At 46.6% G+C, this 72089-nt stretch overlaps 1 protein-coding gene across 2 annotated transcripts; it reads right to left on the bottom strand.

Annotated features, from left to right (window-relative positions):
* Nucleotides 1-30158: 30158 nt before the first annotated feature.
* Nucleotides 30159-66564, bottom strand: Rrp47 (Ribosomal RNA processing 47). Of its 2 annotated transcripts, XR_014707539.1 has the most exons (6): nt 66261-66564; nt 59686-59752; nt 53273-53328; nt 44006-44123; nt 38007-38175; nt 30159-30530 (listed from the first exon to the last, which is right to left on the bottom strand). XR_014707539.1 is itself a non-coding variant. In XM_084603792.1 (5 exons), exons 1-5 carry the CDS (start codon nt 66411-66413, stop codon nt 30475-30477), a joined length of 450 nt encoding a protein of 149 aa, XP_084459918.1. In that variant the 5' UTR covers nt 66414-66542; the 3' UTR covers nt 30159-30474. The 2 variants fall into 2 exon arrangements, 1 of the variants encoding a protein (XP_084459918.1); XM_084603792.1 differs by lacking the exon at nt 38007-38175 and having other exon boundaries at nt 66261-66542.
* Nucleotides 66565-72089: the final 5525 nt, after the last annotated feature.

The following is a 72089-nucleotide window of genomic DNA, read 5'->3' as shown; positions in this document are numbered from 1 at the left end:
CCGCGGAGCCGGAATGGCCGCCAAAGCTAAACCATATCGCGCGGAGCGTTGGTAGAATGCCTGTGGCGGCCATCGTAGCGGTCATTGGAACGCTCTTGTCATACAATCAATCGCAAGTGGGCAATCCGACGAGCTTCTTCAGGCAAGGATAGTATCTCGGCGACATCCAGATCTTCACTGGTGGAAGACGGCAGGATTGTGTCCAGGATGTAGCGTGCCGGACGAGGATACAAGTGGTAGGACTGTATCCAGTGGTTTCATGAGTTGCAAAATTGAAAGCGTATGTGTTGTAGGGCAGTATGGTGTCCCAGTTCTTATGCTCCGAGTCCCCATACATGACAAGCATGTCGTTAAGTGCCCTCTTTGCATGTTCAGTCAAACCGTTTGTCTGTGGGTGATATGGTGTTTAGTGCCTATAGGTGGCTGTGCATAAACTTAGCAGCTCCTCAACGATATAAGAAGTGATATGGCGGTCTCGGTCCCTGATAACTACTCGTGGAGGTCCATGCCGCAAGAGGACCGAGTTCAAAAGGAACAGCGGCACTTGATGCAAGGTAGCTTATGGTAGAGCAGCTGTTTCACAATAGCGAGTAAAGTAGCCGGCGCATATCACGATCCACCGATTGCCGTTTTGAGATTTGGGAAAAGGTCTAAGAAGGTCAATTACAACCTGCTCAAACGGACTCCTGGGAGGCGCCACAGGGTGAAGTAGGCCAGGCGGAGCGGATGTAGAGTGTTTATCACGCTGACACTACATCCAGCTGGCCGCATATTGTTCTGTCGCGCAACACATTATCGGCCAGTCAAACGTAAAATAGAGGAGCACAGAGCCTTTGGAACAACAAGCAGGTATCGTGGGCCCACAGGAGAGTAGCCCTTTTTTCAACAAGAGACCACTGCTGATACAGAAGCGGCCTTTAACTCCCTGGTTGCGTGCGGCGGCAAACAAAGGCTCTACATGCAACAGGCTCTACAGCCTGTTGCATGTTGACGCCCACTCTTGTAGACAACATTGAAAGAGAGAGCAGAACTTTTTATTTATTCCAGAGGATGAAGAGGCTCCGGCCCTCCGTCGCTGGGGATGGATGGCGGGTGCCCCGCCTCAGACGCAGGCCGGCAGACGTTGTTGGCCGGCGGCGTCCCAGGCCAGCTGGATGGCGGCTAGCTGGAGCCCAGGGTCCGAGCAGCGCAGCATGATCTCCCAGAGTTGCGGCGTCAGATTTAGACCCCTCCCGGGAGAAAAGCGGCAGTCCCAGAGGATGTGTTCGAGGGTCCTTCTCCAGTCACAGTTTGCACAGAATTCAGACCGTTCTCCTGGGAGCACATGGCTCACCAGGAGCGGGTGTGGAAATGTCCCAGTCTGAAAGCGACGCCAGGCAACGGCCTGCCTGAAATTTAGGGTAGGGGCTGGCGCAGCAGCCACCCGTCTACTGAGCCTATAATGCTGCAGAATTTATGTGTAAGATTTGGCACACTCTATGCTCCCCGCTCCAAGCCCGCCCTCTCTGCCGCCGGCTCGGTGGTAGAGCCCTCGAGCCATGGCATGGGCGGATTCGTTGCCGGGAACGCCAGTGTGCGATGGAGTCCAAATCAGCTGTATAGTTCGCGAGATTGGTGATTGCTGTAATATTCGAATTGCCTGGGGAGCAATCAACCTACGACTGTAATTTCGTATGGCAGTTTTGCTGTCGCAGATCACGAAACGCGCCTTTGTCTGGGCGCAGGCTAGAGCTACAGCCACTTCCTCAGCTGCTTCAGGAGATCTAGTTTTCAGGGTGACCGCGGTGATCGGTCTACCCGACCCATTCGATACCGCTGCAACCATAAAGGGGCTTGCCCCTCCGGCAGCATCTACAAAGGCTACTTCGTCCGGCGGCAAGCGGCTAAATTTCTTACTGAGCGTTTGAGCTCTTTTTTCCCGACGCTCCGTATGGTGTTCGGGATGCATGTTTTTTGGCAGCGGAGGTATCCATAGCCTGTCCCGTACAGCCATGTCTATTTCAGATTTTGTCTGCGCGCCTCCCCAAGTGTCGATGCCCAGTTTTTCTAGAATGGATCTGCCTGCGGCGGTTAGGCGGAGCCGTTCTACCTGTGAAGTGCGCACCGCTTTCGCGATTTCATCCCATGTGTTATGGATGCCCAGTTACAGGAGGCTAGCGATGCAAGTATAGCACGGGAGTTCAAGGGCTCTTTTAATACTTGTGCAGATGAGGCTCTCTAATTTCTGTCGTTCTGCTGCCTTAAGGGGTAAGTATGGCGTAGAATAGCTGATTCGACTAATGATAAATGCCTGGATTACGCGCAGAAGATTTTTTTCCTTTAGTCCTCTGCCTTTACTCGAAACTCGGCGGATGAGGCTAACTGTTTGAGATACATGCCGCTCAAGCTTCTTAATAGTTTCTCCGTTGTAGCCATTATCTGGAGAAGGAGACCTAATATGCGGATCTGCGATACCTGGGGAACTTGATGTCCTTGTACCGAAATCTGTATATCCACTTTACGCTCTTTCCGCAGGCACCGTGGATTGTAAATTAAGAATTCTGATTTTTCCGGCGAGCATGTAAGTCCACGTTCTGCCACAAACCGCACGATCGTATCCACCGCCTCTTGTAGCGTGTGTTCAATTACGGCATCGCTACCCCGGCTGATCCATAGTGTAATGTCGTCAGCATAAATACTAAAATTTAAATGAGGGTAACGTCGTAGTTGTTCCGGTAATTTTGCCATTGCTACGTTGAAGAGAAGAGGCGAGAGTACCGAGCCCTGAGGAGTACCCCTACTGCCCAGAGGGAAAAGTGACGATATGCTATCGCGGAATTTAAAGCGGGCAATACGCCCACTCAAAAAGTTTTTGTTATACGTTTTTGTCCCTACATTCAATGCTGATAGGCCGTCTATGACTCCCTGGTGTGAGATATTATCAAATGCCTTCTTTAGATCGAGGCCAAGGATGGCCTTAGCATCTTTACTCTTGGACCGGATAATGTCATGTTCCAACTGGACCATGAGGTCCTGAGTCGAGAGATGAGAGCGGAAGCCTATCATTTCCCGCGGGAAAAGGTCGTGTCTATCAATATATTTGGTGAGCCTGGTTAGGATGACATGCTCTAGTAGCTTTCCCAAGCATGATGTTAGGGATATTGGCCGTAAATTGTCTATCCGAAGTGGCTTACCAGGCTTGGGTATGAGAATAATGTCAGCCGTTTTCCACTCCTGAGGTATTTCCCCTTTCTCCCAGCACTCCTGCATAAGCTGAGTTAGTGCGGCTACCGATTGGTAATCTAGGTTTCGCAGTATTTTATTAGTGATACCATCTGGGCCCGGTGTCGTGTTGGTTCTAAGCCGAAGAATCTCTGCTCTTACTTCTGCCGTGCTAATAGGGGCATCAAGCTCATCATTGGCGTCCCTTAGTGATCAGGAAGGGGCATCCTGCTTGTATCGCTAACATACAAGTCTTGCAACTGTCGAAAGAACTTCTCGTCATCTCCTGGAAAGGAGTGTCTAATCTTCATGAGGTTAGTGCCTACTTGAGCTTTCGAGCTCTCAGGGTCCAGAAGGTGACGAAGAAGTCCCCTGGTCTTAGGCATGCTCATATTATTCTCCATGTGTTCGTATCGATCCCCCCAGTTTTGCTCGCATAGTTTGAAAGCGTAATCTTCAATGGCCTAATTATGCCGAGCTATCTTGCGCCTTAGGTTACGATTCCACCGCTGCCCCTTAAGTCTTCTTTCCATTCGTTCCTTTGCCTCCCACATGCGGAGAAGACGATTATCCACTAAATCCGGAGCATTAGCGTCATCGAGATATTTAGTTGCTGCCTTGACGTCGGACTTTAGTTGTGCAACCCACGTGTCGAGGTCGGTTATATTTCCTTCATTGTCGCCTGTTCTGTTGTCCCGAAATTTATCCCATTCCACTATCGCCGGCTTTGCACGACGTTTGTGGTCGGGGCCACCCCCAAGTTTAAGCGCGATTATGTAGTGATCGCTACCGAAGTTCATGTCCGTGTTGTTCCACTGGGGATTGAGGGTGCGCCTAGATAGTGTGAGGTCGGGGGTGTATCGACGCTAACACTGTTCCCAATTCGTGTCGGACAGGTAGGATCTGTATCTATAGTGCACCCTAGGTCTTGTATATCCTCCCACAACTGCCTGCTTTTAGGGCAAGTTGTATAGTATCCCCACGCAGGGTGTCTTGCATATAAATCTCCCATAATCACTATCTGATGTTCCCCGCTGACTTGCCCTGTTTTTCGGAGCAAAGTCCTGAATCTGGCCTTGCGCTGCCTCGGTGAGCTGTAAATATTGAGGAGGAAGATACTGATCCTAGGACTGGTTCCCAGGATAATCTCCACAAAAACACTTTCTATCTCTGGCGATGCGAGGTCGTGTTGTACTGCTGCTTTACTTCTTTCAACTAAAGTTGTCACTGCCGCCCGCTCCCCCTTATCGCTGTGGAATGCTTGGTATCCCGAACGTTTAGCCGGGCCCCCGGATTCCTGAAGTGCTAATGCGAGAGGCGCATGTTCTATCGTTGTGAGGATCTGCTGCAGCACCGGCCGTTTCCTTCGGAATCCGCGACAGTTCCACTGCCATATCTCATACTTAGCCTTGCGAGCCATGTTTACTCGCAAGGGTCTGTTCGATGTTCTGCTGCCAAGCGTTGATGCCTAGCAGCTCGTTCCGGAGTACTTGGGACTCCTCAGCTTGTTTTTGCACTGCCTCCACAAGCGTCTGGAGTTGGGAGGTGATTTGATTTAGGGAGACGGTCATCGAATCTAGCGCCCCCTCAATTCGGGTCACCCTTTCTCCTACTGATTTTTCCTCGGAGGGATCCTCGCGTACCTTCCGTTTTACAAGTGGAGGGCTTGCCGTGTCAGTGATCATGCTATCCTCTTTAGCGTTCTGCGTATTGGGCCTGATATTGAGATTAGCGGCTGTGCCAGATCTGGACTGCCCTTGCTGTTGCAGATTTTGAATTTGACTTCGAAGGGAATCTACTACCCCATTAAGATTTTGTAGCATGCTTCTAAGCTGTCTATTCTAATCTCTTAGTTTTGCCAATTCCGTCTGGGAAACCATATCTTGCGAAACTCACCCCCTGCTGCTCCTGGCTGCCGCTCCGCCGCCAGGCGTCCGCCGGGTCCCGTGAGCTGGAACATTCCACCAGTTCCGTCTTGTTGCCGTCTAGCCGGGGAAAGGATTCGTCCCTGGCCTTGAACTCTCGCCCTTGCTTGCTCTTTGATCTGCTGCGCCGACCCGTCGGGGGTTCGTCTTGAGCTTGCGGCTGTTGATGTTGCTGCTGTTGCTGTTGAGTCAGCTTGTCCCATGCCTTCTTCTTAACGTGATGCTGGGTGCGATACACTTCCTTGCACTTCTTGTCTTCGAGAATATGGTCTTTCCCACAGAGCATGCACTTTGGCTCACAGCGATGCTCCTGTGGTGGGAGCTCCATGCCGCACCCCCTGCATCTTATGTTGCCGGGGTCCGGGCAGACATCTGAACGGTGTCCAAGTCTCCCGCACGATTCAAAAACTCCATATTTCTTGCGATAAAGTTGGCACTTCAGAGGCATGCCTCCATAGAAGATCCATCGGGGCACCTCCGCTTGCTCGAAGAGTATAAGCACCATCTTGGAGTCTTTTCCAAGCCTCCGGGCTCCAACTACTCGAGGATTGTTGAGGCAATTCAACATGTCCAAGATGTACTCCACGGAGTGGTATAGAGGTATGCCATGTATTACGCCTTTCCCACAATTTTCAGGAGACGCTAAGTAGGTAAATGTGTCGATGCGATTTTCTCCGCAGGGGATGTGGGTAATTCTTGAATACTTTGCCGTCTTCTTTTTTTGGCTGGTGCCAACCATAATCGAGTTTTGCTTGTGGTTGAGTACAACGACGTCGTCCTTATTTTTGGAGGGATCGTGTCCTACCGCCATCTTCACCGCGTCTATCGCGGTCACTTCTCCACCCTGTAGCAGTTGTGTTAGGCCGCCTCTCGGCCGCAGAATGATTTTGTACGTGCACGGCGGCAAATGCGTACGCAGCGTCTCTATTGATTGGCGTGCTAAGCGTCTGCCTTCCTTCGTCGTAGATGTTTGCTTCGTGTCGCATTTTCCTTCGTCTGTCAGCGCCTCCGCGATCTCGAGTGGTAGTGCCTTCCACTTCCTCACGGTGAACCATGAGCCTTGTATCATATCCTCGGGACTTATATTCTCTCCGTCAACGATCTCCATGTTCCTTAGAGTGTTCCCTACTTCCCGCGACGTGCCGTAGATGTGCGGCGTCGGCGTCAGTGACTCTGCCGCAGCATTCGCCGCGGCAGCTCGGTAATGGCGGCTCTTTAGGGTTAGCTGATCGACGTGGTCCGTGAAAACGAGAAACCGAAAAATCGGCGGGAAAAAAAGTTCACTTGCCGAAACAGGTCACTCCGCGTGGTCCTTGCAGCTTTCTTCGTTCCCTGACGAAGAATCTTGTGGGTAGCTGGTCAATTTCAGTTACACTCCTGGATACTCGCGAGGCGACGCCCAACGCGCGAGGTGATCCCATGGATCTCGAAGATCGACGAGCCAGCACAGGGAGTGATGGCCGATCACAATCGTAAATGGGCGCCCATACAAGTACGACCGGAACCTCTGCACAGCGAAGATCACAGCAAGGCATTCCTGTTCTGTGACGGTATAGTTGCCCTCTGGCTAGCTGAGGGAGCGGCTCGCATATGCAATAACGTGCTCCTGATCATCTCTGCACTGAATCAAAACTGCGCCGATGCCAACACCACTAGAATCAGCATGAACTTCAGTTGGTGCGGAGAGGTCGAAATGCCGCAGAACGGGATGCGAGCTCAGGAGAAACTTCAGCTGGCGGAATGAGGCATCGCACTAGGCAGTCCATTCAAATGAAGCTCCTTTGTAAAGAAGGCACGTCAGCTGGTAGACGATATCTGCAAAACGGTGAATAAAACGTCGGCAATAGGAATATAACCCCAAAAAACTGCGGACCTCTTTGACTGTCTGTGGTGCTTGAAATGACTCCACAGCTGCCGTTTTCTGAGGGTCTGGTCTAACGCCCTCCTTATCAACGAGATAGCTAAGCAGCAACGCTTGACGCTCGCCAAAAGCAGCACTTCTTGGAATTGAGGACTAATCCTGCGTTATGCAAACCGTCTAAGACGCGTGCTAAGCGCTCGTTATGCTCTTCGAACGCTTTACCAAACATTACGACGTCATCAAGATAGCACAGACGGATGTCCCATTTCATGCCGCCCAAAACCATGTCCATAAATCTCTCAAGCGTCGCATGTGCATTGCAAAGCCCAAACGGCATCACATTAAATTCAAAAAGTCCGCCCGGCTTTACAAATGTATTTTCTTTGTCCGCCTGATGACCGGGATTTGCCAGTAACTGGATCGCTGATCGAAACAGGAAAATAAGAAGCGCCGAGAGGCAGTTTATGGCGTCGTGAACACGAGGCAAAGGATATACATGTTTCTTGGTGATGGCATTCAACCGGTGGTAGTTCAAGCAAAATCGCCACGCGCCGTCTTTCTTACGGAGATGAATCACGGACGCAGCCCAGGGACGACGATTCCTGAATTAATTTCTTCTCAAGCATCTTTGTGAATTGCTCGTGAATTACTTTGCGCTCCGAAGGCGACACACGACAAGGCTTTTGACGAATCGGGCGAGGCGAACCGGTATCGATAGTGCGGCGGGTACGAGACTTGGGAATAGAGGGTGGTCAACGGGGCTGGCAGTAGTCGAAGACAGCTGAATACTATAGCAGAATGTCCGCAAGTGAGCGGCGTTGAGTGGTGTGTTGATCATGCCCAGAATGTGCTTTCAACGCTGGACGCTGGAACGGGTTCGGCCAGGGCAGCCGTGACCGACACCAGAGTTGGAGGCGCATCAGGTAACATAAAGCAAGTTTTAGTCATTTCGTATAAAAGGATCGGTTGAGATGAATTAACTGTCCACAACCACGCGCTACAATTAACCATAGATACCAGACAGTGCGACACTAAACAATGTACTTTAAGCAGGTCGAATGCACTGGTTCCACTAGCGCTTCAAACGTTACACTTTTCCAAGGGCAGCGAACACCGGAACATACACTGCAGTCCGCGATGGCACGATGGTATCATGGGATACACAAAATACCGTTCTGGCGTCACGCGCACTTTCTAAGACCATTTTATTTAGGAGGCCGCCATTTTGAAAATGTGGCGCCGTCTATGTTCTGTTTTTGTCCCTAGCGCCATGCTGGTATGCGCGCACAGGACGGCGGTGCCGCATATAGACGTTTCTGTTCTGGTTTTGTGTGTGTTTGAGTTAGAAAAGCTCCTGGATTACGGCAAAGCATTTTCTAGCAGTACTGCCGCCGTTTCGTGGAGCGATGGCCGGAACTTCGGCAGATGACGGGGCCGGAGGCAGTGGCACCCTTACCGGCGTTCCGATGATTGACATAGGTAAGCGGATTTTGTTGAGTTTGTGAACTAATGCACTACAATTGTCACACTGCTATCGACGACGGCTGTCGAGGAAGCGACACAGACAGCGCCAAGCTTATTTTATGCTATTTAATTGCGTTCGATAGACTACGATTGCCAGCCAGGATAGCACAGCTATTTCATGAGTGTTTACGTTAGCGGGATTTCACTTTGCTTGAGTATACTTGGTGTGCATATGCGATTTTTAATGTTTGATCAGTCCCGATACTGAACTCGTTTCGTGAAAGCTGACCGGTATAGAATTCACAATTTCGAACACGTGCTACAGTGCACTTCTCGGCGAGATAAGTGTCGTGCCAAAATAAAGCGCTCGATCCTCTGTGCGCTCTGTGTTTCAGCGTGTTATCAATGAGATAAATACTCACTAACGAGCAGATCCAGTGATCGGTACGAGATTGTTTACTCAGCTAAAACGTGTAGACACCGAGCGAAAGCTACGTCTACACTTGTTGGCGTCGCGTGTCACCGTCGCTAGTTTGGGGATTTGGCCACTGAGCGATCAATGACCGTTCTCTCTGCCTCGTTTTTTTTTTTTTTTTCTCGTACGTGGCGTCCTCTTTTCACTTGATGAAAGAGGAGTGTTTCGGCCGTAAATGACTCACGCTTAACAAGTGAAGTTAGATCACAGGTTGCGCGGCTACTAGCTAAGCGGCAGTAGAAATTCGCCGCGCCTCTCTTTCTTCTATTGTGTTTTGGCGAGCACTTAGAGCGCTTGCAGTCCTCTCCAAGTTACACTTTTTCACACGAGTTTTCTAGGCTTTGATATCTTGACTGGGGCAGTTAGCGCTTTGCCAAGACCCATTGTTTGCGGTAATAACCTTGCTGTTGCATTGCTTCCTCGGCATGTAGTTAGGTGATATAGCATGCAACGAGAATTTTGAAGTGTTTTTTTTTTATTTCTCTTCGCTACTTCCTTCCATTGCTCTGATTATGTGCCCTTGATATTTGTCTGCAGGTGACAATCTGTACAGCCATCCAACTGTTGTCACTGACTGGAGTGACGACATAAAGAAGTGGCCACGCGTACAGATGCCACACATTATTTTTTACCTCCTTGAGAAGAAAACGTGTGACCTCAAGGAGGTGAAATCATTCAGAAGCATGCAGTCGCACTCGTGTTTGCAGAGTGGTTGGGTTGGGACGGTGCTCATGCATACAGTAGATGAGCAATTGACATTGCTGAAATGCCAAGTGCAGGCCTCACAGTCAGTCAAAGTTCTTCACGAAGCATGGGTGTTGCACAAGAAGTGGTGACGTTATAAACCTTCCGTTCATAGCCCAGCTAAGCATAGGTATGGAGTTCATGGCAGTACGTTGTCCACCAACAAAGTGTTCCGAGCACGCACGAGAGGCGGTCGATGGCACAAAATCCTTTCTGTTGACGCTAGCCAGCCAACGCCGTCGCTCGTCTTCATCGGGCGGAAAACGATGCAGTTGAAACAAATCGCACCCGCACTGATGCCGCAGCTGTTGATGCTGTGCACATGGCTCTGCGCCTAGTATTTTTTCACTTACGATAGTTGTTGGAGCAGCCAACAACTGCGCAGTGGTATCCTGATGACCTCGGCTCACGGTTCATGGTCACAGTTTGCGTGAAAACCAAGCAAAAGCTGTTTTATCGCGCAAAAAACAGCACGAAAGACAAGTTCTCAATGCAAATGCTATGGCCACCTTGCCGCCCGCGCATACCAGCGAGAAAGGGGAGAGGTGGAGCGGCTCCGCGCGCGCCGCTTCGAGGCTATTTTGCTCCTCGCGGCGAAAACGGTCTATATGGGAACATTCATACGCTCAAAATAAACTTCACCACTTGCGCTATCGACCGTCCGTCCACACAGCTTCAAAAAGTCTATTCCTAAGATGACGTCATGAGTAAAGCTAGGGATAACAACGAATTCCGCTAGATAAACGGCTCCACCCAATCTAACTTCAAGGTTACACTCTCCAGGAGTACGCAGCGGCTCGCCACTCATACCGTAAAACGTTTAGATTACATCACACTTGAGCATCACCTTGAGTCTTAGCAGGCATTTAAATCTCATACTAATTACAGAAACAGTTGCACCGGTATCAACGAGAGCTAGTATAGACATGCCATTATAACGACCACATAATGAGGGGGATATCGGAACAGAGCGAAGTTCCAGCGGCCACCTCCATCGGTCGCCCTGGTTAGTTCTCCGGATGAGGTGACTGAGATCGCCGCTTGCGAAACACGGGAGGAGGAGTGACACTCCGATCTGACGCCGGGGACAAATTACGAAGGGTAGTGTGCCGGCTTTCTGTTGAAGGAGATGAGTACGCATTCAAGGTAGATGCACCCTGGTAACCCGTTCGCACCGGTAACATTGGTGGCCCATATCGATTAGGTCGACGCAGGTGTCAAAATTTTGCGATATGACCTGGATTTCCACAGCGGAAGCAATCCATAGGTGGATGACCAACGGTCCTTTCCCGGCATTCATTGGAGCGATCAAAGGTCCGTGTCTGGTAGCACTGGTCGGTACATCACGCCGTGCTTTCTGGTCATGAATGGGCGGTGGCCGCTCAGCGTTGGTCCTGGCGCGACCTCGGCGCGTTGTATGGTTGAGAATAGTTAGACGTACTGTGCGCACCAAATTTCGCTTTGTTTATGGAAAAAGACTCTCCCGATCGCTGCATAGATGTGGACGTCTGACCACAGGGTATGCCTGGGAACGAGCCGATTCTCGAACTATCCGGCGGATAGTGGAGGTGAGATCAGTGGCTTCGGAAGTTGTTTCAATAGCGCGACTGTTGTCACCGTGTCCAAGCGACCGAACATTGGTGTTAGTCGGCGTATCTTCAAGTTTTCAAATGTTCGGCAATGATATACGACATTATCGACTGTGTTCAGGCATTCCTTACTGCTAACAAATGTGTAGGTTCGCTAAGTGAAGCCCTTGAGGAAATGTCCCACTTTGTCTTCGTCGGACATACGAGCCGAGGCAACCTTGCAGAGCTGCAGTACTGCCTCGTTATACTGTGTACACTCTCACTGGGAAGTTGAGCCCGATAAGCCAATGTCTGCTCAACCATCTTCTTTTTCGCCGAAGAATCACCAAAGCATTTTGTTAGTTCTTCCACGAAACGAGGCCATGATGCCAAGGTATCATTGTGAGGCTGATATCATATGTGAGGGCGTATCCGTGAGCGAGAAAACGACATTCGCCTGTTGATCATTGTTGTCCCACTTGTTATAGCGGCTCAATCGTTGGTAGTGGGTGAGCCACTCGTCCACGTCATCACCAGCTGCTCCCGCGATGAAGCGGGGCTCTCGGTAATGCGGCCAGGAACCGCTGAGTGGAGGCCTAAGTGGGGCATTTCCGTCCAGGGACATCTCAGACACTTAAGGTCGAAGGCCGACAAGATGTCGACTCCGACGAGGCTCGGGTTGATCCGCTGTTATTTTGACGTACCCAGCAACCCCCCCCCCCCCCCCCCCCCCCCAAGATGTTACAAGGTGAATTAAGCCTTCACACAGGACAGGATCGCGCCAGACGTTGAAAGGCAGATATCTTGGTCCCCTTCAGCACAGCACTTCTACTTATTTCACCCCGCACACCTCTGTCCATACACTAGTTCATCTTCGTCCCTCCGTGACAGTATGTAACAGTGAAATGAACGCAGATAAGAGGCAAATGATAGGAGGAAGGGTAAGCTTTCGCCATTCTCCTCTTAAGAGACATAGAAGAGACCCTCTATTTTTCTTTTTTTTTTTTTTTTGTAGCGAGAGCTACAGTGGCCACGGTTTCGCCGTTTCGCGTAGCTCCAACAGGATCAGTTCTGCGTATGCGCGAGGAGCCGTGTGCGTCACAGCGCGCAGCTGGCGCGAGCCTTGCCGCCGATCCGATCGCTTCGCTTCGCCAACTGTGCGCATGCGCGAGGAGCCGAGAGATGCCATTACTCGCGCCGCTGCCGCGCCAGCTGTGCGCACGCACGGTGCGCGCTACTGCGCATGTGCAAGGAGGCTGTCGCCGTATAAATGAAGGCTGGCACTGCCGCGGTGTAAAGCCGCTTGTCATGGAGGATAATCGGGGCACTGCTGAGCAGCGCTGGAGAATCTCAAGTCATCCGACCTGCATCCGGTTGCAGCCTTGCGACTGGCCGCCGAGAACAGGAAGAACGAACGGCGCAAGGCCAATCGAGGCGGAGACGTCGGAGAGAGATGATAAAGCACAGCTAAACAATTAGACATAACCAGGGGAAGAAACTAAAGCTCAACGAGGGTGTAACCAAGTTAAACCTGTACCTCGCTACATATATCCTGGCATAGCTGAGCTAAGCCACCGGCAACTGTTTTGTTGTTGGCGATTAAACGACACTTTACGCATTTTCTGACCAATTTTACTCAATTATTCCCCAAAAGCCCAGCTTCCGGCCACGTGACACATACGTAGAAATGTCACATTACTGGTCACATGACCTTCCCCAAAGTCTCGTGCTACTACTGCACATCACGTGATCTGAATTGTGATGTCAATTCTGGACGTCGCGATTTATTTGCCTGTCTGTTTCAACATCTTATTGAACTTTTTGGTTATAATTACCTAATTGCTCAATTTTAGACATACGATTTCTCAGACAAGATCTTTTTATCTTTGATAAAGTACAGTTATTCGTTTCTTGGTAGCTCATTCGGTAACGACAAAATCGTGTACAAAACTTTTGGGGACACTAAACCTTAAGTATAGAATGCTTATGCATTAATAACTTGAACCAAAATGAGAAGAAGCTTCTATTGCACAAAGTGTACACCAGTGCGGAATGGAGATGCGCGTGAGGGAAAAAGCTGCATAGTGGCTACAAGCTGGTTGCCACTGGCTGTATGACACGAGAAGTGTACTTTGAATATCACTGTATTTACTGTAAAAGACTAACTCGCATTGTGGCAGCCGCATTCAATTAAACAGACATTTTTATGTTCTAAGCGGCACCCAGTCATCATTTTGCCGAGCATACTATTTCTTATCTAAGCTCGCAAAGAGTAGAGAAAAATGAAACAGAAAGATGAATAATACTGAAACAAGGCACTCGAGAACAAAATGTTTTTATAGGGCGCGGCTTGAGAAATCGTCACATGAAAACTCGTCCCCAGTCCAAACGTCAGTAATCCTCGTTTTATTTTGAAGTGTGCGTCAGTTTTATGAGTATCTGTTGCCAGTACCGCCTTCTGTTCTCTCCTTGCCACCACTATACCTCTGTCCTGTCGTTTCCACGGTTTTAATTTTACGATGTACCACCAACTGGCCTACAGCCATGCTCTTTTAATTGCGCTGTTACTACAAAAACAAGATTCGTCATGGTGCGAGAGTGACTTAAGTAGTTGTGTGAACTAGCAAAGTTGCAGCATAAGAGCATGGAATTGTATGCCGGAATTGTTTCATTCTTCTGTACTGAAAACCTTTGTCCTCGATAGTACGAAATCACATTACACGAAATAAGATCCGAGTTAGGGTAACAGCAATGCCAAGTGGCCATGACCATCTCCGTGATGATAAATGCGCACTGCCTGACAAGCGATAAGCTACACGCACATATTGTTCTTCTAGACCACACGAAGGTCAAGTGACGATGCTAGGTTTGGTGTTCTTCACTGCAGAACCTGTTGGCCTTGTGGGCCTTTTGTATAAGGATAAGTTTTTTTGTCTAGCTGAGCAAGCAGGATTTTGATTTGAGCTGCAGCGAACAGCTTGGGACATATGCGAAAGGCATTTGCATCGTGACAGGATGCTCTCGAAATGCATCATCGGATAACACGACGGAGGGATGGTGATACTAGAGCTCGCTATAGCAGAAACTAGCATGCACTAAGAAAACCTATCACATTTAGCTCAGCAGCTCAGCCTAGTGCAATTATTTCTTAAAACTTTTGCGCCCTTCTACCGTTGTCAGCAGTACTAAATTGGTAACCGTAATTCCAATGCACGCAGAATACGTGTCACTAATTTCAGACCGCACTCATTTTGAGCATTGATACTGTCTTGCCCGTCGCCTATACCTGCATCAAAATTATGGGCGACACATAAGCTGCGGAAATAAGGGTATACGATGCGATAGCGTAGGCGACCACAAAACATATAAAGCAGCACTCGGTCGTCGTGGAGCATGAAAGTCAACAACGGACACTTTCTGCGATAGTGGGTTTGTACTGCTGATGCATTAAACAAACTGTGCTTCACGTATCGACCATAAATGAATCTTTTAGCGCAGAATCCAGAAGTGAGCTTGAATGTAAAACGCTGAGATTACGTTTGACTTCCTGAATATCTTGAATGTGATTAGGCTTTGCCAAAGAGTGTGCGTGCATTTAAACCTTATGAAATGGGACTTCCTCATACAGGATCTATTTTGCAAATGAGTACTCGCAGCTAAATGTGTCCATTGAGCCAGTGCAGTAAATATGCCGTAATTCATTCTCAAACTGCAAAGTAAAGCTGAGAGGGGATATTTTCTGGAGGCAACATGCGTGGCATTGCGTACCTGTTCGTTTCCTTCTTATTTTGTTGCGCAGTTTTAAAGTCGGCAGACAGCAGCTATACCGCATGAAAGCTGCACCTTTAAGGGATTATAACAGCTTACATTTGATCATAATATTACTGTTACATTTAATTCCCACAATAAGTCACGATTCCTAGAAATTTCAGCTCTTTTGGCTCTTTCGAAAACAGGTCTGGAAACTGTTTATCACTGACATCACAACAGCAACCAACCCCACGTCTGCTTTTAGGTGCTCTCTGCGGTGAAGTGCTTGCGGGCATGGCGTGGGTGCTGACCATTCAGAAAGTTCTTATTTTGTGAAAAAGCACTGATTCGCTCATTTTTGTTCTTTCGGAAGCCTTCAGAACAAAATGCTAGCTGAATGATCTGCATAGAACTTGCCTTGTTCCGGGCTTAAGACTAGAAATTCTCGTGCAAGCTAAGTTAATTGATTTGCTCAGCTCTATATTTAAAGCATACATTTACAAGCCTATATGTTGCGAAGAAAATCGGCAGTGGCGCGAGAGGAGCCCTCATGCTAGCTAGTATGTCGAACCATGCAACCTTGGTTTATGCCACTTATCTGTACGGCAGCTAACTGCTTTTTTTTAGGGGGGGGGGATGCAAAAACCCCATTATTATGTATTTTTATTCAGTTAAGAATGGACAGTTTTGCCTGAATTTGTTGTTACATTCCCTTGCATTCAAGGAACTATTCATGGGTATTTAAACGAGGTTGTAAAAGCTTACCCTGTTCTTCATAGATGATTTTCATGGTATTATTTCAGTCATGTGACATAGAAACTCCTGCAACCAAAACATTCTATTTCAGACTACACAGCAGAACTTTGCCTATTAAAGCCTGGTTGCAAGAGAAAGAAATTTTTGTGTCTTGATGAGTGCACTGTCTACTATGCAGAAAGGATGAAACCGCTGAGCACATTTTTTGGGCTGCTGGGACACAGTTTTCTTCTGGGACAACCTCCAAAGGACACAAGGTTTTCTGCTTAACCCTCGCCATATCAGGTATCTCCCGATTGAAAATGAAGACGGTATTCTATATGATCTTGTAATTGCATTGGGTCTACGTGGTATATACACAGAAGTAGGATGACGGTGCGTCATGCAGACCTTGCAAGACGCAAGATAAATTAGAGAATAATTTAAGGAAGTCATTGCAAGCTATTGTGAATTCATCAAACTTCAATATCCAGCACCTGACTGCAGGCAACGTTAACAAGAGAGAATTTTAATCATGTCACCTCAGTCAAGCACGGCTGAGAGTTCTTGTGTAAGTATTGTGCCTTTCGATATATTTTGAACGTGAAATCCAAAGGATGCAGTTGTCTCCTTACATTAGGAAATTAAATATTTTTGGATTGGAAAACATTTACTGTTATATGGCCACTACATATTGATGGCCACTCACGGCGACTTTATGAACCCGAACATTATGAACCCGACCTTAGGAGCACTAGCTTGCGTCAACGGGTCTGAGCTGACCAGTATAGCCTCCCAACACTATAAAGGAACTAGTAGTAGGTCCGCCGGTGACGGAAAGCACACGGGAGTACCTTTCTAGCCACCATAACAGGAGCGTCTTGCGTCTCTCGTTGGCTTTGGTTGGCTTGTTACGTGGATTCTAGATTGCATTATTGGTTGTGACTTGCATTAGGTTGATGACTAATGTTGCAAGTCATTGTGCATTGTCGTGAAGGCCTAGCCAATTATGACTGGATTCAGTAATGGCTTGTCAGTGGATTCTGGATTGGATTCATGGCTATGGCTTATATTCCGGCTATGACAAACTAGGCTAGTCACTGTGCAATGTCATTAAAGTAATACAGCCAATGAATAATGACTGGATTAGACATTTTTTATTGTTGCCTTATGTAGATTGTGTTGGATTGGCTGCGGATCTGTCTTCTGGTCACGATTTCACGGAGTGTCACTTTCTGCACGCGCCACTGATCAGCCAAGAAATGCTTTCGCGCCATGAAAAAAATATGCCAATTACATTACATCCTAAAGCAAAATTTGAGCGCAGCTCTTCAGCTGTTCTAACTTTTCGATAGATTGAGGCAAAGAATTCGAGCAAGACATGTATGTACAATTACAGACTCTACTTTTGACATATTGACACATGCCATTCATAGGCGACGAAGATTTGAACCGGCGATTCGGAGAAGACGACGAAGCGAAACAGTGCTCCGCTTTCGTGCTGCCCTGACTGGCTGTTGGTGTCCTTCGGTGTCAGAGTGCCAGAACTCCTTCTGTGTAACGTTACGTTACAAATCTGGTGGAGGAATCGCCAGGTATCGATCCAGTCCTGCAGAATCAACCTGCCAATACGGAGCTTACCCCCGTACATCAACGCCTCGGCCGCCGCCTACGTGGAGAGCCCCCTGAATTCGGACCCCTTCCGGCTGCTACCAGAACGACGCATCCTCAGACGGCCGTCGAACCTGCTGCAATGACATCTGAGAGCAGGCTTCCCACCCACATCCTGTGTCATCAGCCGCGAACACCCCCCTCCTTTCATGGCGACGTGTTCGAGGACGCCGAGGACTGGCTTGAGAACTATGAGCGAGTTGCTCGTTACAACGGGTGGACTGATGAGCGCAAGCTCCACAACGTGTACTTCGCCCTTGAAGAGTCTGCACGGACATGGTTTGAAAACCATGAGGCTGCCTTCCCATCCTGGGCAGCCTTCTGTCGTGATTTCAAAGCCACCTTTTCTAGCGCCGACCGCCGGGAACGAGCAGAAGCTGCGCTACACTCGCGCAATCAGCGCCCGAACGAGAGCGTGCGTATGTTCTTTGAGGACATGACACTCCTTTTCAAGCGTGCAGACCCACAAATGCCTGAAGATAAGAAACTGCGTCACCTGATGCGGGGCGTTAAACAAGAACTTTTCGCCGGACTGGTGCGCAGTCCACCGCGCACTGTGGCGGAGTTTCTCAGCGAGGCAGCGACCATGGAGACAACGCTGCAACACCGAGCCCGTCAGTACAACCGTGACGTGAACATCATTGGGTCCGACGCACCTCCTGTGCATATCGGCAGCGACATGGACGCGCTACGAAATCTCATCCGTTCTGTCGTGCGGGAGGAACTGCAAGCGCTCCGGATGCCTTGCAACACAACAGCTTTTCCTTCACTGGCCGAAGTCGTCCGGGACGAGGTGCGTATGGCAGCTCAGCAAGTTGCTGACGTTCCCCAGCAGCGCGTTCCCCAGCAGCGCGTTCCCCACCAGACGATCGACGCGAGGCCCACCTACGCGTCCGTATTACGTAGGGCTCCCCCGCCGGATCATAGTATCAACGCCGCAGCTCCAGCAATGGAGCCGCAGGGTCCTCGCATGGAGGGACTCGCATGGAGCCGCATGGGGCCTCACTACTCCCCTCCGCCAATCTACCAGCGACCCCGTCAAGTATGGCGGCCCCGGGACCGTCGCCCCCTGTGCTATCATTGCGGGGAAGCCAGTCACCTTTACCGGGCGTGCCCGTACCGCCGCGTCAACATGCGGGGTTTCGCCTCGGAGGAACTCCACCCTCGGAATGACGAACGGCCTACTGAGATTGCAAGCGACCTTGCAGCGCGACAGTATCCCGTAACGTCCGGTTACCAAGAGCGTCGGTCTACGTCCCCGACGAGCTACCGCTCTACAAGTCCCCATACTTCCCGACGCCGCTCCTCTCCCAGCCCTAGCCGGGAAAACTAATACCAGCGGCCTTCGGAGGCAGGGTCGCTGATGTCGGGAAATGTGAAGATCCTCCGTCATCGTCAGGCCGACCCGACGAGATTTCGCTTGTGTCAGGTAGCGACAGCATCCGGCATACTACCTCCGATTTATGTGCAACGATTGATGGAGTGGATGTCACCGCGTTACTCGACACTGGTGCCGATTATTCAGTAATGAGCCGTGGTCTCGCCCGAGAATTGAAGAAAGTTTTGACACATTGGTCCGGCCCGAAAATTCGCACAGCGGGAAGTCACTTGATCGAACCTGCAGGCAAGTGCACAGCGCGGGTCGGCATCCGTGGTTTTGTGTATGTCGGAGAATTTATCGTGCTTCCTGAGTGTTCGAAAGACTTGATCCTCGGTCTAGACTTCCTGCAGACCAACGGCGCTGTCATTGACCTGAAAGAAGCGCGTGTTTCCTTTTCGACGAAACGAGCCGTGGCGCGCATTGAAAACGACGATCCGGGTCTGAACGTTTTGCGTATAGTCGACGATGACGTGAGGGTTCCGGCACGTTCTAGTGTGTTGGTTCTTGTAAAGCATGACTTATTCCACGATTACGAGGGCATCGCGGATGGGCACCTTCCGCTACTACTCGAGAAGGAATTAGCCGTTGCTCGAGGACTCGTACAACTTCAGAACAGTTGTGCTACTGTCCTCCTGACAAATTTTGCTAAGGAGATGCGGCATCTCGCCAAGGACACGGCTGTTGCCGTCCTTCACGATGTTACTGCCTTGCCTCATTTATGCACCACCGGAGCGAACCCTAAAGAGGAGGCCGCACCTTGTCATGCTCTGCAGACCGTTAAAATTAACCCCGACTTGAGGCCCGATCAGAGGAATCTTCTTTCGGCTCTTCTGAGCGATTTCGCAGACTGCTTCGCCACAGGCTCTAAGGTTGGTCGTACTCCTGTCGCCAAGCACCGAATCATCACCGATGAGACCACGTTACCGGTATGCCAGCGCCCGTACCGGGTTTCTCCTAAAGAACGTGACGCCATTAAAATGCAAGTGGATGAAATGCTTGCGGACGACGTGATCCAGCCTTCGACGAGCCCATGGGCATCGCCAGTGGTCCTTGTCAAAAAGAAAGATGGCACCTTGAGATTCTGTGTCGATTACCGAAAGTTAAATAACGTGACTAAAAAGGACGTCTATCCGCTGCCCAGGATTGATGATGCCCTCGACCGACTACGCGACGCCAGGTACTTCTCCTCATTAGACCTCAAAAGCGGATACTGGCAAATTGAGGTGGATCAGAGAGACCGAGAGAAGACTGCATTTGTGACGCCCGACGGCCTATACGAGTTTAAGGTGCTTCCGTTTGGTCTTTGCTCTGCACCGGCCACGTTCCAACGTATGATGGACACGGTTTTATCAGGTCTGAAGTGGCAGTCGTGCTTGGTGTACTTAGATGATGTCGTTATTTTCTCGCCTACTTTCGAGCAACACTTGGACCGGTTGCGCATCGTGCTTCAAGCACTCAAAGGCGCGCAACTAACGATCAAGACTGAGAAATGCCACTTTGCTTTCAAGGAACTACGCTTTCTCGGCCATGTTGTCAGTGCACAGGGCGTTCTCCCTGATCCCGAAAAGACTACCGCAGTGTCAAATTTTCCACGCCCCACCGACAAAAAGGCACTTCGACGATTTCTAGGTCTTTGTTCATACTACCGACGCTTCGTCCAAGATTTTTCTAAGATAGCTGAACCACTGACAGCACTAACCAGAGAAGACATACCCTTCCTGTGGGGAGACGATCAAGAACAAGCCTTCCAGGAGCTTAGAAGCCGCCTACACAGACCCCCAATACTCGCCCATTTCGATGAAGACGCCGCAACCGACGTACATACTGATGCCAGCAACGTTGGCCTCGGCGCGATACTCATTCAGTGGCAAGGCGGAATAGAACGGGTTATCGCCTACGCGAGCCGAACACTCTCACGATCAGAGGCGAACTATTCGACAACAGAGAAGGAGTGCCTTGCGGTAATCTGGGCCATCAGCAAGTTTCGACCATATTTGTATGGACGACCGTTCCGTATTGTCAGCGACCATCATTCCTTGTGCTGGCTGGCAAGCCTTAAAGACCCGTCTGGACGATTAGCTCGTTGGAGCCTCCGTCTTCAAGAGTATGACGTCACTGTTGTGTATAAGTCGGGACATAAACACCAAGATGCGGATTGTTTGTCACGCGCGCCATTGGACTCCACTGCAGTGGAAAACGCCGACGATTTTCCCTTTATTGGGGCCATTACCCAATCACATATGGCTGACCTTCAACGCAAGGACCCGGAGCTGGCGCCGCTCATCGATTATCTGGAAGGACACGGTGGTAGAGTACCGCTTGTTTTTCGTCGTGGCTTGCAGTCATACGCTTTACGAAGTGGAGTTCTCTACAAGCGCAATTTTGAAAGATCCAAAGAGACATTTCTACTCGTAGTGCCTACACACCTACGGCCTGACATCTTAAGCGCTTGTCACGACGAACCGTCCTTCGGCCACTTGGGAGTTAGTCGTACGCTTGCAAGAATTCGGGAGAAATACTACTGGCCGAAATTATTACCTTCAGTGCGATCTTACGTAAAAACCTGCCGTGATTGTCAACGCCGAAAGACTCCACCCGTGAAACCAGCTGGATTTCTTCAGCCGATCGCTCCACCGATAACTCCTTTCCAACAAGTGGGGATGGATCTTCTTGGTCCTTTCCCAAAGTCAAGTAATGGAAAGCGTTGGATTGTTGTCGCGACGGACTACTTGACCCGATATGCTGAGACCGCGTCGCTCACAAATGAAACTGCCGCCGAAGTCGCAGAGTTTTTTGTCCACGACATTGTGTTGCGTCATGGCGCTCCGGCTGTTATCATTACCGATCGCGGGGCAGCTTTTCCGGCCCGCCTGACTAAGGCTGTACTGAACCTTACACACACTAGCCATAGACGGGCCACGGCATACCACCCACAAACTAATGGCTTGGTGGAAAGGCTAAACAGAACTCTGGCTGACATGCTGTCTATGTACGTGGATATAGAGCATAAGACCTGGGATAAAATCCTCCCATATGCCACGTTCGCATATAATACGGCACTTCAGGAGACGACGCGGCTCACACCCTTCGAGCTTGTCTTCGGCCATCGAGTGACCACTCCACTGGATACAATGCTGCCCGTATACACCGACGACGAAGATGAGCTTGACCTGGACATCGCTAGTTTTACCCAGCGTGCGGAAGAAGCACGGCAGCTGGCAAGGCAGCGCATATACCTACAACAGCAACTAGACGCTGACCGTTACAACAAGGGACGGCGCTTCGCTGCCTACGAGCCTGGAGACTATGTCTGGATTTGGACGCCCGTTCGTCATCGTGGGCTGTCTGAAAAATTGCTGCGCCGGTACTTCGGCCCATATCGTGTCCTCCGCCGCCTCAGCGACGTTACTTACGAAGTTGAATCCGCGACCCAAGATCCCTCAAGCCGCAGACGAACCAAGTTCACTGATGTTGTACACGTCGTCCGGATGAAACCCTACCACGATCGCCCCGCTGACTATTCTTGAGACTGATGGTGCCCCGTTTTGTGTTGTGGTATCCCACACCAACCTAGCATAACATCTGTCAGCTCATCGCATCAAGCAGCATTTGCAGCATCGAGGCGATGCTGCCAAGAAGGGGGGCAATGACACATGCCATTCATAGGCGACGAAGATTTGAACCGGCGATTCGGAGAAGACGACGAAGCGAAACAGTGCTCTGCTTTCGTGCTGCCCTGACTGGCTGTTGGTGTCCTTCGATGTCAGAGTGCCAGAACTCCTTCTGTGTAACGTTACGTTACAATATTCCATACCAACTAGTTTCTCGTAAACCACGTAACTGGCTCTAATTAAGTTTCTATGGAGGCGAAACGAAAAGGCGTACGTGTTCTGTGCAGCGCACGTTAAAGATCCCCAGGTAGTTGAAATTACTAACGAGCCCTCCACTACGGCACCCTTTTCACTCTTTCCGCTTTCAATCCAGTCTCCCTTTTACTGCACGGTTAAGGTGTGCACTGAACAGGTGCGACAGATATTGCGGTTTTCCTTTTCTGTGAACTGATTATTATTATTGGCTCTAATTACCTAATAAAACCACATCATCCATTTTGTCACTTGCACACCATCTACCCTAATGATAAGGGTAGATGGAGAATACCTCAGTAATCTGCGATTTGCTGATGACATTGCTTGCTAAGCAACTCGGGGATGAACTGCAAATAATGATTGGTGACCTAGACAGGAAAAGTAGAAAGGTAGGCTTGAAAATCAATATGCAGAAGACTAAGGTAATGTTCAACAGCCTCGGGAAGGAACAACAGTTTACATTAGGTAGCGAAGTACTGGAAGTAGTAGGTGAATATGTCTACTTAGGACAGGTAATAACCGCAGATCCGGACCACGAAAAGGAAATAACAAGAAGAATACGATTGGGATGGAGCGCATTTGGCAAGCACTCGCAGATTATGACTAGCAGCTTACCGGCATCGCTCAAGAGGAAAGTACACAACAGTTGCATCTTGCCTGTACTCACCTATGGGGCTGAAACGTGGAGGCTAACCAAGAGAGTTCTACTTAAGTTGAGGGCAACCCAGAGGGCTATGGAGCGAAAAATGGTAGGGGTAACATTAAGAGATAGGAAGCGTGCAGAGTGGGTCAGAAAAATAACTCAAGTTGCCGACATTCTAGTGGAAATTAAGAAGACGAAATGAGCATGGGTAGGACATGTAGAGCAAAGAGAGGATAACCGATGGTCGCTTAGGGTAACAAACTGGATTCCAAGGGAAGGAAAGCGTAGCAGGGGGCAGCAGAGAGTTAGGTGGGCAGATGAGGTTAAGAAGTTCGCAGGGGTCAAGTGGATGCAGCTAGCACAGAACCGGGTTAAGTGGAGAAATATGGGAGAGACCTTCGCCCTGCAGTGGGTATAGTCAGGCTGATGATGATGACACCTTTCCTTGACTCTATCCTATGGTACCATTCTTTTCCCGATATACTAACTAGTTCCTCTTTTACAATGCTGACAAAGCCATGCCCACGTGAAACCCATCTCGGAGAACGGCGACGCAGCCAAACAAGGAATGGGTGCTAAAAAAATGCGCTCTAACATTCTGAGAGCACTGTGGAATCTCCTTGCTCTGTCCTCTGAAATTGTACATACATGTCTTGCCGAATAGTGAAAGCCTAAGCTTTGCTGGTGCACACGGCGCATCACGTTTCCTCTCATTATCAACAGAATGCACCGTCATTATCATTGTTATTATCATTAGTTGCAGCATCATTATCATTGCTACTATCATCCTCACGGCAGACGAGAATTATGATGTGCGTTTCACGATACCGGGCGTAGTGCACGTGGTTAAAACGCTCTGCTGGGAATCAAGGGATGGAGGTTCGATTCGATGGAGTCAGGATTTATTTATTTACAAAGCTGGTTACGAGGGACAACGCCGACGGCGATGCCGTGAAACGCAGGAAAGAGCCCCAAAGAGCTGCGCTCTAAATCCTGCTTGGTGTATTGGTTTGCATGCTCAGTTGGTAATCTGTGGGATAGTGGTTCGATTCCGGATAGCAAGTTTTTTTCTTTGTGTCAGTGGTCTTTGCTTATAGCCACTTTGTCCTCTACTTCATTGAAAGTCAAACGGGAGCTGGTGCTCACCTTGATGAGAGGTGGGGTAGTAAAACTTTTGCCTCAATACTGAATATCATTAATTGGCTGACAGGAAGGGAAAGGCGCAGCATCTGTCACACTTGTCCCTGCACCACACTGTAAGGGGAGGGAGGTGGGAGTGAAAGTGGAGAGAAAGAGAAGCCGTAATGGAGGGCTACGAATTTCGTCCAAATGGGGATCTATAACGTACACTGAAATCGCACAGCACATGGACACCTCTTCGTTCCGGCTCCATCGAAACACATTCGCCAGCGGTTCGGATCGAACCCTGGTGCTCCGGCACAGTAGTCGGGCATCTGAACCACTGCACTTTCGATACTATAAACTGGTATATAGGAAAGGAGCAATATCTGTTAAACATCTCGATGGACACCTGAATAAAACCCCAGACTCAAGGGACTTGACTCCATAGAGAAGAAATGCAAAGGTGTCCATGTGTGAGCTGAGTGAGAGTGCCTGTTGAGGATCCCCAGGTTATCAGAATTACTCTGCACCCCTCCACTACGGCCCCTCACTGTCATTTTCTTTTTCCACCCTTTTTTATGATGTGGCTAAAATTTCCACTGGAGGAGTGTGAGATCATCATCAGCCTGACTATACCCACTGCAGGGCGAAGGCCTCTCCCATATTTCTCCAATTAACCCGGTTCTGTGCTAGCTGCATCCACTTCACCCCTGCAAACTTCTTAACCTCATCTGCACACCTAACTTTCTGCCGCCCCCCCCCCCCTGCTACGCTTTCCTTCCCTTGGAATCCAGCTTGTTAACATAAGCGACCATCGGTTATCCTCTCTTCGCACTACATGTCCTGCCCATGCCCATTTCCTCTTCTTAATTTCCACTAGAATGTCAGTAATGAGTTATTTCTCTGACCCACTCTGCACGCTTCCTATCTCTTAATGTTACCCCTAGCATTTTTCGTTCCACAGCCCTCCGAGTTGTCCTCAACTTAAGTAGAACCCTTTTGGTTAGCCTCCACGTTTCAGCCTCATAGGTGAGTACAGGTAAGATGCAACTGTTGTATACTTTCCTCTTGAGCGATACCGGTAGGCTGCTAGTCATAATCTGTGAATGCTTACCAAATGCGCTCCATCCCAATCTTATTCTTCTTGTTATTTGCTTTTCATGGTCCGGATACTGCACTATAAACTAGTTTGCAATCTCACATTCCTGAATCAAAAACGCAGCATCCCGCTAAATCTAGCAGTAGTGGAAGAAACATTAAATGCCAACCATATAAATGGTAGGGCCAAAGCCCCTGCATGGCGAGTGGTGCTGGCTACCCCCCCTCACCGGGGCAGGAAACTTAAGAGGCCTGTGCCCATTTCATTGGAGGCTCATTGTCACCGGTGTATTTGCATCGTTTGTCAATGCCATCACTGCACTCGCCGCCACTTCGGTCTCAATTCTCCTATGTCCGCACGGGCAATAGTAATGGTTCAGCAAGAGCAGGTTGGTAGGCTCATACATCTGCTTGTTCTCCTTCCGACAGTTGCAACAGCATTGTGATTGGATGCTTCCTCACTGTGAGGAGACACCCTTACTATGCAACAGTAATCCCTAGAAGTGCAATATCTGTGACAGCGCTGGAGATGATCTCGCACTGGGCTTGAGTGGAAGACCGTTCCATGTTCGGTGATGGGGGATGAGGGATAGTGGGGCATGTGAATAGGCTGCTTAGGAAGTATGGCTTGTCGAAAAGTGTAAATGAGAACTGGTCTGGGTATTGGGCATGTAGTTGTATGGCTATGGAGCAGTCAGACTTTGTACCTGTCACCTGTATGCGGCCTGCGCTATGATCATGGATGGGGCTGGAATGTGTATTCCCTTCATTTGTCAAGAGAATATCATGGAAAAGCAGCCCCCCCCCCCCCTCCTCCTCCCCGCGCTTGTAGAGGAGCTCTACTCCAGAACGGAATGTGAAACCTGAGGGTAGGAAGCACGGCATGTGCTGGCGTCCATATGAGGCTTATGGGGCACCGCGGAGCTGCTAGAAGCATACAATGTGAGCAGAAGTGGGCGATATGTAGCTATTGGTGCAGTCGAGAATGAAAGATTTCGACTGAGAGATAACTATTGTGGAAGATGTAGAGATCAGAGCAAGCACAATCACTTGCTCTTCTACCTGTATGGTGCAATGGTGATTATTAGAGATGGGAGGATAGAAGCTTTGCTTAAGTGTCGGTTACAGTCAGCGCAATACCAAAGCCTGACGTATATTCTGCGACGTCCAAGTAACCACCTCGTGGTCATTGCTATGTTTGTTAAAGGTGCGAGCCTTTGCTTTTTTCTGTCCACATCTTGCACAGGGTGCATATTTTCGGGGATGAAGGTACGTTGAAGTTAAAGCAAAGATAGCAGAAAGTGAGACCCTCTCCAAAAGAATGTAATTGGGGTTAGCCTTAGTGCACCCATCCACTGAGTTGGATAGATGAGATATTTGCCCCACAAAGGCTGCTTCTGTGAATTCCTTGAAAGTATTGTGGACGCCAAGTTTAAGGAGTTGGGAGTTAGATGTGCGGAGGAATTTGTAGAACTGCTTTCATGCAACTTCGTGGGAGAGCATTTACCCGGTCTTTCTCCTTTTGTTTCAGGGTCAGGGATGAGGGAGCATATGTGATGCGGCTTCTAATGTGAGCATGTACGTGTGAGAAGCGTGTTTGCTCCGGAGGCTCACTATGCTGAGAATCAGTCGGATGGCCAGTTCAGCATGTGTTTGGGGAGCTCATACTATTTCCTTACATGAACCATGGCAGTGAAGAACTAGACCTCGCAGACGGATTTTAGATTCTAGTGGGATGTGATGGCACCTAGCTTGAGGGAGATGAGTGGACTGACTGAATCGCATTGTTTCAGGTGGTATACAACGCGTTCTGTTTTTGAAGGGGAGCAGGTTAGCCCATATCTTTGCACATGTGTCATTAGTGGTTACTGCCATTTGTAGGCGCTCGTCTATTTCAGCATCATTGCTGCGGCCATGCTAAGCAGTGATGTAGTCGACATAGAATAAGTTGCGTCACCACTGCAAAGAATGTGAAATCTGTGTTGCTAAATTTGACAGTACTTGAGTAATCGGAAAAGGAAAGAGCAGACAGGAAAGGGAGCTTGTGGAATCCTATCAAATTAGGATGCAATTCAGTGACAAGTGCATTAGTGCGCCGTCACTATTACTCACCTATACAGGTTAGATTGTTAAGCAACGGTGTGCGCATATAGGTAGTAAGCGACAAAACTGAAGTTTTGCGTGCCTATGACTCAGCATCCTAGCAATATATGTTAAATTGACACTTAATGATCTTCTTTTAAGCATTTCATATGCATGTCACTGGTTCCTTGGCCGACTGTTTCTTCGGGCCTCAGTTGTTAGTCCAGCATTGTCCCGTGTACTTCTTTCCTTGTGTTTTGTGTCTTTTCACTAGTTCAATACGCTAGATTCACACCAACTAGCCCAAATGGTCACCATGTTAGAGCATCCATGGACCAGCAAAGAGGCACAGTTCAAAACACAAATGGCGTTTAGTGGTTTGAGCCTTGAATCAGTTAGCGCCACGGCAGGTGCAAGTGCTTTTAATTGAATCCCAAAAATCGAACTAGATGAGGCATCCAAAATTTTGGCTGTTGTTACACATCGCAGTCTATAGAAAAGGTGGCGATGCCGCAAGGAACGTGTATCAGAATTTTTGGAATTCAAAAAATCAGTTGGCGACTGCACTTCAAACTAGGCACCAAAGTTGAAATCCAGACAACGTTCACGTGATCCTAGGAAAACTGAGAAGAGTAGTTTGACCATTGTAAAAAAAAATGCAAAACCATAGCCTTCAACTGACACACTTCATATATTAAAATTATACAAAAACCAAGAGGCACAAATATAATGACAACCCTATCCTACCTGTCCATCAGAATAAATCATGAAAATAATATTCATGGAATTAAATGCGAGATCAAGTAGCCTGTTTACCCAAAAGTAGCACGGCCGCAGTTGTAACACAAAGGTGGACTTTGCAGACACAATAAGAGGCAGAACGTAAGATTGCAATTAGTGTTGACAAGCCAAAAGGAAACAACAAAATAAATTCCAAAATGAGGAACGATGCATACTAATTTAAAAAAAAAAAGGACACTGCTTCCAAAACTGGCTTTCACATGTCCTTGCTGTTGCAAGAGAGCTGACTAAACATTATGGAGATAAGCACAGAGTCCTGCCATGCCATTACTGCACCGACTCAGAGCTTTAGAGGCCTTGTCAAAAAAAAAAAAAATGGGACTCAACTGCACTACAAGATATGCCTTCCAAATGCTAGTGACCTTGTTGGTTACCTTAGTTACATATTTGTGCAACGCTGCAAAAGTGGCTAATTGGTTTTCCATAATAATCTACTAGTGCCCTGCATTCAATACAAAGCTGACATCAAAGGACAAGGACACGATACAAGCAACAAGCGCGAACATTTAACTATTTATTCGTTTGGTGCTCAGCTTATATATGCACATAACAAAGAATGAATGCAGAAAGGTTACCTGTATTGCTTGTTATTTGCATAGTGTGCCTGTCCTTTGGTATCGAAGTGTTGTGTTAAATACGCTGTGCAAGCACTTTAAATTATTTAAAAAAATACTTGTGGCTTGAAGGTCCTGCTGGCCATTAATACGTCACTTTAACTTTGTTCTTTTTCTGTCCTGGTTGATGAAATTTGGGGTCGACCTAGACGGCACACCAGCGAGTAAACCTGGTCCAGTGTATACACAGGACATTCCATTATAATGATGGAGCTGAGGGAACTTTCACACTTCTATTATTAAAAAGACGGAAAAAAAGAAACCTTGCTATATTTCAGAGTAAACTGTGCATATGATATTCTCCTCTTCCATTAAAACAAGCTCTGTGTGGAATGCGTCTCTACACACGACTAGTTCCAGCAATAACATTTTTGTCTCTCAACAGAGCAAAAAGTAATTTCCCTGCTTTTTTTTCCCGTAAGATCTCTTCGCAATTTCAGTCTTTTCCTAAAAGAGGAACTGTATTGTTTTATCTCATGTTATCTATTTCACTGTACAACCTGTCACCCTACAGCAATGTAGAGCGCACTGTAAATAAAATTAATATTTTAGGGACACGTAAACATTTGAAATTTCAAATACAAATCAAATATATTTGTCATTCAATTCTTATGTGTATTCAAAAATGTGATATTCGCAATTTCTAAATTTTGAAAATTGCTGAATACACTGTCCACTGTCGAAATCAGCACCACAGTTTCCTACACTGCATGCTTCACTGCAATGCTCAAGCACGTGGGCTGCGCAGTGAAGCATCCTCACAACGCGAAGGGGCCATTTTGCAAAGAAGGCCTTCCTGACAGAGTGGACAAAGTGAAGCACATGGGCAAACCAGGCAAAAAATGTCACTTCCGTTTTATCTTAAATCAAATGCAAACATCCATCGTACAAGTGTTATTCAGAGAAAATTATGTTGATGCAAACAGTTTTCGGCAGATATTTTTTAGTCTTATCCGATAATTTGAACTTGTTTCAGTTATTTCAGACATTTTTTAATTAACGAGCACTTACTATGCTCACCAGCAATATGATATCTCCACCTGTATAATGCAGGTCCTTCCTGTACAAATAACTGGTATACAAAATCCCGTATAAAATTCATACTGGAGTTTTAGATTTTATTTGTGGATACCATGTGAATACTGAAACAAGACAAACCATGTTTGCTAATTTTAATTTTCCATTTTTCTTTTTCATTGATTACATATCCGATATTTAAAGGCACTTTTTCCCCATAATCGCATTCAAAAATTTCAATATTCACACATTCCTAATAAATAACAAATAAAACACGGGGAAAAGGCGTAATTTGTTTGCTGAATGTTAGATTGCCTTTAATTCGTGCAACAGGTGTCCGGCTGCTTTGGCAACCTCTGAGAATCACTGAACTCGGTACCACACCAGCTGCGAAGCCTCTGTTTGCTGTCCTGACCATAGGAAAAATTGCCCCTCTTGCGAGGGAAGGAGGAACCATCACCGGCGCCTCTTGCGTGGAGGTTCTTGGCTGCTCTTCTGGCTCGCACTGTCGTCTGCACAGGCAAAAAAGGTCGAGCCCAGTTGATGCCACTTCGATACGGCACAAGTTCCAAAAATGAGAACAAAAAAAAACCCAAGAAACCCCACAGCTATTTATGCATATATTTTTTAAAAACAGTTTTGCAGTTTTGGCATAGCAACACAGCTTGTGATGGCAATGCAAGCCTGCCAAACTGTATATAAGTTCAAGAGAAGTATCAGACCTAATCATTCATTAAATGTTGGTACAGTAAAACCTCGTTAAAACGCACCCATTAACAGCAGTTTCGTTTTAAAAGTAGTAAAGTCAAGTCCCCGACTCTGCGCCTATTCAATATAATGCATTTCGCATCCGTATAAACCATACCAGCTCATCGCAGACGTATCGGTTAGCACGTACCATTTTCATTTTTCGTCGTACAATTCACGGCGGTAGAACCGCCTCACAAAAGACTGTTTGACTAGCATTGTGACAAAGCTCCACAAACGCGACCGATGCGAGAGCAAGCTACATAGCCAATGACAAATCGGAGCCAAGTTTACCAAATGCAGCTGTGATGATAATACAACTAGCGCCATCTTGCGGCGAGCACGCCAATTTAAGCCGTAAACTAACTGTGGCCTCCGAGCGCCGTGCCGCCAGAGCCGATCACGGAGTCATCCACATACTCTGTCCTCCCCCTAGCGGGCCCTATTTTGGACCATTCCGAGCGACCACCCACCACCCCTTCTTGCTCCGTGCCCCTTGAACGCCTAGGCCTTGGTTCGCTTTCTTTCGCACGTGTGACGAGGTGACTGAGCGGCGTACGCAGCAAGTTCTCCATCCATCTGCATCATGCCAAGTTTGGACTGAAACATCGGGTGCTTAGTATAAACGGCAAGGTGGAGGTTGTCCGTGCTATCGAGAGAGGGGCCAAAAAATCTGTGCTGACACGTGAGAGAGACTTGCCACTAACTACTGTAGGTGACATTTGGAACGCCAGAGAAAAGCTACTCGGCAGTGCTGCCGCAACTGCAACTGCAAAGAGATGTCGAGTATGAGGATCAAGATTTCCGGAAGTGGAGGAGGTGCTGGTGCGATGGCTGAAAACAGCTCGGTCGAAAAACCTACCAGTTAGCAGACCTCTCCTCGTTGAGAAAGCCCTGGTTCTCACCTCGCATGTCAACCATAACAACTTCGTGTGCAGCAATGGCTGGCTAGCCAGATTCAAAGCAAGGCACGGTATAAGCACGTAGACCGTAGCTGGAGAAGACGCCGCGGCTAGCACTGAAGGCGCACAAGATTGGAGGAATGGCCAGATTGGACAAATTTACGACATATTTAACCTTGATGAGTCAGAAATTTTCTTCACGCTGTTACCGAATAGAATGCTAGCGTTCAAGGAAGAACCGTGCACCGGCGGCAAGCATGCCAAGGACCGCATTTCAATTGCATTCGCATGCAATATGTCTGGAAGCGAGAAGTTGCCACTTCTCGTCATTGGCAACTCAGCCAAGCCAAGGTGCTTTAAAGGCATCCCACTGCCATCAGGAGTCCTTTATAAGAATAACACCAAGGCATGGATGACTGGGAAGCTTTTTGAAGAGTATGTGCGCTTCATTGACTGCCGTTTCGAGGTGAAAGGAAGAAATGCTGTTGTTATCCTTGACAACGCATCGGCACACATTGCGGTGGATGGCCTCAAGGTGCTGAAGCTGGTGTTTTTGCCACCAAACACCACAGCGATTGCCCAGCCTTGAACCAGGGCATCATTAGAGCTGTCAAGCAGCTCTACAGGAAGAACCTATTGCGCAGAACACTGCTTGCACTGGAATATGGCGAGGTGTACACCACTGACCTGCTGGGTGCGATTCACCTGCTCAAAAACTCATGGCGGCAAATCGAGTCTGCTACATGGCAGAACTTTTAAGCACGTAAAAGTTTGGAGTGAGAGACCTATGACCCCTTTCCTAGACCTGTGACCCTTGATGAGAGACCTATGATCCCTTTCCCAAAAATTTCACCCCAAAGAGCCGAGCACCAGGCCGGGGGAAAGCTTGTACCCATTGAAAAGCCAGTGGGTACCCGGCGGCACAAGGGATCGAACCTGGTACCCCCCGAACACAAGGCGGATGCTCTACCAACGACGCTCCTCCCAGATTGTCATCTAGTTCCATTACGCGTGTTGCTTACGCAGCATTTCTTGAAAAGTTGCATGCGAATAGCTGATCTTGTCCATGGCACCGCACACTCTTTTATGAAACGCCAAACCGCTAATCTGTCACCGAGAGAGCGGCCATGTTACCATTCACTTAGGCGAAAATCCCGTTTTCTGGAAAGCCACTGTAAACTGCCTCCACATGCCATTATTCATTGCTAAAGAGGCATTTTATACTCTCATAGGTCTAACTAATGCGTGCACATGAAGATAAATACACTTAGGATGGACAAAAAGAAGTGCCGGCAAGTGCAGGATGACGATACTATAGTGTTCTAGAAATAAGATGTGTGCCGTCTTCAGCACACAGCAATGGGAGCGAGGCAGTCGCCGGAGCGATGAAAAGCGTAGATGGTGTAGTCAGTCGCAGGAGGGGCATCTGTTTCTGTGGCTTGCGTTCTGAATTGATTCCATTGCATAGCGTTCTCTGTAGTACTATGGTGCATTGTTGAGTGAAGAGAGATGATTGGTCAAGTAGGAAAACACGTGTCTGCAGAAAGTGCAGTCACATTTCCAGCCTGTCTTGTTTGGCTTTCAACAGGCCCCTCTCTCCAACTGAATGATCTTTTTGTTCTTTTTTTCTTGCTCATTACTCACTCTTTCTGCCGTCTTTCCCATTCGAGCACTTCCCTTCTCGTCGAAAAAGCACGGGCAGCGGCTTTTATCGACGGTGTCCCGGATAGGGACCCGACCAGCATTCCCTTAATTGAAGCCAATATCAATAAATGTTTCCATCATCATCCTCATCATACGGATACACTCTCTCTGCACGGTGGGGGGAATCACGTTCTGCCCCTGCGGTTCACAGCCACTGCTCTCAGTCTTTTTCCCACGCCTTTAAGGCTGTACGAACCTTGGTGCATTTTGTGTGCTGATGTTGTTCAAAAAGTAATACGATGAGGATGGCGGAAAGCATGTCGAGCAAGCGAGATGGCATGTGCTTCATGCCAAGTTGCTCATAAAAAATTTTCTTCAGTTCAAGGAAGAATAATGCAAATAGCATGCGTGGACTTGCCATGTTTTTGCAAGGTGAAGAGATTCCCATGGTTAGATGCCATTGTGAAGTTCAAAGTCATCATGCGATTATATTTTTATTTGGAATCACTAAATGAAGAACAGAGCTTTAAAGCAGAGCAGATGATGCCCCTGAAGCTGAGGAGGTGCAAATAATCATGTTTGAAAGCTCTATTTAACGAATCTGCTAGTGCTTTGTGTTTTCAACTTTAGCAGCTTAATTCATTCACATGGTTGCAGTTCAGGGACATTTTCATATAGCTCTGTAGTGTCTTTATATGTTGGTACCGTTTACTTGAACTATATATTTATATTCACTTAAGTCGTGAATTGTTTATTTTGTTGGTTTTGAGGTTGTCCGCTGAGTAATTTTGCGCATTTGTATAAGCTCGTGCTGATCTAGTTCGTTTTGTATTGAACTGCCTGCTCATATGCAACCACCCACATTACATGTGCCGCTAACTAAGTACGCTAGCCTAGCCTAAAACACCCTCCATTACGTTTCCAGTCCGCGCGAGTGTCGATGGAGAGTATAGCCCACATAAACCGGCACATCGGATAATAACAATTTATGTGATTATAAAAATATATTAGACGTTCGTCACTGGACATCCTGTTAACATTCGAGAAATAAAGTATCCAATACACTCATTTAATTTCTTACAGTTGTTTGTCACTTCATCGGCATTCTGTATCTTACAATGGCTGTATGTGTCGCCATAAGCTGACAAAAGGGTTGCGACCGCTTGCATCAGCTCAGCTTGCGTCGGCTGCGCTGCTGCAGGTGAGTCATCATCGTCGTCACTCTCAGAATCCACAAGCACTTCGCGAATAATTTCTGCATCTGTGAGCCCAGCGCACAGTTCCAACTCATGGTCTACGTCTGTGAACTCTGCAAACAAGACGGCTGATGGAATTTCGACACCAGCAGTGCGAAGGTCGTGAATGAGCTGCTCATTGCCTGACAGCTGCTCGACGACGCTCTCTTCGTCTAAGACAGCAGACTCGTCATTCAGCAAAAAGCAATTGCGCAGTGTTGTGGGTGCCACAGACTTCCACGCATCGGCGCGCATACTAAGTGCTCCAAGCAAATCGACAGAGTATGTTTTCCACTTTCGAGGCACACCACCACACGCGAAAGCAAGCGTGACCTATAGTAGACCTTGAAGTTTCGAATCACACCATGGTCCATCGGCTGCAGGACCCTTGTTGTGTTCAGTGGCAAAAACTCGACACGCACAGCCTTCAAGTTGTGAATGTGCCCGTGTGCAGCGCAGTTGTCAACGAACAACAAAACTCGACAGCCTTCTTGGTCAAACTTACGATCCAGTTTTCTCACATAGCTTTCAAAAAGCTGCTGCATTATTCGCGCCTTCTTGTTAGCCTCATACAATACAGGCAGGGTCTTTACGCCTTTGAAGCACCTTGGGGCTTTCGACTTGCCGATGACGAGCATCGGTAGTTTTTCTGTCCCCAACATGTTGCTGCCGACCAAAATTGTAATCCACTCCTTACTATGTTTTTCACCATGGCAGGGGTCACCAGCAAAGGCAAGGGTCTTCTCCAGCATAAGCTTAAAAAAAATTCCGATCTCGTCGCAGTTGAACTTGTCGTTCGGCGAGTACTCTTGTAAGAGCGACTGCAGCTTCTCAGAGCGGTAGTCACGACAACACTCAGATCAACAGCTGCACTTTTGCCGCACAGTTTTTTAAAACTGAGGTCCAAATGCTTCTTGAAATTTCGTAGCCAGCCGTCACTGACCTTAAAACTTTCAATGTTCATTTGAAGCGCCATCGTCTCAGCTTTTTGTTTGAGGAGGCCAACGGAGACAGCAACATTGCTGGCCACTTTTGACTTGAACCATACAAGAAGGGCCTCCTCGAGCTTTGGGTAGGTGCCTTTGCTTACATTCTTGTGATGACACCCAATCGACTTCTCTGCCACCTCCAAAATCTTCTGCTTGTTCTTTATGTAGTCCGAAATAGTTTGTCACAAAATCTGAAACTCTTTCGCGACGTCTGGCTGTGATCGGCCACCTTCCACGAGCTTCACAATAGCCGCTTTCTTCGCCATCGACATGGTGAGGTACTTGCCTTGCTTCATCGGTGCCTTCGAGGCCGACGATAACATCGATGATTGCTTCTCCATTATGAACCACTGGATCACAACACCGACTCCATTGAGTGCCCTCTCGCTGCCGCATTGCATGCAAAAAAAAAAGCTCCTTATAAAATCCGGGAACAGCTTCAGAACTGAAGCCGATTCAATTAAATGCGAGCCACAGTAGCGACAGAACACAGCACCGGCATAATTTATGTCCCTAGCCTAGCCTAAAACACCCTCCATTACGTTTTCAGTCCACGCAAGTGTTGATGGAGAGTGTAGCCCACATAAACAGGCTACTCGCTATGCTCCGCAACGCACGTGAAAGGCACAGCAAACACAGAGGAACAGGCAGTCGAAGCGATCAAGCTAATAGAAAAACAAAAAGCACTCCAGCAGCGACATTGTTCCGGAAGCGGAAGCTGCTAGGCAAATAATATAGCCTCAATCCAGCGTCAGTTTAGCTGAGGAGTGGCACGCAAAGCCGGCATCGGTTTCGAGGCTATAGAAGGAAAAATAAACAAACAAGATGGCGGCGACGCCACTTAAAATGTGTGGCAGTTGGCCCGGCTGACGCTTGGAATGTCTGAAAAATCGAATAGCCCTCCCTAGAGTGTCCGAAATTTTGAGCCGCGTAATACACTGACTTTAGAAGGTATGTTCTGGTGCGGGAAAAAGTCCGAATAATCAAGCGAAAAATTGGGTGTCCGAAAAATCGGTTGTCGACAGTGAAGTTTGTTTACAGTGGTAATTTTTGCCCTTATCAAGCTTATCTTCTCATTTGTAATATTCCACTGTATATTCGCATTTCTATATATATGTTTCAGAACTTCTGCTTTTTATGAGCGCTCTCTCTTGCAACTATAATTTCGGTGCAAATACTCACAATACAAGACCGGTGACAGCTGTTCCTGTGAAATAAACTGGAAGAACACATGTACAAAAAATAAACAAATGTCTTGGATGACAAGATTCAATAAAGTATTTGCCGTCAAAGTGTTCATTTTATAGCCTTTACGTTTTCATATCAGCTACATGCACTGCTTTGCTGGTTTCGAAACGATATATTTCTAAGGCTCGGTTAATATTTTCTGTAGTTATTAAATAGACAGATTCACAGAAGCATTGATATTAGTTATTTCTGTCGCAATTTTTGGCACATATATATGTGTTCGATATATGTGTTCTTTTATAATAAAATGAATATTTTACTTGTCTTGACAGTGCGTAGAATTCAAGATTTTGTTTGCAGCACCTAATACATAATGGCTATTGGCAATGAAAGTGCTGGTATTAATCAGATATTTGATCCCTCGACCAATTCTAAATGGAGGAAGCCGCGCTGCAACATGAGCCCCCCTCCCCCGCAAACAAAGTTTCTAGCTACGCCACTGCTGTGTACATGTGTATCAATAATTCTCCACCAGAAGGCTGCAGCCTTCCTTTCTCCCAACAGCAGCTACAGAGACATCAGGGTTTCCATATTATTCTTCACTCTTCCACACCTTAACAACACAAGAGGTGCAGCCTCGGGTCCCTCAAACTACCTGTCACTTGTATCTCGCCTTCAAGTACCAAATCCGCATTCATGATTTTTTTTATGTCTCAGAGCCTGCCATCAAGAGCTCTTGACAACAGTCTATCACTTATTCATAATTTCTCACTTTCTAAAGTACCGATAAAAACACATTTCCAACCAGCTTCTTTTTGTCAGCCGACGGACTGAAAAACGTAAAATTGAAAAGCCCCACCGGTAAATAGCGCCGGCTTTGTGCGCATCTCTACGTGATTATTCCTCCTCCTCCTGATACTGCTTCTCCTGCTCCGTGTGCACATGTGGCCATGCCTGGCATGCGCTCTTGCACGGGCGGGCTGCGCAGGCTCCGCAGTCAGCCATGCACTGCACGGCCGTGGCTGCACGGAGGCTTTGTCAATTCTCTCCACTCCGTCCCAAAGTCAACGTTGGTGTCGCGGAGAAAACTCCAGCCTGGGTTCCCAACAGCTCTTGCTCAAAAAATAATACACGAGGTGAGCTGGGTGCACTGATTGCCACCAAGTGGTTGCTTGCAAGATCTCGATGCCAATAGCTTTCTTGTGTTGGTAGCAGGATCAGCAGAGAGCGTTGGCAAAGGGTCGGTTTCATGCGGAAATGGTGGCGGGCGAGAGGAAACGTACGTGAAGACGCGGGCGCCTCCTCGCCCGACGACAGCCTGACTGCACACATGCTCTCCCCTAGCCTGGCGATGGTGGTTCCGGCAACCTCACCCCCTCTCCCTGCCCCTCTTGGAGATGTGCCGTAGGAGCCATGGCACAGGCAGAGGCTGCTGCTGCAGTCGTGCCATCCCTGCAGCGCAGTCCGCGAGATGTTTCACCACTTCTGCAACTTCGAGCTATGGGTCTTTACTCTAAATGTTGACACTTTTAATTCGGCTTCCTTTATATTACTAAATTCTTAATCTGTATTTCTGCTCTGCACTGTCATTTCGAGTTTTCACGCAAAAACCGATACCACAAAATCCTGAATATAACGAAAAATCGCGGAAATTTTACTATTTCGTTACAGGCAAATTTAATGTAATGCGACCCTATTTTTTTCTCAACACGCGTGAGAAAATCATATAGAAAGTGAAGTTTAATGCCACCTGGAAGACATGCATATGTTCCCCTTTTCTTTCTACAAATTCCCCAGAGTGAAGCCAGATTCTAACCAGAAAGCGCCGACTATGGAAAACATGTTGACATCAGTCTTTGCATGCAAGGCCTTACAAACAGTATGATATGAATTTGTGCCACTGGGTTAAGAAGAGATGAAGTGCCATGGGCACCGCTTTTTGTACACGTGAAGTTACATCAAGAAGAGGCAAGAAAAAGTTATTTATAACTGCGGACTACAATTAGGCCAAAATAAGGGTACTACAGAGACTGCAATAAAGAAATAAATAATGGCGCAATGTCTAAGAGCAGCCAGGACAATGTTACAGAGTCAAGTTAAAGAGAGGACAATTTTTTTCTAGTTGACAGCAGCGGGGAAAATATTTAAAAAAGGAAGATATAAGAATGAAGTTTGCTGCCTATTGTTCACATTAAACTGCAAGTCAGCAGTGAGTTCCAACTACAGTCAAATCACAATATAACGACTCCCACGACACCGCAATAAATAGTTATTTTGAAATATCATTGTAATGTAGAAATCTGCAATTATAAGCCAGTGATGGAACCTAGGTATGAAAATGACGCACCTTGGCAGCAGGCACGTGTGTAGACAAGCAAAATCTCAAATGAAAATGTTGCACTAACTGCAAAGCTGATTTATTTGAAGGAATCAATTGTTTCCTTCTACCACGTGCAGCACACACGACCGCGCACTACATTACACCACTGCAGCACATACATCTTCCACTTTGCGCAACACCTCATCGAGTGCGTGAATGCATCGCGCAATGAAAGTACGGACTTTGTTCATGTGCAAAAAAACATCAGAGTTCGATATGACCTCATCTTCACTGCTTCGTGAAGGTTGAAAATCTTGTCTCAGGCTTTCAAAATGATCACAGCAGTCGATAGGGTAATGCTAGCTGTCTACAGAGGCCAATTCGCTTTTTACGCCTGCATCGATTTCTCGCATTAGAACCTGCATTCCTATCTTCCAGGCACATTGCTGGCTGCAGTCATCGTCCCATCTCGCACGAACTTCGCAATATTATAATCCGCGACAAAAAAAAAAAAACCTACCACACACGCGAGTGGCACGAACAACTGACCAGCAAATGACACACAACACAGGAAGATAATAGGCAGGCAGCAAGGCCTGCTGGCTACTGCATGCACAGCTTTGTGGTGGCACTAGGCACTGGCACTAGATATGCTGATGATGATAGCTGCAGCCCACGGACACACGCAGTAACGGCGATTTCTCTTTCACACGACAGTTGCAAGCTGCGGTGCTGTTAATTTTAGCCGAATTCGTAATACTGATGCTTCTAGAGTATAGGCAAGCGTCATGTTTGTAAACAAAGGTGGCACTGCAATCGGCAGCGACAAGGGGTGTAGGCAAAAACGCAGCGTGCCAACACTGCGCCAAGCGATGCCGCCTTCGAAACCAGTTCGCGCGTGCAAATATTCTGAAGCGTAAGCTTTGCTAGTGCGTAGAAATAGTCTGGTCTATGTCTGGAGAGTAGTTCAGCACTTTACTAGCCGATTACTGCTGGAATTACCTGGCGAAGAGCACTGCATTGGCTTCCTTGTCCGTGGCCTCAACAGCGCGCGGCTACGGTGGGCGACTGTAGCAACGTTGGACTGTAGTGACTGATTAAATTAAATGAAAACGAGAAATCACAATGTATAAGAAAAACTAATATATTTTGAACACTGTCTACTTCCGGGCCTCTTGTTAGCGCATGCAAGGACAATGATATAAATGGCTGAAAGTGCGTTTTTCATATGACGACTATTTTGATGGGTAGCTTTCTGGTGGTCCAAGCACCTTCACTCTAAAGAACAATATTACCGGCAACTATACTGAACTAGAAATCATATTTTTAGCTCCCAGTATACCAGCAAATTAAGTCATAGAATTTCACTGAATAAGAAGAAATCAATATTCTAGTTCTTTGTAACATTCACCTAGAGGGCCCGCTGCCAACTTGCTTTATCCTGCTCGATAAAAAGACGTGCGACGTCTGTTTAATATAGTTGAATATCGCACAGACGTAGTTAGGGTCATTCACAGGTCAATATATACATGGAGGCTCGCAAGAATGCTGTTTTTTTTTTTTTTGCTATGAGCGCAAATGCAATGTTCTCCACGATGTCCTCGATCACTTGCAGCGCTATTTGTGTGATCTGCTGAGCATTTTTTAATATATTAGGGAAATTTTTATTCAAATGCGCATCATCTTATTCTGCTTATTTTTCATCCTCATAGTTAATTCCACTTTAGGACATTAAACTTAATGTACCGTATATACCACAATTAAATATCTTGCTCAATCAGAGCTGGTTGCACGTGGTTAATTCGTTCATTATGATCCTAACGATCATCGAAAATAAAATTTAATACTCTGAGAAATAGTGCTGCTTGACTTCGCCCGGATCCTAACAATGATCACTTGATTTCTAGGACCGTTGATGAAGTGCGTGTCACTCGTTGAGATTCGGGAAAGTGAAAACAGAGAAAAGCTACTTCGCAACTATTGGCCTGTTTCGGCAATATCGCACTGAAGTGACCGCTCAAGGTAACTGCAGTTGCCTTTGCAGCAGCTTTTGTGTCCTTTTCTGTATGAAAATATGTATGGGTAGTACCGTAGATGAATGGAACTCACAACGTGGTTTCCCAGCTGCGTTCGATTAATATCATACGCGCACGGAATATCACGCCTAAACTTCTTATGGCCTGGTAGTATATACACCAAAACATGAACGAGCTACAGGCGTTTGTTATTGCGCTATTCGCCGTGTGGCCGAAAAGCAATCATGACAATTAAGAGTTGCAAACGAACTGATCAAGTTTCAGTGCAGAAGTGCAACGCAAGTTAACTGCCAAGGCAATCAATCTGTCGTCGAAGGGTCTACAATTGTCACGCACAACTCCTCTGTCATTCACTCTCATCTTTATTCGACCGCAAGAAACAAGTGAGAACAGGTACCATTTTCTTTTCTGTGCCTTGTGGCGCAACCAACCGCACCACACATTGAAGGAATATCGAGAATTATGCTCGAAAACGCAGCAAGCGCTGCGTATTCAATGCAGACTGTTCGGGCTTTTGCCTACACCACGAAAGTCACTGCTGTCGCCAGCGCCGCCGCATCTCCATTGACGTCACATGCTGACGATTGTGTATAGAAGAAAAAATAAAATATGTATGTCATTCTGAAATATATGCTACTTTGAAATTTGTCATGCTGAAATAGTTTTACATTGAAAACATAAGAAATCTGCTGGAGATTCTTAAAAAAAAATTTAATTTGAAAAACTCCCTATGTGGTGTTCATAATAATGAGATTTCACTGTACTGTGAGTAACAAGGATATCACTTTCAAGGCCATGCTGATCAGAGCTACAACAGTTCCTGAATTACAGGTGGCTGAACACATGGGATGCATTTACCATGAGAGCAAGTTTTAAAACACTAGGTGTAATTTCTCGGAACATATGAGCTGGGACTTGCATGTAAATATTGTAATTGATAAACGTGCACATATATATTAGAGCTACTTTATCATAATCAAGAGCCTCTACCTGTCGAGACAAAGCTTTCTTATTTTCTACTCATTGATTTGGTCCTCTGTACAGCACTGTTTCCTAGTATGGGAAACTGCTACCTTCACCAACATTATCAAAATCAGTCATCTTAAAAATAATATATGAAGAGTTATCGTTAATACAGTTCCTCCAGAATGTGTTGTGAATACAGTCAAACCCAGATATACCGAACCCGAATAATTCGAATTTTGGTTATATCGAACTCGCAGAATATCCCCTAGAAAATCCCATGTAAATGTAAAAGTACAGGAAAGCTGCATCGCATATTGAACTCAATTTCACCTGTCATTCGACGTATCGAACTCGGCACCATGCATTGGATGGTGCACCTTCCCAAAGACTATCGCATCACCCTCGGCCTTTTGCAGCGCGACGTTTTCAAGCCACATGCGGAAGTGATGAGAGGGAGCAGTTTGGCGACAGCTGGTCTAGGGCAGTGCAGCGCGCCTTTTCCCCAAAGGCGCGCGCATTTGCGGTGATCGCTTCCACACTAGCACTTGACGTTTGCAAGCCATGTGCGTGAAGGAACGAGAGGGAACCAATGCAGCCATCTGCAGCCATGATGTTTGGGAAAGGGAAAAAACGTGATAGAGCGAAGCGCAAGAGTGCCCACTCTTCTGCCAAGCTTTATTCCTCTTCCTCGCTCTTTCCCGGTATTGGTTCGCAGCAGCACGCACTACGCATGCACGAACAAGCCAGCTCAGCCCTTGTAGACGCTTTCTCCAGTGTGTGCTGTGAGCGCGCGGTGGCTGTCGTGTGATGCGCGTCTCTTGTCGTTGTGCTAAACGTGCGCAAGCTACGGCGGCTGCAGATGCTAAGAAGTGGCAGCTTTTTTTTGTTTTGCAGGAGTCGTTCATTCTTGTCGTCGTGCTGAACGTGCGGCGTAGCGTATGCTATGGCAGCTGCGGACGTTAGGAAGAAGACATTTGGGGGGGGGGGGGGAGTCATCTCTACTTGTGCTGAACGTGCGGCGTAGTATAAGCTATGGCGGCTGCCGACGTTAAGAAGAGGCAGAGGTTTTTTTTAATTTTTTTTTTTTGCGAGAGTCGTTCATTCTTACATCTATAAATCAAAGAAAGCATGCAGACAGCTGTGATCATGACACAGACTTTTAGCATTGTTCGCTTCAAACGGAATTTGCAGCTATCATGCTTTCCAATGATTTTGTGGCAGTGGACAATGCCCGCCCCAAGCCCGGTGTGATAAATCGAACCAGGCTTGTGCAATCAAGCCACCACGGGCACTCTGCCAAGTTCGCTCCCTGCCACCGCAAGATCTATCAAAAGTATAGTCAAAAGACAAAACACGCGTGACATTATCGCTGCGTAGCATCTTGGCACGCTGCCAATAAATGAGCTGTGGATGCAATGGTCTAGTCCATAATTTTTGACGCTTTGCTTAAGAAAGTTTCACACATCTTTATTCTTTTATATTTGTTATGTTGGTGACAATTCCAAGTTCATTCAAATTCGAGGTTACTTTATTGCGCACTTTAGGTTGCATCGTTTTGTTATTGTTTTGCTGGAAATTCTGTTCTGAATGCAAACTTCCACATGCCTAAAAAATAATCTGCTGAGAAAATGTATTTGTTTGTCGCTATGTCTACAAATAATTCTGCTGTGCATCGCTGTAGTTCTTGTCTTAAGGAAGAGCCTGTCAAGGCTTCTTGTCAGAGCTGCAGTGTCGAGATGAGATAAACTATGCCAAAATAGTGTTTTTACAAGTAATACCAAGTTTAACCAAGTTGAACCACAGCAAACTTTTTTTCTTGCTAGACAAACACCACCACAACCAGAGGCAGCTGTGCAATCAGTTTTCCCCAAGGACAACAACGGGACAGAGTTGTACCCGTTATTATCCCTTTCAAAACCACCTGGACAGACGGTGCAGGTTGCCTGCACCATGAACCCACCTGAGGGAGTCCAGAGGGAGCTGCGGATGAAGCGCTGGGCGGCCCCGGCATCCAGCTTGGGCGCTTTGGCCTTGTCGGCAATCTGCTTTGCCCGTACCATGTATTCTTTCACACGTTCCTGCGGACACATGAAACCCCGGCCACCAACGGACATCAATCAGGACCGAGCAGTGCCAGGGAAAAGGTACAAACATAAGGAAAGCCTCATCGGTACTTCTTGTGCCCAGAGCATCGTAAACTGCTGGAAACACAGTGCTAAGGGACAACAAGGAAATCAGAGAAAACGATGCAACCACCGCCATCCACCTTCGACAAATTGGCCATATCCATTAGGTCAGCGCATGGTAAAGATCCCCAGGTGGTCAGGTGGTCTAAATTACTACCTACTCCTCTACTACGGCACCCCTTTCTCTCTCCACTTTCACTCCACTTTCCTCCCTTCCCTTACAGCACGGTTCAGGTGTCCACGGGAACAAGTGCGACAGACACTGTGCCTTTCCTTTCTCTAAACCTATTATTATTATTACTAAACCATGGGAGGCAAAACGGAGTGGTGTCCTTGTGCTGCACAATTTCAAAGCATGTTAAAGAACCCAAGGTAGTCGACATCTCTGAAGACATTTACTATGGCCTCTTTCATGGCCTAAGCCGCTTTGGGAAGTTAAACACCACAAACCAAACCAACTATTAGGTAAACCATGTCCCTGCGTGACCACAGGAAAATATAAGTGAATGAACTAACAATTCTGCAGAGTTCTTTCTAATTATTCACCCTCCTGCCCCACCTGAGGTGGCCGCTGGGCTTGACTGCCCTTGCAAGGACACAATTAAAGATCTCTGTTTTGCTGGTTTGGTTTGGTTATGGGTCTTAACATCCAAGTGTGACTCAAGCTGTGAGGAACACCGTAGTGGAGGTTGTGGTTGGTTTGTGGGGTTTAACGTCCCAAAGCAACTCAGGCTATGAGAGACGCCGTAGTGGAGGACTCCGGAAATTTCGACCACCTGGGGTTCTTTAACGTGCACTGACATCGCACAGCACACGGACGCCTTGCTTTTCGCGTAGTGGAGGCTACGGAAAAATTAAGACCACCTACACCGACACCGCACAGTACACAGCTACCTTACATGGTACACAGGTACTATACTCAACTCGGATAATGTAGTAAAAACTCTGATATAGTTAAGTGAAACTGAAGTCCCAGTGCATCTTCCAAAAACAAATGCACATTTTTGCATCTTTATAGTAATGACGTTTTTGATCAAAATCAGTTATAGTAAAGTTCATCCAGCCAAGGCAATGTGCCTGCCACAGATTGAAATTGCACAAGCACGTTACCTAGGCTCGCGAGACAAATTTTTCTTTATCGAAAAAAAAAAAGAGAACGCAACAACACCGAGTGTCTTCTCTATTGGCTTTGCCACCAGGCTCACCAGCACAGAGAAAAAGCCAACTTTACGTAGACCTTGTAGCCATGAGGGAAGGCATGCGGCTCAGGGAAAAAAGAAAAAAGTATAGCCGTCTACTAACATGGAAAGACGACAGCGCGGTCCGTTCAGACAGCAAAACGTTCTCCGAGAAATAGGGAAGGAAAGAAACGACCGTACATTTGCAGCACAAGGCAGCAATGGCAAGAAGTGGCGTCGTGGCGTGTGCAACATTGCAGCGATTGGCTGTCGCCGCATTTCTCATCTAATGCCTCTTAACAGGCAGAAGCAGTGGAAGGTGATGCAACGCTCGAGCAAGGCTTTGGATTTTGACATGAAATAAAATGCAGTTGTATTCATCGCCACATTTCCTTCTTGCTCAAACTACTGCCACAAAATGTAAACAAAAAAATCTTATAACTGAAAAAAAAAAAAAACGCACAAAGATGATATGAGAGAGACTGAAAGTATTTCAGGGTGTATTTTTTTCATAAAGCAACATTAAAAAGCAGTCAATTAATTACCAGACATTATCTTCAGAACAAATGGTATAGTACAGAGTCTGATATACTAAAGATGTTTGCCGGTCCACTTGGACTTCATTATAAAGAGGTTCTACTGTACTGCCCTGACCATATGAACACAGCCTAATGAGAGGTTGATGGAGTGTAATATCGTTGGATTAGATGGCCCACTTGTGGAGTCATGTCAAATCAAGAAAACAAGGTGCAAGCTTTAAATGCATGTAAAGAATACAAGCAATACTTTCACAGCCTATAAAATGCAAACAATCATATTGCCATGAACAAACACCCTGCCCTAAAAATAAGGAAAGAAAAGGGGAAGAAACGTTGTGAGTGAAATTTCAATAGCTCATTTAATTTTTTGCGGAGTCGGCAAGAAAGAGCGAGAAGCTTAAAAGTTAATTTTCCAGAATATTTACCCATGCTTTGTAAAAGAATACAATGTTTATTAAAACTTCTGTTCACAACACTTCCTCACTTTTGTAATAAAGAAAACAGTGCCACAAACTGAGTGAAAATCCAAACAAATGTGTGCCGTTATTCTCTGAGGCACTTGTAAGCCCTCTTAATTAAGGCAAATCATGCAGGTGAAATGCTAATTACACATTCAGCCATGTGGATACGGCCCCTTACTTCTTCTAGGCAACGCAGGAACTACACACCACTTCCAAATTTAAGAAGCGCATAGAAACTCAGAATTCTGTTGCAGCAATCAAGCAGCACACAGGCAGTTTGATAGTATTTCGAAATCTGAAGAGCCCCGGACACCTGATGTGAAGTGCTTCCTCCATGCATGTTGCAAAATTTCCCAGCATATTTGAGCCCAATGCAGAAATTGAGAAATGAAGAGAAGCACACAACCAAAATAGTATAGTTCATATAGAATAGCAAATGACTAAGGAACTACATTCCATTCGCTCAGTTACTCTCACTTCTGTATGCATGCCGTATGTACCACATATGTGACGTACTGTATTTGTCAAAAGTTTTATAGCCACCGGGGTCCACCTATAAGCCTTGTAGGGGCGATCCATTTGAATGCATGGGAGTCCGTCCCACTAGAGAGGTGAGGACAAAAAATCTTCTCACCTTCAGGAGACCTGGAACACTGGGAATGCAATACGAGCCACATGATGCATCTCAGGAGCAAACCCCTTGGGCTCTAAACTTTTGACAAAGACTACACTAAATCAATACAAGTTGTACGTGCAAATCCTGTGGGGAGCATTTTGCTCAACTCGGAAATGATCTTCAAGAATCTGTCGACAAACTTCGTCCTCCCACAGTCACTCTAAGGTGGATCCCTGGTCAGGTTGGGATTCTAAGCAATAAGGTAGTGCAATCCTTCGGCTGCGAACTTCAACACTGGTCCCTTGGAACCTATGTGTGGCCTTATCCACCAAGGTGGGGCACTACGCTCCATTGCAAATCCCAAAATAAATCTCAGAGAAATAAACATCAGGGAAACCCTCCGTACCCTCCCTGTTCCTCACAAATCTCCCAAAGCAACCCAATTATGAGCACTCTGGCACATCCACTCGTCACCACTGCCCATTCTTTACCATCTCTGACCTTCCTCTGTGTGCAAAAATTGGCCCGAACTCAATGCTAAACTGGAACGTTCCCTTTCTGCTGCCCTGTCACCATCCAATCCATTCATACAGTCTTCCACTCAGCCGAGTGTTTCATTCGAAATACTTTTTTTTTTTTTTTCGCTTCAAAAGTAAGAGGTATTTCCGAAAACACTGAGTTAATCACTGTAAGCTTCTCACCTAGAGACAAGTATGGATGGTGATCCAGAAGAGCATGTAAGATATATTCCAGGAAACAATATCGATCACGATGGAACAATTTTAATACAGTGCAGAGACAGCATGGCAATAAACAAAATTACACCCATCTCAATATACAGCAAAAAAAAAAAAATGACTATTACAACAGCATGAAACAATGCATGTCCTGCAAACTAATTAGATGCTGTGCCATGCTTGTTCCTTGCTGCACATTTCTACTAGTTTGCATTAGGATAACAAACAATGAATGACGCCTGTGCCATTTGTCTAAACACAAGCAGTCACAGATAAACTATTTTCCAAATCTCAGCAGACAGTACCTCTAAAGAGCTAACAATAAGCTCAAGGGCTCCTGGCAAGTAAAACAATGCCTCACGAGAACACCCACACAAAAGCCCGAGCAGCACAGAAACCATTAGGTATGCTCTTATGGACTCTGAAGCTATACATCCATATAGGACCGAGAAAGATAATATATTCTGAAACCTTTCGTTTTAGGAATGTGAATAAGCAGGTACAAAAAAAAAATGTGCACTAGCACCATTAAAGGAGAATGGAACCATCACAGCAGACAAATGTAAGGTTAAAATGAGGGGCTCATCAGTGTGCATAACTGAAGGAAGCCAAAAGCCAGCTAGGCCCAGGAAAGCGTAGGGATGCCTTTTTTTTCCTTGGCCTCACGAACTGTTTTCTTTCTTCATGTCTACAGCATCACAGAAGTAAAAATAATATAGCTTAGAACAAGAGAAGGTATGTATGTGCGGCAAGGTTTTTGAGGTTTAAGACCTGAAAGCAATATCGGCTATGAGGGATGCCATTATGCAAAGCTCCGCACTAATTTCGGCTATCCGCGGTTCTCTGGCTTGCATTAATATCCCATAGCACACAAGGGCACCTCGCACCTCACACCCCAACACAGCATTTATGGTCAGGTCCATGCCTGTATACTTGGACTCAACAGTCAATCATCGCAAGCATTGGCCCGCTGTGGCACAGCAAGGACACGAGTAGCATTTAAATGGATCATAATGGCACAGATCCAGAAAAAGAAAAAAAATTTATAAAAAGTGTGAACTAAATAAAACAAGCATTTCACAGCTAGGCAAGTTGGCGCTCACCGCAGACCTGATACAAAGGGGAGGCTTAAAATTTTGGGGACACTTTGCTCCACTTTAAAGGGACGAAAAAAAGGAATCTTCCTAGGTCAAGTAAAGTAAGAGAGCAATAAGTATTTCATCGCTCCTCATCCTCCCCCTAAATTTCCGAGCTAGTTTCACTAGCATCGAGATATCTTTGGTTCGAAAGCATGTTCCTCCTCTCCTCTCTTATCTCATAACACTCTGGCAAGTCAGAAAATATAAAGAAAAGAGGTTAGGGTTGCACTCCGCCTCCAGATACGTCATGTGCCACCAACTGGCTCGTTTACTTCAGATGGCAGCTTGACCTCACCCACCTATCAGCACAGTCGCTTGTGGACTGTACTTTTCAAGCACACCATGCAGCTGCATCCCAAGCCTGGCTTCCACTAATTCTGCTTACGATCATCATGACAGGCACTTAACCCTATGAATGTGCCCTGTGCAAAAGGGACCTGCCCAACACGTGGGCCGAATGAAGACAGCTGTGCACAGGTGTCATGCCTCCTCCCTTTCAGTTTGACCGTGCTTTGCAGTCGCAATGGAAACTGCAGAGGGAAACACAACTGAAACCCCAAATGGAAGTGCAGCCATCATAGCATGCTTGAACTAAATGGGAGTGTCAGGATTCTTGAAACTCACCGTGACGTCACTGCAGTTGTGACGTCTACCCTTTAGGGAAATAGCTCAGAAAGCTGCCACTACGTACGGGCCACCAACCAGGCGACGAGATCCAGAAAGATAGGTTTTAAAAATTTACGATATCACCTCGACATTGCCATAATCGTGACATGTGCCCTTTTACGAAAATAACTGCGAAGCTACCATTACATGACTTTTTAAACATTATTGATAAAATGCTGGCTCCATTCCAAGGAGTAATAGATAATGCAAATGTTCAAAACCATTCATTCTACACACTAAACACATTCACAAACAACGTTTGGGCCCATTTCCTGGCTCTTTACAAGTACGATACTACCATATGACCCGCCGCCCCCGCTACCTCTTTGGACCCCTTGCAGATCTTCATTCGTGTATATGCAACCAGTCTACTCCATAATAGTACTTAATAGTACATTATTCTGAGCCTCTTTTATCTCCACACTATACTGCATTATGTGCAAGACCAGCCAAAATAGATATAAACCTCCACTTTATAGAAACCTTAAGAACTTGCCTGCGTGGCTTAGGGATAGCATGTAAAACTCGGCATCCAAGGGCCCCGTGTTCAATCCGCCTTTTGCGCGAGTTTTCTGCGCATGCGCGAAGCCCAGCGGCGACTGATGAAAACACACTGAGCGGCGTCGACGGCGCTTCTCGTCGCCGCACTCATAGCCAACGCACGGGGGCTGGAGGCGCGGTCACGTTCACAGCCTCGGTAAAACGATGCCAACCACCTGTGCCGCTTACGGCTGCCACTCTCGAGGCGTGCCGGGATGCAAGACGCGTTTTGTTAGGTTTCCTTCGGCGAGCCGCGACCTGCAACGGCGTGAAGCTTGGATTGGGGCAACCAAGCGTCAAGACGTGAATGGGCGACCTTGGCAGCCGACTGCGTGCTCTCGACTGTGCGAAAAACACTTCGTTACAGGTATGTATGCATCTAAAGGAAATGTGCATGATGAAAAGTATCTACCGGAGTTTGCACCAAGCCTGTAACCCACCAGTGATAGCCGCAATGACCATTTGTTCGGGGCGTCTGATGGCGATGTATTTTGTCGTTTGTTTTATTTATGTGCGAAGGGGCCGGGTAGCACAATCACAGGTGGCTGTGTGCGCTAGACCGTAATACTTAGCATGTTTTATCGCGACTGCCGCCTGACTAAAAAGAAGAAAAAAAGGGTGTTTGTTGTGATGCACCGCCGTTAGCGAGCCGAGTGGTTGAGCTGGTCATGAGGCTCGCGAACGGCAGTGCATTAAAACGCCGTATTTTTTTTCTTGTTAGTCAGATGGCAGTCACGATAAAACATGCTAAATATTACGGCCTAGCGCACACAGCCGCCTGTGATATCTAAGCTACCTAGCCCTTTCGCACACAAAGATAAGAAGGGACAAAATATATCGCCTTCAGGCCCCGGTGCAACTGAAGCAATCACGCACCGAAGAAATCCTCATTGCAGCTATCACTGGTGCGCTACAGCCTGGGTGAAAACTCCAGTAGGTACTTTTCATCATGCCTATTTCGCTTAGATGCATACATATCTGTAGTATCTGTGTTTTTGCCGCTCGGAGCATATGACGTACTTGACACTTGCACGACGCACAGTATCTTTTTTTTAATTAAAGGTTCGCCTTTGTGCACGCCAAAGCATCCGGACTTTGTTCCTTTAATGTACGCAATCAGATGCACTTCGTTAGGGAGCTTGATAATCGTCGTCTTCGTCCAACCGTTTGCAACGGCAAGGAAACCGCCTGGCGCAATAAATGAGTCTCCTGGAGGGTTCATGCTCGATCACTTGCAGAGTGGATCGCTCTGGACGTAGAATAGGGTTGGTTTCTGACCGAGATGCGCATCCGATATGTAGGAGATTCACATGTGTCACCAAGTTGTTGATTCCGCAGAAATCGCGGCGGAGGCAGAAATGAACGTTGGAGATCCTTTCACAACATAATGACCATTCTCTGCGCACCGAGAACCTTTTCACCACTGCGACCACATCCGTTCTGACTCCTGAGGCCAGAAACCGGCTACAGCTCTGAATCATCCATTGCCAGAAAAATGCAGCGCGTTTCCTGCAGGTGTGCATTCCGGCCGGGACAATGCCCTTTTCATGGGGTGTGTATATGTGACTCTCTGCCGATCTTCGTGGATGAAATCCTATAGCTGCACGTTCGTAGATGACGCGAGGAGGAAGCGACACCCATTGCACCATGCCGGCGCCGCGGTGACCGCATTGTGCTCGGTAACTCAAGACACCCCACGCATATGCGCCGCTAAAAGTCATAGGAGACGACTCCACCTAGCTCTGCAGCATCAACAAATCCTGGCTGCTTTGCCCTTTGAGGTCCCTCTCTCTCTCTCTCTGCCCCCACGCTCTCCTGTCTGCCGAAAACCTGCACGCTGAGAGCGTCTCATTCTGTCACGTCGAACACGGCCCGCGCTACACGCTCTTACAATACGAAGATAGTATATGCGTACGTGCGTTATGAGTGGATTGTGAAAACGCTCTACCTTCCCCCATACTGCGTGAACATGATATGCTGCAATCACTGTCACTACTTTCCGCTCCGAGGCCAAAAAAAGGGGGAAGCTTTCACTTTCTACCAGTGTTGGCGTGGCCATTTCGTATGGTGCGCTTTCGCGTCGTCTGCTACACTGCCGCTCAATGTGTTTCCCGCCCGCTCCCGCATGATGGCGCCACATCCTCGCGCAAAAGGCGGATTACCGTCTCATTCTCAGTAAAGAAACTTATGCCAATACAGCCATGTAATTTGGTCGTGTGACGTTACATACACAGGCCACCGACCAATCATATTGCCCGGCCAACTAGCACCAGACAGAGACAAGCTTGCGATTTTTCGTGACAACGCTGACACTGGGTTTCCCACAGGACGGCAGCCCATTAAAGTCCCACAGAAGGCAGTCTCATTAAAGATCCACTGGTCTTTTTTCTGCGTCTCTAGACTATCGTACCGTGCCCGCAAGGGAATGGAAAGGAGAGGAGTGCCACAGTAACCAGGAGAGACCACAAGCCATGAAAATGGCAGGAGCCTACCAACCACTTGTATCCTCAATGGCTGCTTCCTCCCTCATAAACATTCGGGGTGTGCTTTGTGTTACAACAAATTAAAAAGGTCCAGTGCAGTGAAGAAGCTTGTTCAGTGAGCAATGTTCTCTAGCTGCTCCCCAGCTCAAATATCAGGTCTTGAAGGCCTCACCTTTCAAAACAGTGCACAGATGTGGCTCGGTTGGTACTAGTTGCTCAAACTAAATTGCGTTACACCAGGGACGAGCAAAGAAGCCCTTTTGTCATCTTTCTTTACTGATCCCTCGTGTAAAGTAGCAGAGAGACATCACACTCATTTAACTCTGTGCTTTCTTCTCCATGCCTCTTATCCCAATTCACACAAGTCAGTGACTTGACACACCTTTTTGTCCCTGTTATCTGCCAAGCTTGAATGCTAACGTGACACAGGATCCACTCATGACCAGCAGTGACCTCAGCAATAGGATCCCACTCAGTAGACACAGCTGAAATGGGAAGTTGTTGGTCTAGCTTGTACTGTGGATCTTACCAATTATTAGCATAAAAAACATCAAAGGCAATGAAAAAAAAGCACCCCAAGAGACATGGCACTAGACTATAAGCCAAAGATTAAATTTGGGTCAGATCGATGCCGGTGCTGGTGACCATGTCACAGCAATCCAACAGCGAACGCAGTCCTCACCAGTTCCCGTCGCACTGCATGCTGCTTGGGGTCCTCTCCCACTGTGCACAGGTACACTGCAATGACCAGAGTGTGTCGCTGATTAGCCACCTGCCCATCACCTAGCAACCGCCTTAGCGTGCATATAATTGCCATGGTAATAACAAGGTAAACGTGACATTGTTGATGCCAACCAGAAACATCAAAGAAAAAACCACAACACGATGCTCTGGCTCCCATATGGGAGCCTTGTTCACAGTAAAAAAACGAGAAGCAAAGTCACGAGCTTATGTTTGCGAACAATGGCAACTGTGCACTAGGCATATCTAATGCAGAGCAAGAAAACGTTTTCTAGCATCCTCCAAACGCAAGAGTACCCCATTCTTCCATGCACACAAGTTGTGAGCGGAACTCTGCTAGCCATCAATGACCAAACAGGAGGGCTGCTTGCGGGCTACTGAGTTTTGACTTTCGCATCAGTCACACCCGTGCTCATGTTCAGGCCTTCGTTTCAATATTCGCGCCATGCCATCGGCTCTCACGTGCCTCTGTTGTGGCTTGCTGCTGGCCTCTACATACCCACATTAGAAGCAGGCACAGACCTAGTCAAACCATCCATGGTGCTTTAGTTGCCTCGTTTTTCAGCCCAGACAATGAAAAGACAGTTCCTTGCTGGCACCTTTAACGCAAACGGTGAGTTAAACAAGCTCCCTGAGTACTTGGACACAGAATCAACTCCTTGCTCAAGTTTGAACTGATGCAGTTTTAGAGAAGCAAGGAGCCGCATACCCTAAACTTGCCCGTCTTGCTAAAGAACTTCAGCACTGCCAGATTGTTCATAAACCAGGAGTGGCGCACCTCGAGACTTCATCTATGTATGAATTATTATTTTTCTGCAATAACTTGGAAAGATACAGTCGAACCTGGATAATTCAAATTTTGTTTATATCGAACTCACAGGATATGCCCTTGAAAATACCATGTAAAAGTATATAAAAGCCGCGTCTATATCTAACTCCAATTTCACCAGTCATTTGATATATCAAACTCCGCACCACGCAATGAAGAATACACCACGCCTTCCCCAAAGACGATTGCTTCACCCTCGGCCGCTTGCCACATTACATTTTCAAGCCACGCACAGAAGGAATGAGAGAGAACACTTCGGCGACGGCTGGTCTAGAGCAGCACCGAGCCATTACCCCAAAGGTGCACGCATCTGCGGTGATCGTTTGCCATCAGCCAACACGTGATGTTAGCAAACCATGCCCATGAAGGAAGAGAGAACCGGTTTGCCAACAACCGGTACGGTGTGGAGGCAGCCAATGCATCCGTGGTGTTCGGGAGAGGGGAACAACATAATAGCGAAGCACAAGGATGTGCCCAATTCTTCTGCCGAGCTTTTTCTCTCCCCTTCCTCTCTTTTTCCCGGCCTTAGTTTGCAGTCCACAGCACGCACTACGCATGTGCCGACAAGCTGGCACAGCCTATGGCAGACAGATTGTCGGATGCTTTCTCCAGTGTGTGTTGTGAACCCTCTGTGCGCAGCGGGTGACGTGCGATGCGCGTCTTGTGCCGTCGTGCTGAATGTGCGGCATAGCGTAAGCTATGGCGGCTGCGAACGTTAAGAACGGCAGATTTTTTTTTCTTTTTTTTGCGAGAGTTGTCCCTCCTTGCACCTATGAATCTATGAAAGCATGTGCTCAGCTGCGATCATGACACCGATTCGCTTCAAACGGCATTTGCAGCTATTATGCTTTCCAATTATTTTCTGGCAGTGGAATCAGCCTCCGCCCCAAGCGCGGCATGATAAATAGATCCAGGCTTGTGCAATCAAGCCATCACGGGCACTCTGCCAAGTTCGCTCCCCGCCACCGCAGGAGCTAGCATCAAAAGTATAGTCACAAGATAAACATGCCATGACGTTATCACTGCGTGGCATCTTGGTGCACTGCCAGTAAATGAGCTGTGGATGCGACGGCCAAAACGGAGGACGCGCCACTGACTAGCGCTTTTTTTTTTAATTCTCGGCAGCGAAAGTGGAGGGTGGGTTCATTACGTGAGTGATTATGCGACAAATATGGTATCATTTTTCACGATTGCAAGCAGCGTCTCAAGCTGATTTCTATGTGACGGTGCGGATTTGTGACAGTGGCACAAATCAGCATGAATAACAGAAAGTGCAGCTCCTGTGTCAATCACAGCTTCGACCGGTAATCCTTCAGCTAAAACAGAAATCATATTATACGGGCGACGAGGAGGACTTTTTGTAAGTTCGCAAAGTGCAGTTTCTCCTCCGGAAACTGCATCGCTTAGTTTTCCGAATTTCGGACAGGAACAGTTGTTGCTGGTCGAAGTGGCGAAATAGTGCGGCGGTATGGGGAAGGGGACCGGCGTCGGGATACATGAGCCCCACTTGGTTCAGACGAGGATACCGGCGGTGGAAAGAATCGACGAGGTTGACTAGGAATTGGTCGTCGCTGATAATATGCAGGTGTGTCACTTTCGAAGGCGTCATAACCACGTCGCTCATTCTGAATGCGTCGGCGACAAAAGCAAGATATATGTCCTCGAATTCCACAATAATAGCACACTGGGCGAGAGGGGCGCCAAGGTGCGTAATAGGGTGGTGTCGGTTGAGCCGTCGTCATGGCGTTGATGTGGTTGTAGGGTGGTGCTTGGGGTGGGGGAACAAAAGGAGGAGGGGATGCAGTGACGTGAGCGTAAGTCGGTGCTGGGCGAGGTGCAGGAGGATCAGGCGTGACAGGGTGGTTGATAGTGGCCAACTCTTCTTAATGATGTGGCGGAGGCCGGCGTCATTAGGAGGAGACGAATGATCGCACCCGTGCCGGCAGAAAGGGCTGAGAGCTTGGAGCTCCTCGCGGATTATCGCTCGAATCATGGCTCGTAGATCGAGGTCAGTAGAAGTCGAGGCAGTAGTGAAGCTGGGCTGCAATCGGGAGGACTGTAGCTGGTCGAGGCGTTGGCAGGTCGTTATAATGGAATCAACACTTGATGGATTTTGGGCAACTAGGGTGTTATATGCCATTGAATTGATTCCCTTCAAGACATGGTGTACACGTTCAGATTCCAGCATAGTGGGACTGATACGCCGACAGAGTGACAGCACGGCCTCTATGTATGACGCATAGGACTCATCGGGACCTTGACGGCGGGTAGCGAGCTTGTTCCTTGCGATCTACGTCCGAACAGCCGGGTCAGCAAAGTACTGTCGGAACTGCTGCTTGAAAGTGGGCCAGTTTGTGGTGTGGGGCTTGCGGTTAATAAACCAATTTCTGGCGACCTCAATAAGGTAGAAAGATACGTTCAGAAATTTCAAAGCATCATCCCACCGGTTGTAGGCACTGCAGCGTTCATAAGTGTCAAGCCAGTCATCGACGTCTTCGTCGCGACGACCAGCGAACAGCGGCGGGTCGCGTTGTCGTGTGGGCACCATCGGAGGCGGCGGTGTAGCCGAGGTAGAGGGTCCGGCCGGGTCGGGACTGCTCTCGGTTGACATGACGATGGTAGTGGTTAAACGGCGACCGGAACGTAGCTCCAGCGAGAGGCAGGGCACAAGGCAGCAAGGGGATCTAATTTCACCTCCACCACTTGTGAAAGAAGGCCAGGTCCAGACGGCAAGGTCGTGAAGGCAAGGCAAGGTATGCCGTGTCAGCGTTTAATCTGATGGAGAAAAACCCAAGCGCGCACCGGAGCCGGCGCCGCGGGACGATGATGATGGTATGTACAAGAGGAAGACGAAGATCATGGTATGTAAAAATGAAATAAGATCCGTGGAGGGCTCACAATATCGGATTATTGATATAGTATTGAGCTATTTCGCAATCCCCTTCGGGTTCAATATATCTGGGTTCGACTGTATGTATTTCTATGCAAGTGCTGTGCTTCATTATATTGCATAAATTTGTAATCTTAAAATGTGGAAGCCCAGCCCTCACAGCTCTTAAATAACATTATAAATCAGAAAAGTTATTCCTTTCCTAATGTATGTACCAGCACAACACAGGAAAAGATACGATGAGAGCACCAACTAGCCCACAGTGTCCCCCTCCTGCATTTCTCTCAGTTTCGTCACTTGAACTGCGTCGGCCTGGGCCTTAAGTTTGAGTATAGGGTTAGACCAGGCTCTTTCAGCGCTGGGCTCAGCTGTTCCCCGTGTCCCAGCATTGGAACTGGGCCTAGTGCAAGCTCAGAATTTTGGGCCATGCATACGTCTAGGCTGCTTGCCTGCATTTAGAGTTTTGAATAAAGGACAGACAGCACCACAGTGGACGGGAAAGAGGTCATAATAGGATACCATTTAATAAGATAGCAGTTGCTAACTATGGACAATGGTATGCAGTGTAAGTATTACTCTAATGAGCAGTTAACGAAATCATTTTCTGACATCTGACCACCCCAAACAAGCCAGAGGCATCAAACTTCTTAACCTTGTAATTCGATGTAATGATTAGCTTTTACTGAGGCCAGCAGATAAGTTTTAACAGTGGTCTACTTTCTGACATGTAAAAAAAAGTGTGCGGCGGTTACTGGTGACTCCAGTTGAATCCGACTATAGCTCTAAACGCTACACTGTCCCTTGTTATGATTTGGAAAAGAATGTGCCGAAATTACACTGAACTCAACTCAATCCTTTGCTCCTCGTAAACAAAGCCTGTACGACTCTGAAGCCATGCTATGTTTTCCAGGCAACGAAAGACTTATCTAATACAGCAAAAATGGGAGTTTGAAATTCTACTGCCACTGCACTCAAATTAGTCATGCCAAGACTAAAAAATACTATGTGCTCACTGTCTTCAAGTGAATGGTAGTGTCGCCTGGCAGCAGGGATCCGCGGCTAAAGAATGTGTGGACACATCGCAGTTTAGTTGCACTATCGACTTGCAGTTGTGGCTTTGGCATTTCCTTTCCTGCCCTCTTCTAGCCAAGGAAACTATTTGAAGTGAAAGTAGCCCCTATGTCATCAGAGCAAGATAACCCACCGATATGGGACAACTTCAGCTCGTCCTCAGCATTCCTCTGAGGATTGCTAAGGCAAGAAACGCACACACGGTAGCCCACTGAATGTGTCAGGGGTCTCTCGGTTTCTGAAGGGAGTAGCTCCAAGGAACAGGATGCCATGCTGTTCACATGGTACGACTCTACATCTCCCAACACAATCAGGCAGCAGGTGATGCACCTACTACACCCCAGGCCAACACTGCAAGACCTGGTTCCCACGGTGGCCACTGCCTGCCATGACTTGTTCCACATCATTCATTGGACTGCATCATCCCCTCCTATTTTTCTCAACAGTTTCGCAAGTGTTTTCCCTCCTTTCTCATTTACTTTTCCCAACTGGCCAAAAATTATTAGAAAACGTTGGTACGCTGAAATGAAACTGAAATCTGTGATGAGCTTACTTCACAAACGAGTTCAGCCCATGAACATTCACTAGAGCCTGCATGGGAACATGATTTGTTTCCGACAATCTATGCAGTGTGTCTGAGAATGAGGCAGTCAGGTAAAGCACTGGGATCGTGGTGTCTTCATTCTGTATGAGACATGGTTTCAGTAGCCAGTGGAAGAGTGCCATGAATGCTGCAGTGATGATGGAGATGGCACAGCTACACAGTAGGCTACAATTCAAGATGTCAGCAAAAAAATGTGCCGTTCTCCGCCCCTCCTTTCCCAAAGGATGGCAATGACAAAGACCTATTGCCATGATGCACAAACTCAGCGCCGTGACGACAAATCATTCCACCACCTATGCTGCCACACTCGGTTATAATACGCCACTTTTCACATTTACTACGATTGTTTGTTATGTATGTACCATTGTTTACTTTCCTCTGATGGGAATGCCATCTGGTTCTCGCGCTCACTGGTCCAGCCGCCCACAATAAAACATCATTGGTTTTGCCATGGTTAAGCTTTGTCTTGTACGAGTGTTTTGAAAACACAGCATGCAACTGAATGCGTGAGTGGCAAAGGTCATTATACATTTGAGTGGCCAGCTTCCACACCTGTACTTCCAGGGTAACCAAATGGCACCCACAGCTGACCCTGTCCCTTTCATTGCTTTGCCATTCACCCTTGTCACACTGCCACTGCCTTATTTTTGAATAGGCTGCAGCAGTTGCTTCCCTCAAGGGACCTTTTCCATGGCATCCTTGAGCTGTAGTCAACTATACCAGGTTGCTGTGCCACACTCCCCAAGAACAAATGGCTGCTGATGCAGCCTCGTACCACAACAATGACACCATGTTCAGCTCTAGTGTTCAAATAATAAAAAAAGCTTCAATAAAGAAAGCATCACAAGCAAGTGCTTTGGTCTTTGCAGCAAAAAAAGATGCACTGTATTGAGGTTTCCATGTTTGCAAGGTATCTCGTGTGCAAGGTATCTCCAAAGTATACTGTTTCTGTGTACTTACTCCAAAAGAGTGAATTCAAACTGTACAGCAAGGTCAGGTCCAGCCGTGCCTTGTCCAGGGGAGAAAGCTGGAGAGGAAAGGAGAAAAATGTACCCCGCCGACGGAACACTTCATAACACTCGAAATCTACAAACTAAACACCAGAGCAAAGCAGACGAGGGCATAAACAGAAATAAGCATTAAACATAATCTTCACATCTTATCATGAGGTCTTATCTACCAGTTGCTCAGACAGTTAAACTGAAAATCAATTCACACATCTGGCTGGCCTGTGTCAGTCAAGGATGTGCTCGTCAACAGTTTGATAAACCTCAAATCACAAATCCCAAAAACGTGGGGTTTTAAAATAAAAAAAAAATAAAAAAAATCAATTTGAGCAAGGTGGTTTCATTTTATGAAAGGAAATAATTTTTTGGCAATTCACTGTTTGCAATTCAATAATTTGGTAGTCTAAGTTCATTTCACAGCTAAAAGCCTAATTGTTAATTTAAAATTCACCACTATGTTTTTCTGTAACTGGTAATTGTACTGCGTACGGGCTATATTGCAAATGAGTTCCTATCCTTGGAGTGTTTCGTTATTGCTTCTATAAAACCCAAAACTACTAACTGCTGTTCACCGTATCATCTGCCAACTTCATCGTAAACTGAGTGTGCTGCCTTTTCATGTGAGACACAACTGGCACTTTTTGGCATTTCTATTTTTTTTTAAACAATACTAAAGTATCTGATAAAGTATCTCACCAGCACTTAGAAACAAAACTTTCCTTCCTAAATCTAGACCCTAATATATTAAAATGGCTTGAAGAATTCTTTACTAATTGTACTTAATCTGTCATCACTAACATGTCTAGCCCCTTGATCATAACATCAGACATCCTGCAAGGGCCAGTCCACCGTCCTCTTCTTTTCCTAATATATATTAACAATCTACCCTTGCATGTCTCATCCTTGATCCGCTTGTTTGCTGACTGCGTTATTTATCGTACAGCCACTAACACCTCTGACCAACATGCTCTTCAAACTGACTTAAACAATGTTCAACAAAGGTGTGATCAGTGGTTGATGACTCTTAACCGCTGAAAATGCAAGTTCATGTCACTCACCCAGAGTTCCCAACCGTTTCCTTGTACCCTCATGATAGGCAGTGTACTAATAGAAAATGCTCAGTCATTTAAATACCTGAGCATCACTATAAATAGGCAAATAATTTCAACTAGACACATTACCAACATCATTTCATCAGCTAAGAAGCTAGGATTCCTTAGACGACACATTCATAATGAGCCAAAGCACTTGAAATTTATAGCATATAAATCCCTCATCTGACCTTAAATTCGAATATTCCTCACCCGCCTGGAATCCATATAAAGAATATTTGAAGACTAACCTCCAACGGCTTCAAGATCACACTCCAAGGCTCAATCATTCCACATATTCATACGATGTGAGCGTTTCATCCTTAAAAGCAGAAAGTAACCTATCACTCTTATCCCATCACTGGCACATTACTAGCCTCTGTTTTTTTCACAAGCGTTTCAATACAGTAGAACCCCGCCATAGTAAAAATTTGAACGTAGTAAAGTGAAACTTAAGTCCCAGTCCATCTTCCATAGATGACTGTACATTTTTTCTCCTTTATAGTAAAGGCACTTTTGATAAAAATCTGTAATGCAAGGTGTGTCAGCGCATGCACACTACCTCAGATCGCCAGAGAATTAAATAAAGACCTACCGAGCACTGTTTTTTATTTGTTTTGCTTTACCGCCTGGCACCTCAGCTCTCAGGAGAAGGTAAATTTATGTAGGTTTTCAGAAATGTGGCGCAACAAACACAAACACAAGAGAAGATACACAACACACGCACACACTACCAACTGTAATAAGAATCTGAAAACACTTCCTCTTCACCACTCCTCCTCTTCTACACTCAGGCACATCTCATCTTCCTCTTCTTCTTATCTTCCTCTTTTTTGAAAAGGGGATGGTGGCACTTTCTTCCTCGCAGACCATAAACATCGTCCAAACATGGCAAAGAAGAGGCCGGTCTCAAGGGAGAGAGCGCTTCTCTTCTCTTACGGCCTCTCCAATGGGGTCTGTTTCTACCGCCCTCCGCGCCTCAGTGGGGTCGCCACCGCCCCACTGCTGCTCCTCCGCTACAGCCGTTCACGCGCAAGGGAAACGCGCGCTCCCTTTTAGCTTCGCCCGCGTCAGTTGCAACCGGCAGATCCTGACATTTCGCCCCTTATGGTTTATACAAAATCCGTAATCAACATCGAATATTTATCGTGTACGAGGAATAAAATACAGTCAACAATCCGCTCACGCGCGCGCTCCTTCGTCAGTGCGGCCTTGCACGGTCGAGTGAAGCTTCGGGAACACTTCAACATTTTTTACCCCTACGTTTTGTACAAAACTAAATTTACCAGGCTATGCATTGTGCCTTTGAATGTTTTAAGCAGGTGTAGCGCGACCTCATGTGAGTGTATGGTGAACTGTTGTGTGGAGATTCTGTCAACCGCTACCGTTTTCGTTTAGATCAGAAGAGGCACGGGCAAATATTCATGACGCGTCTCAGATTCAGAGTAAAGAACAAAAATTTACTCATATAGTAAAAATTTCACTTGTCTAGTGGAGTGGGCTGTTCTAGCTTCGTTCAAAACATATCAGTCAGTTGAAAGACCGAAGATGTATATGTAGTCTCGCGACTACTTCTAATCAAGGAAATCGGCATAAACAGTTAAGCAGAATCGAAAACAGCGGCAAACAATAAAAAAATTGTCCTTCAAAGTTACACATTGCACTGTATGTTCATCAATTCATCAAAAGGCGACCTGCGTCATGAAATTCAGTCTCAAAATCTTCCTGCACGGCTTGTACACATAAGGAGCTGGCCTCTCGGTCTTCTCTGTCACTTTCCTGGTATAATTAATTGAGAAGAAGAATTCTGAGAAATGTTTCAAATATCAAAGAAGCTGACCTAATAACATAGCTGTTGTCAATTCCTTTCGGGCAACTCAGTGTTGAATTCTGAAATGCTGACTGAATCAGGATCTTAAGTACTTCGAGAACATTTGTGTGTATAGTAGGTGCACGGCATCTTTTTCTAAAACAAAATAAAAAAAAGCTTGTCCAATAGGGCAACAAGCTCTGGTTTCGGATAATGCAGTCCACTAGAATATTGTAATCGTAGAAGAGCGTACTACATGGGGCTGCTTCTTTCGCTAGTTTCAAGAAGAATAGAGCAAGCGTCACACCCGAAGTTGATTAACTAAACGATATATCCAGCGGCCTAAGGTAAACAGGAATATGTGACAGTGGGAAATGGGATGGTAGGAGATGCCATCACTTCCTTCAGTGCCTTGACTTTGCTCTCAGATGAAACATCTGTCTTGACAATGTAGTCATGTGCCGCTAGCTGTTATGGCCCTCGCATCTAGCATATGTCATTCCCCTCCGCAAAATAACCTTACTTTCCCGAAGAGAGCCTCAATAGGTCGCTATACAGGGCTTGAAATGAGTCTTCAGTGAGAGTGTCCTTCTTTAACGCTTTAAAGTTTCTTGCATACTTTCGATATAGCAGGTGAACTCATTTGTAAGTCATTGCATCGAGTATCACCTTCATCATTTATTGGGCTCTTTTTACCACTTCAAGCACAAGTAGTGTCATGAATATCAAACCATCTTTTAGTGCTTTCATAACAAGCTTAATATCATGTAAAAATTTTATTAAAACAGTGTTTATGTGCAAAATTAAAATAATGTGTATAATACTACACATTGGCTAATATATGAATTGTAGTAACATTCAAAACTCAACCCTACAACGTTTACTTTGACTGTTATACTAATCTTTTATATCATGTAAGCATTTTGCAATTTACATTACATTTTTATGAAATTATTTTCATTTTCGGTGTTACATGAATGGTTTCGCATCTAGCGCTAAAGACGGTTTTGCTGTAGCAGACGAGTTGCTGTCATGTTAGCCTTAAAGAAGCTTCGATGTGATCACTTCTCATTCAGTTTTTTTTTTTTTTTTGTTCCTATTCTTGTACAGGCTTGGGAAAAATTCGGACTAAAATGGACAAAAGTAGCTTGCCGCAATGTATGCCATGCTTGTCGAACGTTTGCTGAACGACAGTGTTTTTTATATCCGTTCACGTGTGTAGTATGTTGACGACATGCCACTGCATCATCTAGTTCTGTGTTCTTTAATTTCGGGGCTGCACTAACCCCGAAACTCGCGAGCGACAGCGCAAAACCAGGCAAAAGCCACCAGGCAAAAGCCACCCGCCACCGCTGAAGCAGACGCGGAGCGAACAGTGAGCAGGTCGCGCCCCTTGCGGTGGCGGAGAGCGCAACTCAAGGAGAAACATTCCCATTGTTCCCGCGGCGATTAAGAAGGCCGTAAGAAAGAGCGCGCGCTCTCCCCCGAGACCGGCCGTGGCTGGACATTAGTGTTGTAATGAATCAAAAGGACAAAGGAGCAATTATTATAGGTTTCTTTTACCTCGCATGACCTATAAGCAACTTTGATTTCATAGCCGCCACACAACTATTGAAGCAGAAACCGAAACAATAGGGAGAAAAAATGTCGATTATAAACCATTTAGTGGACATAGGAAAATACCACAGGGTGATCCACATACAGCAATGTCTTAAGCATCAGGAACAAGAAGAAAACATGCAACCAAGTTTTGGTACCTATACATGATTTTACAAAAGGGTGAAGAGTGCTGTCATCTGGGGAGCTGGACTATTATCGTAGCACAGAAAAGTGTTGATGACTTCCCCCCTTAACAGCCCAGTCAAACCTGTTTCTCCAAGGGTCGTAAAATGGTCTCCGCTCTCTTAGAATGGTAGAAACTGGTTCCGTAAAATTGAAAAACATGTCATGATGGGCACCAGACCTTACAAAATGCAGAAGGGTAGCCTTTTGATGAGCCTATCAGCACCTGTGGTGTGCTAGCCAAATACTTTGTCGACAGCATCTCTGTCTACCTCTTGCACCAAAGCTCTACCTTTATACACAGATGGGTACTCCTTATTACCTATGCATCATTAAATTGCTCCTACAGGACTAATTTCTGCCTTCTTTTTCGCGTTATGCTCCCCCTTTTCAATGAGGTACCACCAAATAACACTAATAATGTTCTTGCCACCCCTCTCCTCTCCATCATGTGTGCAGTGCATACTACACACTGCATGCCATTATGTAAGGCATGTATGCTGGTTACTCTTACCAAGGATGGATGCACAGACTAAAGTGGATGGACAGTAGAAAGTGAATTTGCAGTGTTACAGTCCACGTAGTGGTCTACGAGTTCATTCAAAACTTGCGTGTTTGGCTTCACTTGTCTAAATCTACATTCCATACTCAGGGCTTAAATCACCGCACACAGAAAACTGAACTCAACATTGGCAGGGGAAGGGCGGCGCTCCCTGTAGCAGTGTATTGATGAGAATGAAGAAATGTTGAACTTTGGTGCCTCTATATCCGAGATACTACAGCAACCTTGTGCATTCATAGTGAGTAGACTTTATTCATATAAGCACGACTTTGTGGTTGCCAAATGGAGATTTGTGCGCACAAGTAACACTTCGTGTGCTGCCTTGACCTCGGCAGATGCAACAGGCTGGAGTTGTGCAGTGATTGTTTCCTCGCGGGCAAATTTTGGCAGCTTCTCTAAACAAGAGCATTCGCTAGGATTTTTCCACGTCAGAACGAGCAATGGTGCGACGCGACGAATGAGTGTTTCAGCTGGTGTGACCATAAATTTTAACTACGTAAGCAAGCATAGATCTGCTACTTCAATTAAAGCAAACCTTCGGCTATCCTGTATATGTTTTAGCTTGTATATGTTTTAGACAGATAGGCGCGCTGCCGATTATTACTTGGTGCCCATAGCAAAACGGGAAAAAATTGCTAGCAAAAACAAGCTATGGCCCGCAAGGGTGCTGCATCCGCTCATCACAAGCTACGATCGGAAATCAAATTGATCAAATCCCCTTCACTTGCGCAACTGACGAGTTTTTGTAGCTCTTACGGGCCACTTCGTGCGTACAAGTTTCCTATGGAGAACACAACGTGATGAATATATAATCCCTATTTACCAAAACCGCTCCCTGTGCCTTTGCAGGTTGCTCCTTGGATTTGCGTGCAGCTGACGCAAGAGTGCCAGAACTCGGCATGCGTTCGCAACAGTCTATAGCAGTAGATGTTTACTCGATGAAAAGGTTTTTACCTTGCACATAGATTCCCGTCGAGGTAAGCGGTTGTAATTAGAGCATGCGCGTATATCAGCCTTGCTTGAATCGAGGAATAATGCAACACCGACTTGCCAAAACACCTATAGTCTAAAAATCGCCCGGCAGATAGGCGGCTGACGAGAGACGGGTGCTGTAGCTGCCGCTACGCAAGCGTCTTGCGCCGATTTCTATTAGGAACGTTCATGCTCCCCCCATGAATTAACACAGGCGAATATTACTTTAAGTGCGAGAGACGTGCGACACGGTATGCCCGAACGAACGACACGAAGCACGCAGCACTTGAGACGAGCAAATATAAACCCACCGCTTCGGTCACATCCTGCTGGTTCTTGCCAAACAGTGGGCTCAGTGCCTCTTTGACGTTGAGTAATGCAGAATGGAAAGCCTTCGCTTGTTCTTTCACTTCCGTAGGGAACTCTCCGCGCGGCGCGATAGCAACCGGCGTGGACGCGGCCATGTTTTAAGCGTCAGTCTCGAGTGTGGATCAATACAACACACCAACTTTTGGCTAGAGGGAAAATAGTTGCTTCTTCATCTGCCGGGAAAAAGCAGAATTAATTGCAAAATAGAGGAATTTGCCCGCGAACTGATCAAGATCACCAACAGGATTCCTAACCAATCTTCTTCTTCTTTTTTTTTTCAATGCCGTATAAGGTCGTTGCAGGTTTACAGCAGTTTTATTACCGTTGGTTACAGCCACCTCCAGCAGTTAAGCTTTGCTAAAAAATGAAATGCAACAAATGTTCGGAATAATTTTTGGTTCCGTATTTATTAATTTTAACAACCTACGGCCACTAAGCATACTTTTCTGACTTGTTTGACTTGTTTCGGTTTCAATTTCAACCGCCTAGCGATTGCTCGGGATCCAAGTGGAGTCATAGTCAAGGTCAATGTACAACTGGTTATAAACTGGTCGCGCAACTTGGAAGAAAACGCGTGCAGCTGTTGATAAATATACTTCTTTTAATTTTTTGGCTAGGCGGCTCAAGCTGCCGTCCGATTCATATTCTCACTCAGGAATGACAGTTTTTGTTTCTTGCGTAAGAAAAAACGTGTCACATTTTTAATAATATTTTAACTTGTTTCTAACGGCCTCTATCGGCCACTTATTATCCGCTGCGTAGTTGCCCAAAGCTCAGACATGGCGGCATTTTTCATCCGCGGGATGGGTGCGTCATCGGCCCCGGTTCAACGTTCATCGTTGCGCGCTGCGTACAGAGTGGGCTATCTGTAACAAACAGTCAGTATTTTATTATGCTGGTTGTGGTAGAGCTTTACAGCAAGGCGGAGACTGTGTGTGCTCGATGAGAAACTGATTGCCGCTGCATGTGCGCATTTCCGGACGATGGGACAATGCTGCGTCACAGCTCGGCGGTTCGGCTCGGCCTCCCAGGCATGTCGCAAAAGTGGTGGCTTAATTGTTTTACGGATACACGTCTGCATGAGCGGCGTATCGCTGCATGCTTTAATTGAACGGTGAAGGTGAGATTTTATTGCCCCCAAGATGCGTGTCGCATTGCTCAAAGCCTTCCGTTCCGCTCCCTTTGCTGCGTGTTTTGCTTACTGCGTCGTATTACCGCACCAACGTTCGCTGAACGTGCTTTAGCTGTTATTACAGTGATGTTCCTCCTATTGTCAATGGGATCTTTCTCATGAACATGTTAAATGCATAAGTTGTAAATTTGTAACCTCACATTGACTCCTTTCAGTGGCAAATGAAGCGCGAGTAAAATAATGGAATCATGAACAGGGCGAGATTTATTGGAGAAAAGCTATATTGTAGATATTTTGACTTCTCAGCCGCATTAACTTCTAAATACTAGTAATCCCAATTTGAATTGCTTACCTAAGCTCTTACAGGTTGGCGTTCTAGCGCTAGCGTTAGTTATTCCGTTCGTTTGTTTTTGTTGTTCTTTGACACTGATATGTACTTTGTTTGTTAGCAAGATTTTTTACCCTTTTATAATCTCGCCGCGTCTCGTTAGGAGACCTACGCTGAGGTCATTTTGTTATCACGAGGATTTCATGAAGACCGTGACGAATGAGCGGTGGTCGCTTTCCTACACTTAAAGATTTCATTGTCGTGAAGCGTCCATGTAAGTAATCGTGAATTAATAAAGCCTGGCTTTCTATGCAGCACAGCTTCACTCATTTATGCCCTTAGTGAAATGCCTCAAGCCATGTGATTCTATCCATGTGCTTGCCGAATTCACTTGAAGGCCCTTGTTCACAAACGTGCCCGAAGAAATAAGCCCCAGAATGCGTTTACATGACGCGCTACGAAAGACTAGGCTAACGACGACGGAGGCAGAACGATGCTATGATAAGGTGGTTAAAGATGCCGTAACATTTCAGTTAACTGTAGAAATCCATGTCAAGTCAAGTTGGCTGAACAGTTACGGTGTCCATTTTTCTGCCTTATCTGAGCATCGTTCTGCCTCCGTCGTTGTTGGCCTTGTTTTTCGTTCATAAGTAACAAGACGATCAAATTCCCCGCCAAAATCACGTCCTTGTGACGTCACAAGCAACGTCAAGTGTTTGTTGTGCCTCACAGTTCGCAAGGGGCGCTGGGAAACTAAAGCCTCGCTCTGAGTCGACACGCATGGGAGTTACGCTACCATTTGTTCTTCTACCATGTCATAGTCACGTAAGGCGTGATAAAACCATAAAAATACGGTAAAATCTTCTGTCCTTATTATTGTGATGACATGCCTTTTAGCATAGCATGGCGGTTTAAAACTACAGGTACTTGCCAGATTTCCTAAGAAAATCTAGTAAGGGCTAGTGACAAGGACCAAAAACGTCCAGTCGCTCTTCGCCGTTTTCATTGGCCGCAGCGCTAAAGCCAGCCTGCCTTTAGATGAAAAAAGGTACAACTTTATTAGTGAAAAGAAAAAATAAAGGTAGGGGCTGGGAAGGTGGTCAGCCCGTGCCTTCAAGACCATGAAGATCCCGGACGACAGACACATGACACGGCTCGGGATTGAATGTCCGGGTCGTCCCTTTCTTTTACTTTATTCCAGGTTTCAAGAGAGGGATCAGGCTTGAGTTCCCTGTGAGGTAGATGGGCCCAACAATCGCAAATTATACGGTTTATTGGTGCGATTTCAACGCAGAAGTGACAGGTGTGGCTTATTTCTGAATTAAGAAATAGGGAAACTATGTATGGGTTTGGGAATGTATCAATTTGAAGTTAACTCCACATCACCTCTGGAGAGTGAATAATAACTGTAATAATAACGACACGTGAAAAAGCAGACTACATGGCGGTTTTAAGCGCGGTAGCTTCTACAGCTCTTCAGTCAAAATGCCGTCGGTGGCGTCGGCACGTGCCGCATGTCAAAAATAAACAGGGGCTACGTTAAAAAAATCGCGTTATGGTAATTTGCGGTTCTAGTGATTGCTTCGTGTGTAAGAGATAATGACGAGTTAACGAAATCATTGTAATTGATTATATGATTAATTAAGGAAACGAGGAAATGATTAAGTTGGAAAAAGGGGTTCAAGGGACGTCAGAATGCTCACAATGAAACGGAAATGCTTGATGATGCTAATTAAAAAAACTTAGTGTGGGAAATAAGTCTGCAGATGATGAGCCCCGCCGGGGTGGTGCAGTGGTAAGACGCCCGACTACTGTGCCGGAGTTCCCGGGATCGAATCCCGGCCTCGGCGGCTGCGTTTCGATGGAGGCGAAACGAAGTGGCGTCCGTGTGCTGTGCGATGTCAGCGCACGTTAAAGATCCCCAGGTGGTCGAAATTACTCCGTAGCCCTCCACTACGGCCCCCCTTTCTCTCTATCCACTTTCACTCCCACCTTCCTCCCTTCCCTTACGGCGCGGTTCAGGTGTCCACAGAGCAAGTGTGACAGATACTGCGCCTTTCCCTTCCTATGAACCAACCAACCAGATGATGAATTCATTGAAATAATTAAAAAAAGAAAGAATTGCAAAGGTATCAGGCGGCTCAGAACGGAAAGCCAATGTTTGCTTCTGGTAAGTCTCGGTGAATAAAAATAGAAAAAAGCCATAAGAAACAATGTAACAAAGTAAAAAAATAAAAGGGTGAAAATAAACACCGTCTGTGCGTGAACATTATCTCTTCATATCTTAACGGCGGAGCTTAAATGACCCCTATTTAAATTTTTTTCTCCACGTCACCTCTACTATAGACCTTTTTAGTTTCGATGCCTTGGTGCAGCCATCTTAGTTTGATGGTGGCGCCCCGTATGAGCCAAACTGGGAAAGTCCGCTCCGGCTCCTCTTAATGCCATCTTGGGCTGTGCTGTTCGTGTTGATGCTGGGGTGCGGTAGTGTAAAAGTGCTGTTTTGCGGTGCTTGTGAAAGCTATCCGATACCTTGGTGCTATTTGTGCTTTGTTTAAACGCGCGAGCAAACCGTATACCATCCGTTTGGCATGGCGGCAGCTGTTGGAAACATCACTAGCGACCAGGGTATGGTGGCTAGAAAGGTTAGGTGACGCGAGCAGGCCGCGAGCGCCGCTCCTACATTTCATGCCTCTCGTAGGTGGCGCTGCTCTCAGCACTTCGATGCGTGCTCGGCTCGCGCTGGGGCACGGCCGGTCTCGAGGGAGAGCGCGCGCTCTTCCTCGAGACCGGCCGTGGCTGGGGTAAACTTTGCGGCGGTTGCAGAGCAGTCATACCAACAAAATGTTAAAATTATTGTTACCACTTGAAATATTGTAAACAGGTAAGCAAAATAGGCAAGTCAGGAGTGACGTCGACTGCTAATATGCTCTTTGGCACCGTGAAAGCGGGCGATGCAGCTGTGCCGGTTGTTTTGCTTGTCGCGCTAGTAAACGCTGCTTAAATGACGAAGTTTTGGTCTGAAGATGCATTACATACCATTTCCCGATGTGCACAGTGGTCGAAGTTATAAAGCTGTTTTGGTTTGGTATGAGTTTTAAAAAAGCCAAAGCGACTCGGGCTGCGGGGCGTTGCAGTCGAAGATTACAGAGAATGCAGATGACATGCGATTATTTAACGTGCGGTTACGTCGCACAGTACGCAGGCATCAGGCTAATTTGTTTTCTTTGTTGTCTGCGAATTTCCAGTGCATCTAAAGTGGGAAAGTGCAATGTTTAGCCAGATGATAGCCAGAACGTGCAACACGCGATGTGAAACGGTATTTAAGTACAGAAGGAAAAAATTGCAGTTTTATTCACAAAAAACTCTCATGAATAAGCAAAGTTTTGTTTATTGCACTTAAGGGCAAGAATGCTGGAAAGAAAAGTGAAATATCACAATGTTGATGTTGCTGTTGAAGGCCTCAAATATACATGTAATACAGGTAGAATAAACACAATTTCCAAACATAACTGCTCAAAACCAAATAGCAAATTAAACAACCCACCTCAGTTTCAAAAGTTTCATTCTCCCTTGCCTTTCTTTTGAAAATGAATTATGCGTCTTCAGGTGTAGTCTGCTAAGAACATAGAACTTGATCACTTTGTCACAAATTTAATATGTCCGTGACAACCAACCAGCTGCAGTTTGGTCATTTGGATAATGGATACCAAGTCAATAAGGCTGTCTCTTCGGATTTCACGCGCACTAAAACAGCGAGTAAAGGTGTTTTCATGGGATGTCACAGGGACGTTTAGATTGGTTGATGGAAACACAAGACCGCCTCTGTCAACAGTGCATTAACTAGAATAGCAGCATGGGCATATGTTGGTTATGCATCTTGAGGTAACAGCGCGGAACGTGGACGGGAGCACAAGATTAGAAGGCGACACAACGAGCAATGACTTTCAACTGGTAATTACGTCACGCTGCATCTGGAGCAGTTCCGTTCTTGAGACTGAGGAGTTGTCTGCATCAGTCTTCACATTTTGTGCCAGCGATGCATTTCTTCGCCACATCCAGCGATATAAAATATCAGCCTTGAATCACTGGCCTGAGTGATGACAGATGTGTGTTCGATGCCACAGCCTTTGAGAACTTCATTTGCCTCACTCAGGTCTCCCACATAAGAAGCTGGTCATGGATGATGCTGTCACTATTTTTTTTAGCAATTGACTGGCCTTTTGCCTGACAATGATGCTTTCATATTTTTTTTAGTAATTGATTGGCATTTTGCCTGACAACATACTTTCATTAATTTGTTTTAGCAAT

Source organism: Amblyomma maculatum, chromosome 5 (assembly GCF_055883805.1).
Source record: "Amblyomma maculatum isolate TAMU_Amacu chromosome 5, ASM5588380v1, whole genome shotgun sequence".
Taxonomy (NCBI): Eukaryota; Metazoa; Arthropoda; class Arachnida; order Ixodida; family Ixodidae; genus Amblyomma; species Amblyomma maculatum.
This window is presented reverse-complemented; position numbering and strand designations above follow the sequence as displayed.

What these genes read in the sequence shown, in the direction of transcription:
- Rrp47 (XM_084603792.1), bottom strand. Translation starts at nt 66,413, where the DNA reads ATGGCCGCGTCCACGCCGGTTGCTATCGCGCCGCGCGGAGAGTTCCCT. An exon ending in AGCAGGATGTGACCGAAGCG is followed by an intron (nt 59,753 to 66,260) that starts GTGGGTTTATAT and finishes TTTCCTCTCCAG; the next exon opens with CTTTCTCCCCTGGACAAGGC. An exon ending in TTTGAATTCACTCTTTTGGA is followed by an intron (nt 53,329 to 59,685) that starts GTAAGTACACAG and finishes TGGTCATTGCAG; the next exon opens with TGTACCTGTGCACAGTGGGA.